At 45.9% G+C, this 72,089-nt stretch overlaps 3 protein-coding genes and 1 pseudogene across 3 annotated transcripts in view; all 4 read right to left on the minus strand.

The window, feature by feature from the left end:
* The window catches only part of LOC124652698 (neo-calmodulin-like), a 1,920-nt gene extending 1,695 nt beyond the window's left edge, over positions 1-225 (minus strand). The window contains exons 1-2 of the mRNA XM_047191735.1: positions 153-225; positions 1-47 (exon numbers count right to left, since the gene is read on the minus strand). The exon at positions 1-47 is cut by the window's left edge and continues 326 nt beyond it. Of these exons, the coding sequence (XP_047047691.1) occupies positions 1-47; positions 153-225 (120 nt within the window). The remainder of the gene's footprint in view (positions 48-152) is intronic.
* A 4,132-nt stretch (positions 226-4,357) lies between these two features.
* LOC124656365 lies at positions 4,358-18,661 on the minus strand (annotated as a pseudogene).
* Positions 18,662-41,826: 23,165 nt separating this feature from the next.
* On the minus strand, positions 41,827-42,933 carry LOC124656366 (metacaspase-9-like). Its single transcript, XM_047195124.1, has one exon. The coding sequence runs from the start codon at positions 42,856-42,858 to the stop codon at positions 41,827-41,829; it is 1,032 nt and encodes a 343-aa protein (XP_047051080.1). The 5' UTR covers positions 42,859-42,933.
* Positions 42,934-46,175: 3,242 nt separating this feature from the next.
* LOC124651753 (protein ZINC INDUCED FACILITATOR 1-like) lies at positions 46,176-51,746 on the minus strand. Its single transcript, XM_047190792.1, has 17 exons — positions 51,527-51,746; positions 51,257-51,297; positions 50,216-50,276; positions 49,796-49,898; positions 49,603-49,705; positions 49,416-49,469; positions 49,249-49,311; positions 49,123-49,172; positions 48,968-49,043; positions 48,698-48,868; positions 48,338-48,425; positions 48,143-48,228; positions 47,910-48,017; positions 47,685-47,729; positions 47,488-47,576; positions 46,891-46,934; positions 46,176-46,611 (listed from the first exon to the last, which is right to left on the minus strand). Exons 1-17 carry the CDS (start codon positions 51,666-51,668, stop codon positions 46,514-46,516), a joined length of 1,422 nt encoding a protein of 473 aa, XP_047046748.1. The 5' UTR covers positions 51,669-51,746; the 3' UTR covers positions 46,176-46,513.
* Between the last annotated feature and the right edge of the window lie 20,343 nt (positions 51,747-72,089).

Here is a 72,089-nt window from a genome sequence, read left to right on the forward strand (position 1 = left end):
CCCCAGCGACTTCATCACCGTCCCCAGCTCCTTCGTCGTGATCGTCCCTGCGTGCGTTCATCATTGAAATCGAGACCGAGAAACCCGACGAATTGGTTGATCGGATCAGGATTCAGGAACATGGGGGTAGGGATTGAATTGATTGCACGTACCGTCGCCGTCTTTGTCGAAGAGGCTGAAGGCCTCCCGGAACTCCGCGATCTGCTCCTTGGAAAGCTCGTCCATCCTTCTTTCTTGTGTGTGATCGATTCCACCGGAGCCCGAGAAGATGACCGACGGAGACGACGATCGGAAGGATTCAGCGGCTGATTATTGTTCTTGCTCTGTTGCCGCCAAATCCATCATTATTCCCCTTCGGCGAATCGCCTCCCTGTTTCTTCTTGTTCGTCGCGCGCGTTGGCTAAAATAAGGACACGGTGGTAACTGGTAAGGGGCAGCCAGCCATTTATACGTACGTGTTTGTAACGCACGTCAAGACCAACAGAAAAGAAGAAACAGCTAGTAGCGTTTATTTTCTTCTAAAGTAACATCTACTCCATCGGTTCCAAAATGTGTTGTATGTAACGTTTAGTCAAAGTCAAGTTTTGTACAGTTTAACCGTGTATAAAGGCACACATATTAATCCTTGCAATATCCAATATACATACGTCATGGAAATATAGTTAATATTGACTCTCGTAATGTAAGTTCAATATTATAGATGTTCATACTTTTTCATACATATTTGATCAAACTCTCTCTTTTATGCACCATAATTTAGGACGAAGGAAGTAATTATTTGTTTAAGCACCAAGGAAACCTTACATGTTTAAGAACCAAGGAAACGGATGCTTCTTCACCTGGCTAGTTGATGTATGCGATTAAATCAGGGTAACATTTACTTAATTGTTCATTCCTTTATTCCACTCACAATGTAATGTACCTTAGAAACACAGGTGGTAACATGCATGGTACATAGGATAAAAATATCAGGTTATTAAGACGGAAGAAAAAAATGAAAAATGATAATGAATGAAAATACTTTTATTATCTACGAGTGACATTATGCACTATGGAGCTAGCAAAATAGAGCTAACATATGGGGAATGGTGTTTTGGCACATGGGAGCATATGCTCCCTTTATTTTGAAATGCATGTTACATACATTTTGAAATTTCAAAAAATTGAAACGAAAAATTCGAACGTACATCTTCACGTGCTACGCGCTCACAAAGTTGTTTCATAAAAATCCGACTTGTCATTTGACGTGTGTAAAAAAGACAAATTTCAATGCTGAAAATAAAGCTTTTCAGGAGATAAATTTTCTCTTTTTTACACAGACCACAAAACATATTGGTTCCTCGCGAAACTTGACGAACGTACGTATATTATGGAGATGTACATGTAGAATTTTTTGTCAAAATTTTTCGACATTTTGAAATATAACTTTTTGGTAGAGGGAGCATATGCACCCGGGAGCCGAATTGAATTTCCGTAACATATGCGAAAATTCAATACGACTGCTGGGTGTATATGCTCCCTCTACCAACAAAATATGTTTCTAGTTATCAAAAGATCCAACATAAAATTTGGTATATACATCTCGACAATCTAGGTGCGATAGTACAGTTTCGTGAAAACCTATATTTTTTATGGTCGATTTACAAAATACAAAACATATCTCACAAAACACTTATTTTTAGCACCAAATTTTGTCTTTCTCTTGCCCAACGTATGACAAGTAAATTTTTTATGGAAAGGCTTCGTGCGCAGCATGTGAAAACGTACACGCGATTTTTTCGTTTAAAATATTTATTTTAAAATGTATCAAAGATGAATTTTAGAATAAAGGAAACATATGCAACCAAGAGCCAAAACATATGTTACTACTCCATAGTGGAATAGTACGACCTAGATAGGCTGCATATTATGCGACCCTATTTGTATTTAATTTCAGAAAAGAAGAAATAGCTAGTACTCACACCGTTACGGATTACAAGGACAGAAATCTTAACAAAATTACTATGGATTATAAGGTCTATCTTATTTATTGTCATCTCTTCTGCAATGCATGTTCTCTTTTTCTCACAAAACAAGGGTGGACTTCTAGGGTTTGGTGGTGGGGGAGCCTCTATCGCTGCTCACGTGCGGTAAAAGATTCGCCACAGGTAAAAGATTTGTCATTTTTACTAATCAAGGAGAAGAGAGTTGGCTGGTTAATTATCGTGAAACCGGCCAAAAACCATTACAGACAGCCACCCTGGCTACTAAGTGCAAAACGAACACGCACCACTGAAGAGGGTCATCGTCGATGTATCCCGCCAATGTCATTATCATCCAATGTCATTATCATCACTCCTCCATGATCCAGTGCCTCCTGCTTCATCGAAGAAACGCCCCCCTATGAAGACTTCACCATAGCGAACTCCGATTCAGAAGACAAGCTCCGAAGTGGTGGAGATGGGCAAGCCCCGCCCCCACGAAGATCTTCAGGACCAGACCGTCCCACATAGCACATAGGTCATTGTTGTCGCTCAAGTCACACCGGACAGCAGCTCCAACAAGGAGGACTGTCTCATGAGAAGATTGCATATTCTTCCAATGGTGGACGAGGACTATGCGGCGACAGCAAGGTTCTAGTGCTGATTTCGCTCCTTGCCGTCCTATAATTAACTGCATACGTAGGATCGCGCATCTATCTTGCAATATTGTACTTGGTGTGACCTTGGTGCGATGCACCGAACTAGCTCCTAGATTCTTCTTTTTTGTGAGGGTGGTCGACTCAGCATCTCATTACTGGTACTCTCGTATCTCGACTTCTCGAGGGCATCAGATACACATGGACGTTGCACTAAACTACCTAACGTCCAAAGACTTGTCCACTCTGGCTCTTCATTTCCTTTCATGACAAAGAAGCATGGATTTGTCATATGAAAAGAATACTCTACTTCACCAAAGCAAAATAATGTACATGTAATTGGGCGGCTGCCAAATTTCCCTAGAATCGAATAAAATTAGCATCGGATCACCGACAATGCTTTACAAAACCCGAAGGCAGCTAGTGCCAGACTATGAGGCTCACTTCCAAAACATGCTACCACAACTGCAAGAAATTCCAAACGAACCGGATTCCTAGAAATTCGCCACAGGTATAATTAAAAATCTCCTATCTAAGTAACAATTGGATGCAAAAGCTAGGCACATGGAGTGCACAAAGATAAGCAAATCATGCCCTTTCAGCTCAGCTCCGATCCATCACGTAGATGAATATAATTCCCTGAGAATAAAATCTTTTGGTCGACCGGATTATTCTCGCAAAAGTAATCTGTAACAAGGAAACTGTAGTTGCACCAATGATGTTTTTCCCTCGTATTCTTGACTAAGGTGGCATACATAATCGTCGAAGAAAAGAAACCATGAAGGACGCTCTTATACCTCCTCCTTTTCGAAAAAAGGGACTACACTTAGTAAAAGCTGATTATGTTCGAACAAAAGGACTACAGCATCGTATCGCATGCAAAACTGAAACTCCTTATGGAAAGGACTCGAGGTCGCTCACCATGTGTGCCAAACGCACTGGTGCTCTACAAGCTGATGCAGTTTGGCGGCGTCTCCGCCCCTTTCGCGGACTTCGTCTGGGGTGGGTTCGCCCCGTCCAAGGCCAAGTTCTTCGCCTGGTTACTTGTGCAGTCGCGTATCCAGTCCCGGGCGGTGCTGTTTAAGAAGAACGTCCTCTCTGAAGTGGAGGAGGTCTGCCCCATATGCAAGGCCGAGAGGGAGACGGCGACTCACCTCGTCTTTGGGTGCCCCTTTGTGCGCCGCTTCTGGGACGCCATCGGCTAGAGCTTCCCGCTTGACGCGGATGTGTGCCGGCTGTTCTCCTACGAAACCCCCACTCCCCCCGGCTCGAAGGAAGCCTCGACCCTCACCATCCTCCTCTGCTGGAATATTTGGAAGCACCGAAATGGGGTTGCCTTCCGCGGTGAGCGCGCTAGCCTTCCACGCCTCCTCTCCATGTGCCGCGAGGACGCTGCTCTTTGGGGGCTCCGTGCTCCGGCCACGCTGCATGATGAAGCGGTCGCCTGGGGCTCTCACCTTGGCGCCTTGTTAGTGGCTTGAGTAGTGGCTGCTCTCTCCCCCTACCCATCTGTCTTTCCTCTCTTTTTCTCTCTGTTCTCCTGCTGTAAACATTCAAATCCTGGCTTTTAGCCACTTGGGAAATGCAAAATTCAGGTCCTCTCCCCTCCGGTGAAAATAAAAAAAAAGGACTATATACACCACTACCTGAAAACCGAGAATCTTCACTGTCGTCTTACTTTTATCATAGTTGCAGATTTAGTTCACGAATTTATTCACCTGAAGTTAGCTGAACGGCTGCTCACATGGACATAGGTATTGGTTCCCCAGCAGATGGAATGGTTGTTTCAATGTTGCTAGGCATCAACAAATTGAAGCCATCAGCTGCTGTCGATATGATCATCTCAGGTGTATTTTTCGATAAAGAAAATATATTAATATCAAAAGATACCAATTACACTCAGCCTCTACAAATCAATAAAAGAAATATATTAATATCAAAAGATACCAATTACACTCAGCCTCTGCAACAACGCATTACAAAAAAAAAAACTAAGAAATAAAAATCTCACTACAATATACTAGCCTTAGTAACAACAATACATCTACCACCAAGACATCACCTGAAATTCAGACTCTCCAAAAGCGATGCTTCCAAGAAGGGAATAGTGCACCAGCGCCGTCATCGTCCGATCAAAGATCTTAGGTTTTCACCCTGAAGATATTCCCTGCTCTCAAAACAATGCATTGAACAAGGACATTGCTAGGCACAACCAATTAAGACCAGACCTTGGGTTTTCATCCTGAAAGGTAAGACACCGAACTTCACATGTGCTACCGCCCCCACTTTCATATCACTGCTGCGAAGCCCGGAACACCAAGAAAGTCCATCAACAGCGCATACTTAAACCTCCCTTAGCTAGTCCTTCAATCCGGCCTTCATGATATTCTCTTCTTCTGACTTCACCATGGACCAAATGTCACTTGATGTCAACGCTTCGCGCAGCTCCCTCTAGAACCAAACGGTCGGAATAAAAGCATGGGTGTGCACGACCGAATACCACTCATCCAGCAAACTTTAGGCAATAGAAGCACTGTTACATTCGCCGGTGGCGCCTTCCGGAACACAACACTCCTGCCAGATCGAGAAGGGCAGGCCTCATGTAGGTCTTCATCTTCGCCCAAGAGAGACCCTAGGACCGTCGACTTTATTCAGGTCGGCCCCCCACGCCGGCGACCATCCCATGCTGGCCAAGGTTTCCGCCGGAGACACCAAATGCAGATCGCGTAGTCCGGAGACACCGCACACGCCTGGGCATCGCCGCAGCCGAAACACCAGCTCATGTGGGTATTACCCTTCGGGTAACCGACATTAGGCTACCTCCACCGGCCCAACCAGGGGCCCATGAAGATTACCCAACATCAGAAGTGGGCCTACGCGTCGACGTTGGAAAAGGAGATTCATCCGAAGGAAGATTCTTGACGAACAAGGCAAGAAGATACTATACAAGAAATATTTATACTTTGACTCTTTGTACCTTAGTCGAATCCGGACAGATCTCTCGAGACCTGGCCTGCTATATAAAAGCCAGGAGGGGATCTGCCGGAACACAACTTACACGCATAGAACCACCGCAAGATCAAATCTAGAGCTTAGAACCCTTGCCTCTCGGTGAGTCCACCGTAGCTGATCGGCTACCCCATTGTAACCCGATATACTTTCGATAATCAAGATCAGACAAGCAGAAAGTAAGGGTTTTACCTCATCGAGGGCCCCAAACCTGGATAAATCTCTCTCCCTATTATTTTGGTTACCGATATCTTGTGCTAGCCTGCAGGATTCCGTCAACCCTAAGCCCCTCATGGTGGGCATTGCCGGGGAGCACCCCCGACTCCATCCCTCCACTGCCGACCGCCGAGAGGCGAGGAGAAGGAACCTAGAGTTCCCCCTGCAGCCCGCCCCCACCCATCCCTCCGCCCCCGGCAGGGCTCACCACCACCTCGCCGTTCGTCGAGCCGTCGCCGAGCCGAGCCCACGCGCCGCGACCGAGGCCCTCGACGAGAGGGCCGCACCATGGCCTGAGGAGGAAGTCCCGCGCCCGCCCCTGCGTGCGAGAGGATGAGGAGTCCCCGCCGTCGCCGACGCTGACTAGGCTTTGCCTGGTCACACCCCCTGGCGGCGGCGAGGGAGGGGAGGGAGAGGGAGGGTTGCGGCGGTGCGGTAGGGTTTCTCCCGATTGCCACGCAGGGGCGACACGCGCGGTAGGTATCTGGGGATGCCAGTGCAATTTTTTCAAATCTTTCTGGCCCTGCGTGTAGAAATAATGAACAGTGTGAATTTTCTTAATAAGAAAAAATGGCTCTAATAAAAAAATTCAGCTATAAAACATGACCAGAAAGAATCACCATCTTACTGGCATCATTAAAACTGTTTTTTTTAATAAAACCTCTTGTTAAGAATGCAAGAACGATAGTGCGTTGCAAGAAGGAATATGACAATAGTACCTGATGAACAAAGAGTATCTGTGGGGGCAAATCTTCGGGCAATATGCCCATGTGCTTGCTCTTTCATCTTTGATTTCAATTCAGCCTCCTCTTCCGCATCCTTTTCCATTGAAAGATCCCATATTCTGGCCAATTAAAACAGACCGAAGGGAGTACTATTTAAGCGCGTCGTGCAAAAACTGACAACATAAAACACTTGTGTTGTATGAAAATGCAAGTAACTCGATTGCTCTAATATAAAGAACTGAGACTGCCATCATCACAACCTGAAGCTATTAAACAGCCCACAAGCCTGAAATGAAATTCAAAAAATCCATAATGACATACAAGACATTATAGTGTTCATAAAGATAATATACAGAGTACATACGGATTCCATGAGATCACATTGACGTCAGAATTGTGAACCCCTGACAAGAGGGTAACAAGGCTTCCTCCCTTCACGTATATATATATCCCATACAACATTAGTTCCATCCACCGAACATGGGGCAAATACAAAACATAATTATAATATCTGATATATCTGAAATATGTAATCAATCATTGTATGGCATGTCTGAAGATCTTCAACACTTGCAGAGTGTCCAACAAATTGGTTGGTGTCCACATCCCAACTGTCTGAAGAGGGTTCCCAAAGATGAATGCATTTGTTACAGTCTCCTGCATGGACAAGCAATATACCGAACTACATCAGTTTCCTTGCACCACCAAACGAATTGTACAGACGGAAGAAGTCTTTAATCGAACTAACGGAGATAAGATTTAGTACACACCAGACACAAGTCTTCATGTAAAACTTTGGTTCCAATCAAGTGCATATCCTTCATCTTTATGGCCACTAAATATTTTTAGAAGCACATGGTTATGGATTATGTCATCATCTTTGTGTGCAGCTGTTCTAGAGTCTACTTAAGCAATGAACGAGCTGAAATCCCACACCTTCATATGTAGAAGAGAGAACAGAGTTAAGTATCTTTACTACAGTATTAAATCTCAATAGGACCGTACCTCGTGCGTCGCTGGCCGTTTTTCACTCTAGCCCCAATTGAGAAATCAACCCACGCTGCAAACGTCTCCTTGTCCCACCGAAGTATTCATCCCAATCCAATCTCTGGAGACCACCGGAGCGCCGCCGCCCCAGCCTTCTCGCTTTTGCTGCCCTCCTCCACCGAGCGAGATTCGCTCTTGCTGGTCTCCATCACCGCGAGCGAGGCCCCTTAATCCACCTCGCGAACATCATATCCTCCGGGGCCATCGCCGCCTCGAGCTGAGGGACGCCAGGCCGGTTCTGCCTCAGGCTGAGGCGCTAGGAGCAGCCGGGAAGAGAAGAGGGTCACGGCCGCGCGTGCCGGGAGCCCGGGACCAAATGCCAGCGTATGCTTCTTTTGGAGAGAAACGACATGCCGTGAACCACTGTCGCGTCTCAGTGATTTCCAATCGATGCCCAACCCCGAGCTCTCGTCAACGCGAGGTCCCATAGAAATCTACCATAGATGCGCTGGCGCCGGTGACGCCGCTGCCCTTCTGTCCCGCCCCCTGCAACCGCTGCCTACAGCCAGAGCGCGCATTCACGTCCACTGCCTACAGCTGCTGCTGGAGGCGCTGCAGCAGAGGCGGTGCGCGGGGTCGTGGGAGGAGCGACGCGGCGGATTGCTGTGGCAGGAGGGTGAGCAGCGATGTGCTGGGGTGGAGAGCAGCGCCAGCGCTGCTGCCTCGCGTGTAGGGGAGATGGAGATAAGAAGAAATTTCATCCAGACAAGTAATTCATCTGGGCGTTTGCGCCTGCGTGCACTGGCGACCCAACCATGGAGGGCTTCTACTGAATCCCCATATGGATAGCTGTGTGCATGTACTACTATTGATTTTTTGATTGGTGAATGCTTCTATTAGATGCTACACATGGATAGTTATACGGGGCTTATTTTCTCGTCTAAGCTGAAGTAATGTTCATTTGAACTCAAGTAATGGCCGTGTTCAGTTAAGCATCTTAAGTTAATGGACGTGTGAATCTAATATATGAAGTGAAGCATGATTAACTAGCATGTTCTATTTCTTTTTCATCAGTTTTCTCATTACAAGTTCAGTAGTACATATTCTCGTGAGTTGCCTATGGAGCTTCGTGATATTCCCTACGCGGGTCTTGGAGAGGTCGCCCCAACTTGAAGTAATCGTTGTGATCTGAATATCTGATGAACTGAGGATGCAATTGTCTAATCCAAATAAGAGCTTACTATTCAATACGAAGAATTTCAGTACCATATCATGATACTCCCTCCGGTTCATATTAATTGACTCTAATATAGATGTATCTAGACACATTTTAGTTCTAGATACATCCATATTGAAGTCAATTAATATGGATCGGAGGGAGTACCTCAGTTTAATGGAAGATGCTACCACCAGTGACACGAAAGTGTTTCTACTCTCAGTATTGTACCTGCGTGCATTTGCATGGTACTTGAATAGTTCATACTGGAAAATGATGATTCTATGGCAGATTCAGGCTGCCACCAATTGAGATTAGGCATGGCCGAATGGTTGGTTTGGTCTAAGGCGTCAGTTTAATAAATACCCTACATTATTATTTAAATTTCAGTCCGTAGCAACGCACGAATATTATGCTAGTATAGGACAGAGAAGCGGCCAGTGTGATGCACTCTGTTCCTGGACAATTCTCAGGAGGAATATAGTGCATAGAATATATGTTTTATTGCTGGACAAATAGGACCCCATCCATGTTGATGTACATGCCAAGTTTTTTCATGAGGAGCATAATAAAATTTAGCTTGATGTACAGTAAAAAGATATCTATGTTAAAAGGGAAGGGGTTTGATGTACAAGAAATACATCTTCTAGCTTTTGATAAAAAAATGGACAAATAAAAAACAAATTACCTGAACATGACCAGTGTCTCCCCACGTAGCACATATATGTGGTTTTTGATTCATTGAGAGTATCCGGTTTATAGATCCCGCATGAGCCACCTTTCTTAACTGGTACAGGAGATACACTATAAGTCATCAAAGGACCATACAGAATTCTGAACTTTAAGTTACATTTCAAAAAGAGTTTTGCAGTTAGAATGTTAGCACACCCGTATAATAGGAATTTTAAAATGTTCAAACTTTTCAATTAATAAACATAAAAGGAATAAAAATGAAACATACACAGAAAAAAAAACCCATGAGAAACCACTCAAAAGGAATAGTACAAAAAAAACCAGCAAAAAAGGAAAAACCAGAGACCGTTGTAGTAGAGATAATAGGAAAAGCATCTAGATGGGTCGGTCCAACCCCACGTGCGTGTGTGTTGTGGGTATACTTCATAGGTGTACCATCGACAGTGCCTAGATCCGGCAAGCCCGGGTGGCCCACAGACGGTGATGAGGCATGTGGCCCATCGGGCGGCCCAGTTGCTGTTGATCATGAAGGAAGAAGTCCAGCCCAGGATCGGCAGGCCGGATCCGTACCGACATAGGAGTAACCCGGATCCATGGAGGCCCATGAGGAACCCGGATCCAGGACGACGTGTATGGGAGGCGGATCCGTGACGTGCACGGCAAGATATTGTACCGTAGTTAGGCTATCTGTAATCCGGCTAGGACTCTCCATGTAAACCCTAGATCCGTGCGCCTTTATAAGCCGGATCCCGGGAGCCCTAGAGGCACAACCACAACTCATTGTAACAACGCGAAAGCGCCCGGATAATTCCGGACAAGCAGCGGTAGGCCCCGTCATCGTGCGGGTGTTCCGAAGCCTGGGTAACTCGCGTACCACCGTCCCGTGTGCACTCCGCCCTATGGCCCCTACTTCTTCTCCCCTCGTGAGGATCCCTCCTCCGGGGTACCGTCGATTAGGCAACGACAGTTGGCGCCCACCGTGGGGCCTGCGGCGTTTGGAGGCCGGAACCGGGAGGGTTCCGCCATGGGAAGCTACGACGACACCATCGCTGTGGGGCGTGTCCTTTACGCCGGAAATCTGCCGATCGTCACTCCGGATGAGTGTTGGATTCCGGCTAAAACCGACCCCGTCAAGCTCTCCATCGTCCCAGTTGGCGGCATACACATCTTCATCGGGGAAACCGTCGATTCCGACGGAAACCCACTGGTAAGTAGCGCTGACGCGACCGCCGGCCGAGCAGGACGCGAGTCGCGAAGATCCGATCCGAGGCGCCGGAACTTCCTAGCGAAGATTCCGCCTTAGATCCGGAAAAATCAAAACCCACCCAATCCGCCCCCGAGCAGGAAGTAACGGTGGAAGACCAATGCGGATCCGCTCGGGTCTCCCGTGTGTTAGAGAAGCAAAGGTGTCACTTCGTACACTTCTTGGCCCATACCGCCGGAACCGCCCCTCATGGAGCCGGAGCCGGTCCCGAGCAGGTCGAGGCCCCGGAAACAACGCTGCTCCGGATCAGCAGGAGGCTGTCGGAGAAAGCGAGACTCCGGTTGAAGAGTCGATCTTGGGAAATCTAAGCCCAATCTCCGGAGACACCCGAGTCCATGGACACCTGCAGAGTTTGATCGCAAGGTGACGGAACTCGGATACGGTGAACAGCTCGAAGTCGACTCCGTCCCGCTAAAGCGAGTACTTGCAACCGTAGCGGCGCTCGGAGAAGACGGATCGAAGCGGCGGACACTCAATCCGACCCCCAGCCATCTCACCATGGATCTCCGATGTCGCGGGAACGGCCCCGTAGGGATCCTTCCTCGGAGAGCCTCCTGTCGCTCGAAGAGATAGTTGCACAAGCACGCATGGATTTGGTCGCAAAGTCAGACGTCCTCAACAAGCCAATAACTCCCGGCGATGCCGCAGATCCGGAGGCTTTAGAGGCCACCAGAAAGGAGATGCTGGCCACAGCCAAAAAGTTTGCCAATACCGCAGCTGCTATATTGGATGAGAGGGAAGAAGCTGCACTGATCATGGATCGCTTTGAAAGACAGGATCGCGAAGTCACCGCAACGCTCGAGCAAGTCAAGAGTATGAGAGCGGAGTGGGAGGTGAAAATGACCTACGCACAGGCGGAGGCTGATAGAATCGTCAGAGAAGCAATCCCTCCCCGCAGCATCAACTTCGCAACCCCTGCCGAACAGCGGCCGCTCGCTACCCCAAAGGACAATTTGGCAAGAGCTGCAGAAATTCTGAAGAAAAGTGACGAGGAGGTTGACATCAACTACTTGCGCACGCTCGTCGCTTCAGCGGTTAAACAACAGAGCAAGGCAGATACTTCGCGCAAGTTGGAATCCAACCCGGAGCATTGCGTCTCCACTGCGCAGAAGAACGCCCACAACAATCGCCATCGAGATGACGAGTCGCGAACCGGATCCTCGGAACGCAGAAGGAAAGCCAGGGAACACCCAAATCCGATCCCCGTACCATCAAAGACGCCACCGTCAGATCCGAGAAAGGGAAAGGACGCAATGTACTCTGGACGAGACAAGTACCGCAACGCCTCTCCTCCGCCTAATGGTTACCCGCGTCCCCCTCGCCGCCGTAGTCCAGCCGGAAACACCAGGCCTCAAGGGCATGGTGGAATTATTATCCGCGACATCGTGATGCCTTCCGGAAGCCGGAACGAGGAGCGCACGCCGGAGCCTCGCCGGAATCAGAACAATGATCGTGAGCCCGAGCCTAGGAGGAGCCGGAATGAGGAGCGCGACCCGGAGCCCCGACGGAGCCGGAACGACCAGGGCAGCCAACGTCATGGCGAAGGCAGCCACAGGAGCCGGAGCCAGCACCGGGAGGGCCGGGGAGAATCCGCAGGCGGAAGCAGAAGGTCGGATCGGCCCCCTCGCAGGTCTCCCTCACCACCACCTAGCGGTGGCGGCGGAGGTGGAGGCGGAGGCGGTGGCCGGAGATCTCGCTCTCGCTCGCAGTCCCCCCGTCACGGCTCGCGCGACGCGCGGGAACGCCTCAACGAATACAGAACCGACTACATCGGACCGAAGTGCTTTGGCAGGATGATTCGAGAGGAACCAAAGCCAAGGAGCTCCCTCAAGCTACCCGGAAACCTGAAGCATTATGATGGCACCAAAAGGCCGGATACCTGGATTGAGGATTACTACAATGCAGTAACCTTCGCCGGAGGAACCCCTAATATTGCCTGCCGCATGCTCCAGTTGTACCTTGTAGGACCAGCCCGGATCTGGCTCAGTGACCTCGAGAAAAACTCCATCTTTTGCTGGTTTGACCTGAAGACCGCTTTTGAGAAACACTTCGGAGGCACCTACAAAAGACCTGCCACGGCAAGCGACTTACAAGCTTGTATCCAGAAGAAGGGAGAAACCTCAAGAAACTTCCTCACACGATGGTTGGCATGCAGGAACGAGTGCGAGAACGTCGACCACACCACTGCAATGTACGCCTTCATTGGGGGGTTGCAGAGAGGAGGACTGCTAAGGCATAAGCTTACATGTTTGGCTAACGCCAACAAACTGACTTTGGATGAGATGATCTCCATTGCCAGTGATCACACTGCCGCCGATGACGACGCAGGCGGTGATATCGCAGCTACGGCAATCCCCCTGCACCAACAAAAGAAGAACCGTGATAACGGTAACAACAGCGGCCACAAACGCAAAAACCCTGATGACCAGAAGAGTGGCGGATCCGACTTGGTCGCCATGGCATTCCAACGCGGAGGCTCAGGAGGCGGAAGAGGACGCGGCCGTGGAGGCGGAGCCGGCAGGGGTCAGCAGCACGGCACTGAGGTCACCGCTGGCGGATCCCGCGCCCCGCAAACCTACGAGGAGTACAGAGACATGCCCTGCCTGGCCCACTTGGATCCGGCTACGGGGAAGTCCACTCACACCAACCGCAACTGCAAGTGGGTCAACGACCTAAAGAATGACCCGGAGGCAGGATACAAGCGAGCCCGGAAACACCGCCCACGCGGCAAAGGAGGCAAGGGCAAGAACAAGGACAAGGAGGAGGACAGTTCCGAGGCGATGGACGAGGATGATAACTCGCCGGATCCCAAAGCCGGATCCGGAGGTAAATCCAACCCCTTCGAGAAAAAGAGCGTGGGGGCTTACCACACCTTCCTCGGAACCCCAACAATCCGCGCTACAAAATCAGCTACCCGGATCCCGAACGCCACGAGTTCCGGCCGTGCCGCGATATGTCGGGTGGTCGGAAGTTCCGTGCACATTTGACGGGGAGGATCATCCCGCCATTGTGCCAAAAGAATACTACGCCTTGGTTGTGAGTCCCCGCATAGACAGGTATGACTTCTCCAAGTGCCTCATGGATGGCGGAGCCAGCTTGAACATCATGTACACGGAGACTGCGGAGCGGATGAACCTCACCAAGGAACAGCTCAAACACAGCACCACTGAGTTTCACGGCGTGGTTCCGGGTAAGAAGGCGAACTCCCTTGGCAGCATCACACTTCCCGTGGCTTTCGGCGATGTTCACAATTTCCGCGAAGAAAAGATCACGTTTGAAGTTGTGCCCTTCAAGAGCTCCTACCACGTCATCTTCGGCAGGCCCACCTACCACAAGTTCCACGCAAGAGCGTGCTATATCTACAACAAGCTCAAGATGCCGGGTCCCAATGGTATGATCACCATAACCGGAGACTACAAAAAGGCTCACGAGTGCGAGTTGGGCGAAGCCGCCTTCGCGAGTCCGTCATATCCGGAGAAGAGCTGAAAGGCTACGGGGCCGCGGTGGATCCGACTGAGATGCAAACCACCAAGAAGCAGATCTCCGAACAGAAAAACTCCTTCAGGGCCGCGATAGAGACCAAGAAAGTCAGCTTCAAGGAAGATGACCCCAGCAAGCAAGTCTCGATCGGAGCCAACATGGACCCCAAATAGGAAAGCGCGCTCGTCGAGTTCCTCCGCGCTAACATGGATATCTTCGCATGGCAACCTTCTAACATGTCCGGAGTACCTAGGGAACTCGCCGAGCACTACCTCAACATAAATCCGGGGGCTAAACCGGTGAAGCAAGCTATGCGACGCTTTGGAGATAAGAAGCGCCGCGCCATAGGAATGGAACTAGCAAAGTTACTAGAAGCAGGTTTTGTAATAGAAGTTATCCACACCGATTGGGTCGCGAATCCCGTCCTTGTACCCAAAAAGAACACTGAAATACTAAGAATGTGCATCGATTACTCCGGCTTGAACAAACATTGCCCGAAGGATCCGTTCCCCCTGCCGCGCATTGACCAAGTCATTGATTCGACGGCGGGGGCGGAACTTCTGTGTTTTCTTGATGCGTATTCCGGGTACCATCAGATCCGGATGAAGGAATCCGACCAAAAGGCGACTTCATTCATTACCCCGTTTGGCACTTACTGCTATGTTACTATGCCTTTTGGTTTGAAAAACGCAGGTGCCACCTACCAACGTACGATGCAGCGATGCCTGAAGGACCAGATTGGCCGGAACGTGCACGCCTACGTCGACGACATCGCGGTCATGACCCGGAAAGGATCCGACTTGATCAGCGACCTCACGAAACCTTTGAGAATCTCCGCCGGTACAAGATGATGTTGAATCCGCCGAAGTGCGTCTTTGGCGTGCCAGTCGGAAAACTCCTTGGCTTCATAGTCTCTCACGGAGGCATTGAGGTTAACCCGGAAAAGATCAAGGCAATCACGTGTATCAAACGGCCAACTTGTCTCAAAGATGTGCAACGACTAACTGGTTGTGTCTGCAGCAATCGGTAGGTTTGTTAGCCGTCTTGGCGAGAAGGCGCTACCTCTGTACAAGTTGCTGAAGAAAACGAGACAAATTTATGCGGGACAACGCAGCTGACGCAGCTCTTCGAGGGTTGAAGGAAATACTTACCTCCCCACCTATCCCGGCAGCCCCAGCGAGTCGAGCCAATGCTCCTTTATCTGGCAGCTACCAACAAAGTCATCAGCCTCGTCATCGTGGTGGAGCGAAAGGAAGAAGGTCATGAATATGACGTCCAAAGACCTGTCTACTACATAATCGAGGTGCTGACGGAGTCAAAGCAAAGATACCCTCACTTTCAGAAGCTAGCTTATGGAGTCTTCCTTGGCAGCCGGAAGCTGAGACACTACTTCCAAGAGCACCCAGTAACAGTTGTGAGCAAAGCTCCGCTGTCAACAATTCTCAACAACGCTGACGCAACAGGACGAACAGCTAAATGGGGCATCGAATTATCCGCCTTCGACATCGCTTACAAGCCAAGGACTGCGGTCAAATCCCAAGTCTTGGCAGATTTCGTTGCGGATTGGACGAAGCTCCGGATGCAAGTCCGGAGCCGGAACCGAAACATGGGTCATGCACTTCGACGGATCCAAGCAGCATCAAGGCTCAGGAGCCGGAGTCACCCTGAAGTCCCCTACCGGAGAAGAACTGCAATACGTCCTGCAGATCCACTTTGAAGCTACAAATAACATGGCGGAATACGAGGCTCTACTACACGGACTGCGCATCGCTAAGGAAATAGGGATCAAGCACATCATTTGTTGCGGAGATTCCGACCCGGTGGCCCGACAAGTAGCCGGAACCCGGAACGCCGGAAATTCCGTCATGGCGGCTTACGGAGACGAAGTTGACGAGATCGCCAAGAGCTTCCTCGGATACGAAGTCAAGTACGTCGAAGAGACGACAATACAGCGGCGGACATGCTATCCAAGCTCGGATCCGGCGGAAAGCCAATTCCGCTCGGAATTTACCTAGAGCATCTCCGGATACCCTCGGTGAAGGGCGCTAACCGGAAAACCCGAAGTGGCGGTGTCTCCGGCTAAAGAGGTATTGGCTACCATTCCGGCTTGGACACGGCCTTTCCTGGACTACCTCATCGATCGAAGTTGCCGGAGGACGAGGTCCTCGCGCGCCGGATCATCGGACGAGCACGATCCTACACAATTGTCGATGGACAGCTCTACAAACGAAGCGCAACAGGGGTATTTGTCAAATGCGTCTCCAATCAAGATGGCATTGAAATCCTCAGAGAGATCCACGCAGGGGACTGCGGGCACCATGCCGCTCCCAGGTCACTCGTTGCGAAAGCGTTTCGGCTAGGTTTTTACTGGCTCACAGCTAAAGAAGATGCCGACAAGATAGTCAAGACCTGCCGAGGTTGTCGGTACTACGCTACTCAACCAAACGCTCCAGCCCAAGAGCTGAAGACCATACCTATCACCTGGCCATTTGCGGTGCGGGGGCTCGATATGGTTGGTAAGTTAAAACGATCATCTCCCGGTGGTTGTGAATACCTCCTGGTCGGCTGTTGACAAGTTCAGCAAGTGGATCGAGGCCAAGCCGGTGAGAAAAGCCGACGGTGCTACGGCACTAAAATTTGTCATCAGCCTCGTAATGAGATTCGGCATCCCACACGGCATAATCACGGATAATGGCACAAACTTCGCTCAGGGAGAATTGAAGGATTATTGTGAGACAATGGGGATTCGATTGGACCTTGCATCCGTGGCTCACCCACAATCCAATGGTCAAGTCGAAAGAGCTAACGGTCTAATATTATCAGGAATCAAGCCACGCCTTGAAGAACCGCTGCGACGAGCAGCTGGAGCTTGGGCCGACGAACTAGACGCTGTCTTGTGGAGTTTGCGAACTACCCCTAACAGGTCAACAGGGTTTACCCCTTTCTTCCTGGTATACGGATCCGAAGCTGTGATTCCCTCCGACATCATCCACGATTCACCGCGAGTTTCCGCCTATAATGAAGAAACGAGTCGACGAGGCCGGACGGCTATCCGTGGACCTGATCGAAGAAGCTCGGAATTTAGCTGACCGGCGCTCCGCCATCTACCGGCGAAACTCCGACGTTATCACGGTCGTCGAGTCCGGAATCGCTCGTTCATGGCCGGAGACCTGGTTCTCCGCCTTCGCCAGGTGAAAGATCACAAGTTGCAATCTCCATGGGAAGGACCCTTCGTCGTTAGCAAAGTGCTTCACAACGGATCGTACTACCTTGTTGATTTCCGAGAGCTGAGGGATAGACCTGCTAATTGGCGTCGGAAACGCAAGCGTGAGGATCCGGATGATATCTACGACGAAACAGATCGCCCTTGGAACATTGCACAGCTACGTCCTTTCTACACTTAGCATATTTTTCCGAGTTACAAACTCTGTAATAGTTATACATGATCAATGAAATAAAGCTTATGGTTCACTCTTTGAGTCTTTTACCTCCTTTACTTGTTCATTTTAGATCGTGTATGTTTTTCCGACTAAAACCGCAGAGCTGGATGTTTTCCGCCTAGGCGTGTATAAAAGTTGTGATTTCTAAAACCGTCCTTTAGGACGTAAGCTTAAGTTTTCTGATTAAGTTGTTATCTGTTGCGAACTCGTGGATTCCTAGTAGCGACTTCCGGCACCTATGCCTGGGGGCTTGTTTCCGCGGTTTTGGACGGATTGCCATTGGGCTTCGTCGCCGCTGGCGAGCATCTCCGGCTAAGGTTTTCCGGCTCGTGGAAGGTCAAGCGGGCAAGTCGGAAAATAACGAAATCAGCACTTGCTTTCCGACATAAAACGAAACATGCAGCATAATATTAAAGGATAGCAGGATAAGTTGTTTCCGCCCATGCATAATTGTTTCGTCCCTAACTACTTAAGAATTTAAAGTTTTATTACAAACCCTCGATGGGGCCAAAATGATGCATCGTTTTTTCCGCAGGAAGAAAGTTTTCACTCCCCCTTAGCAGGAGAAGCCTTGCCCTTTGGGTCCTTTTCTTCGGCATCCTTCGCCGGAGACGACACGTCCTCGTCACTTTCCTCCGACGAGGCCGCAGCGCCGTCCTTGGGTTCCTCTTGGGGAGCTTACTTGGAGCTGGTCCGGAGTAAGCGTGAGCCGGATTCCGCGGGACGTGCTTCCGCGTCGAGCTTCGCTTGAAGTTCCGCTTCCAGGGGTTCGTCCGCGGGAAGCACGAACTTGTCGCAGAATTCGTCATGCCGGATCCTGCGCGCGATGCGGGTGTCGTAGCCGCTTACCGCGTCTAAAAGCGCATTGACATCCGCGTCCGAGGGAACTGCGGCAGTCACCTGTTCAAGATCAAGCTCCGGGTTGTGTGCTAAGCACATGGTCAAAGACATCGCAGCTGCGCCCCGGGCAGATGATGCTTGAAGATCCTTCACTAGCTCCGGAAGAACGTCCATTTTTTGAATAAGCTTGCGCACTTTGCAAGTACGACTCTTTTTGATGGACAAGTTGTAGCATATCTTCCGGGAGGCGGAAATGAGGTCTTTGCAATCATCGCCGGCAAGTTGAAGGAGATCGTCCCGAGGGAACAAATTCCGACGCTTTTCCGGATACCCAAGAGGTACTGCATAAGATAATCGGATATAAGTTAACGGTTCGAGCACACAAGGAAGAGTCGGAGAAAAGTTTTCCGGCAGGTTCTGGAGTAGTACCCAAAACGTTCTCACTGAGCACGTCCCAATGATGTTCTGCGGTCTCCATATATTTTTGGAGCCCAGTGAGTTCTTTTTGTTGCCTCTTGATGGTCTCGCTGTCAGCATTTCTCTTCATTATAAATTGGCCCTTTTCCCTGGCATGCTCGGAACTTTTCTCCGCCAGCTGCTTTTCGGCTTGCTCCCTCTTAAGTTCCGCCTCCTTTAGCTTCGTCTCCAATTCTTGGTACGAGGAGCGCAGGTTCTCAAGTTCAGTCGAAGCTGTTGCCAGGGAGGAGGATGCGCCTATAATAACATAAGTTAACAGCAAATTTCAAGTCGGAATTTGGTTAATGACGAAGAAGGCGGAAACCAACCTTGGGCGTCCGCCAGTTGTTTAGCCAATTCTGCATTCTCATCCTTCAGGGTCCGGATATTTTCCGCCTACTCGGAAGTAACGCGGCGCTGCGAGGCAATGTTCTTGTGCAGCTCGTAGTGCAGCGCCTGCTGTTCTGTAAAATTTAAACGAGTGCAGGAGTAAAAATTCCGCTCGTAGCAGTGGTTTCTTTTAAAAGCATCATTGCCGGAACCTTTCCGCCATAATGCTTGGGGGCTACTGGTTCTTTCTAAATAACTTTCCCGGAAGTAATCTTTCTCTAAGCATCTAAGCGCTAACTATTTTTTTTCAGTTTCCGCTTACATGCTTGGGGGCTACTGGGGAGTACCTTTTGCTTGCAGATGAGCTGGTCGCAGAACTGGCCAACATTTTTCTTGAAGTCTTGGATTTCCGACGTCCTGGAATCAGGTTTCCCCCAGACGTTGTTCAGCATGGCGTTAAGCAGGTCTTGTTCAAGCTCCCACTTCTCCGCCTCAGTCAGCTTGTTGAAAAACTTAGTGGCATAGGCCTTTGGGGTGGAGGTGGTGTCAGCCGGATCTCCAAAGTTCTTCGGAAAAACGACCATGTCGCCAGCCCCTTCTCCAGCTTTCTCGGAAGAAGTTACTTCAACCTCTCCTTGGACTTGTTTTTCCGCCTCTTCTTGAGCAGGGCCTTTGGCCTTAGGGTCTTCTTCGCCCGCATGCTCGCTGCTAACCGGAATTACTTCCGGTGGAGTGTTTGCAGCAGGTGGGGGAGATGGATCCGCCTGAGGGGGCGACGGTTGGGGAGTTGGGTGGGTTACGCTTGGTGGAAGCTGGGGTAGAGGGACCAACAGCCGGAGATTTCTTCATATATTTTGTGATGGGCTCTTGGCTGGTGGTCCGCGTGGCAGTGATTTTCGGATTCCTGCAAACAAGTGAAAGGGTTTAGACAAGAGATAATTTCGCTAAGTTAAAATCGCATCATGTTCGGAAACTTACGGAGCGCCGGGGATGATGGGGCGCGTGCCTTGGCCGGCTGTTGAGAGCATCCTTATACGCGCACGCTCCGCTTTCCTTGAGTCTAGCGGAGGTGGTTTTACCGTCTTCGGTTTCTTGGCGGAGGCCTCGCCGCTAGCTCCGGCCTCAGAGCCGGAAGCCTTGGCGCGGGGACGCTTTGTAGGTCGAGGGGCCGCCTTACGAGGTGCCTGTTCCTCTTCCTCCTCGTCGTCATCCGGAACCTCCTCCGCCGTGTCTTCGGTGACGGGGACGCGGAGAATGGTGCGAAAGTCTTCCTCCGCCAAGGTATTGAGCTGGAAGGAAGATGAATAAAAGTTAAGTTAAAACATCCAAAAGCTTGTGAAGTTTGAAGCAGCGAAAAGGACGAAGCTTACCGGAGGACACTGGTCGTTTGTATAAATGTCTTTGGTCAGTTCCGGGACCTGTTGGCCCCTCGGAATCTTCACCAACGTCTTGATCCTTCTCTTCAGAGAGTCGGCCAGAAGATCGTGGCGGGTAACCCGGAGAAGATCATCCGCCCCGGTATAAGCGCACATCAGGCGCGCGTTGTAGCGTAGAGGCTGGATTCTCCGGGAGAACCAGCTAAGTGTGAGCTGGGCTCCGGTTAGTCCGTCGTGGACTAGCCAGGAGATTCTCCGCGCAGCCTTCTCCAGGATTGGGGTCTGGGCGAGCGAAGGGACGAAGCTCCAGCTTGCAAGTTCTTCCGGAGGTTCGTTGACAAACTGGGGCAGGCCTTCATGAACTTTCGGAACTGAGGCATTCTTCTCATAGAACCATCCGGCGTTCCAGTACCGGACGGATTCGTGCGAGTCATGGGGAGGGTACATGCGGCTAGGGCGGAGCATAAACGTCATGCTTCCGCAGTTCACCATTGCCTTCTCCTTGGTTTCTTTCTTCACCCGGAAAAAGAATTGCCACAACTTGACGTCTGGCCGGATCCCAAGATGTCCTTCGCAGAGAGTCACGAAGTTGGACAAAAGAAGGTATGAATTCGGGCAAATGTTGTGGGGCTGGAGCCCGTAGGTGCTGAGGATGGAGAGAAAAAATTCCGAACAAGGGAGTGAAAGTCCGCGTTCCACCCAAGCCTTAGTCATAACAACTTCTCCGGCTTCTGGCTTGGGGACGACGGAATCACGTGTGAAACTCCAATGTGAGGAGATCATTCCTTCGTTCTGGAGCTCTCTAAGCTCCACGTCGGTGGTTTCGCAAGGCCACCATTGACCCCGTTCTCCTTCGCGGATCCGGGCCTTGGACGCCTTCTTGTTTCCGCCTCCTGCACCTTTGCTGCCATCCGAGCTTGTCCCTCGAGATCTTCTTGGAGCTCTTGGAGGGTAGGAATCCGGCTTGGAGCGGTCTTTGGAAGATGCGGAAAAAGGTTGAGCTAGTCTGATGTCGGAAACATACGGTGGCAGGAATGATATGGGATCCGGGCATATGGGTTCTATCTGATTGGGATCCGGGCTACTCGAAGAGCTACCAGTGCAAAGTGACGATTCGAGTGGCATGCTTCCGGCTGCACCCATACAAAGTGTTTGAGTACCCGGATCACTAAGCCTATTTTCTACACTAGGTTGTCTTCTACAAGGCCGGCGTACTTACCGCTAATGGCGCGGTGGCTCGACGGAGCTCCGGCGGAGATGAGGTCGCCAAACTTGAAGGAAATCGACCCGCGTGACCACGAATCGGCGGTGGAGCGAGTTTCTCGTTCAAACGTGAGAATCTTGGTGCGAGGGGAGCCTTGGTTCGGCGGCGGGCGAAGTTCACCGTGACGAAGTTCGCCGGAGTCAAGATCTGGCGGGCGGCGCAGGCGCGAGGAGGAAGACGATGTGGTGAGAGGGGGTGAAAGAATGAATTTTTACCGGGCCGCGGGGTATTTATAGGCCGCGCTCGGAGATTCGGGATCCGGATCCAATGGTGGAAACTGAACGGTCGCGCCGTTGGATGGATGACACGTGTTTAGGTCAAATGCGGTAAAACGACGTGGAGGTAATTTAACCATGCACTCCCGAAAATTCCGGCTGAAGATTTGCATCTGCGAAAATTTAGCGCGGGAAATAAGGAAGTTGTGCGCGGGAAATATGGGACTTCCGTTGTTGCGTGTGATCTGAAGATGAAGGATTTCCGAAGCCGTTTGAGTCTCTTAAGATTCCGGGTAATTTCGTGAAGATAAGTTGTCTCTCATTCAAGCAGGGAGTAACCCGGAAATGTTCTTTTGAACGTCTATGGATGAAGTCCCGCGGGGTGGGAGCATTTTCCGGCTATAAGCTGGAAAAAAGAAGAAAATGCAAAGTTGGAGCTCTTCAAGTTTCTCCGCGTTACCAACGTTTGCCGGAGATTATAATGAACCAGCAAGGCGGAAAGCTGCAGGTGAAACTCGGAGAACTCGGGGGCTACCTGTTGTGGGTATACTTCATAGGTGTACCATCGACGGTGCCTAGATCCGGCAAGCCCGGGTGGCCCACGGACGGTGATGAGGCATGTGGCCCATCGGGCGGCCCGGTTGCTGTTGATCATGAAGGAAGAAGTCCAGCCCAGGATCAGCAGGCCGGATCCGTACCGACATAGGAGTAACCCGGATCCATGGAGGCCCATGAGGAACCCGGATCCAGGACGACGTGTATGGGAGGCGGATCCGTGACGTGCACGACAAGATATTGTACCGTAGTTAGGCTATCTGTAATCCGGCTAGGACTCTCCATGTAAACCCTAGATCCGTGCGCCTTTATAAGCCGGATCCCGGGAGCCCTAGAGGCATAACCACAACTCATTGTAACAACGTGAAAGCGCCCAGATAATTCCAGACAAGCAGCAGTAGGCCCCTGTCATCGTGCGAGGTGTTCCGAAGCTGGGTAACTCGCGTACCACCGTCCCGTGTGCACTCCGCCCTATGGCCCCTACTTCTTCTCCCCCTCGTGAGGATCCCTCCTCCGGGGTACCGTCGATTAGGCAACGACAGTGTGGGTTGTACGGATTCCCGCATGCGATGGACGACATATATGGGTTGTCATCGAAAATGGCTTCCACTTTTAACCGAAAACAAACAGTGTGCGGGCATATAAGTAAACAATGCAACTCCAAATAGAATCATGGGCAAACCACAACAAAAATCCTAGCTTTTGTTTCATAGAAATCACCGCCAAATTACTCACTATAAACCTTAACCATACCAGCGCAAATAGAGAGCAAACTACATCGACGGGAGGAGGGCTGCCACGATGTTACCATCGTCTTCGTCGAGTCTTTGCATCGTCACGATGGTCAGCGCGGCCGATGAACCATCATCTCGCCATTGACATCGCCAGACAATATGGAACGTTAGGTGATGCGGAGAGGACAAGGTGGACTGGCGGGTCCCACTAGGCTGACCCACAGTTTTGTTCGCTCGCGCCCCTCGCAAAACTAGCAAGCCTAACTACCCCTTAGCTACGTCACCATGTTTGGCAGGATTTTTTAAATTTAGAATGCAAATTAGAGTGATTTGAAGAGGAGGATTCAAATAGCCGAACTATTCAAGGTTTTAAAATGGGGACTCTCAATGCTCAGCTAGCTGACGTCACGCAATGCAAACGAAATCAACCACGCAACTAACTCATGTTTCCTCTGTGTACGGTACATATGCATGCACTTGGTAAGCCGAGCAAGCTAGCTACGGAAATGGATATAGCATTGAGTGGTTAGGTGTAGAAATTAATGTGTTCTGTTTTCCCTTTTTTTCTTTTGCTTTCCATTATGTATAATGTATACAATGATCTTATATGTTTTTCACTTTTCGATGGGCAAAAGAAATTGAAAAACAAATTTGCTAATTCAAAACAAAAAAAATAATAGTTGTAGCCCATCCGCAAGTGAAAAATATCAATTTAATGCAACAAAAAATCGGTTGCAATGGCACTTGCAACTGGATAATCTCAATCGCAACCCTATTCGTAATTAGAGAAAATCTTAGCTGCAACACCAATTATAACTGCAAAATTATCTCAGTTGCAACTACACTTGCAACTAGAGAAATATCGGTTGCAATTCCAATATAAATGGAAAATTTCGTAGTTGCAACTTTATTTGCAATTGGAAAAAAGTTTATTTGCATCTTCACTTGCAACTCGCTAAGCCCTACACAATTTTTTTTTAGAAAAACAAAAAGTGTATGCAGAAAAAGTTGAAAATCTCTATTGCAACCCCACTTGTAACTAGGAAATATCAATTGCAACCTCACTTGTAATTGGAAAAATCTTATTTGTCACTCCAATTGAAAAAATCTTAGTGCCAACCCCACTTGCAACAGATCTCAGTTGCAACCTCACATCCAACTGATAAACCCAGTTGCAACATCACTAGCAGTTGCAGCCCCACCTGCAACAAAAATATGTTAGTTGGAGCCTCACTTGCAACAAATCTTAGTTGCAACCCCACTTGCAATCTTAGTTGCAACACAACTTGCAACTACAATATTTCAGTTGCAACTCCACTTCCAACTGATAAATCTCAGTTGCAACATCACTTGCAACAAGAATATCTTAGTTGCAACCCCACTTACAACTGACAAATCTTAGTTGCAACACCACTTGCAACTACAATATCTCAGTTGCAACCCCACTTGCAACTGACAAATATCAGTTGCAGCACCACTTACAACTAGAATGTCTTAGTTGCAGACCCACTTGTAACTGAGTTCAGTTACAACCCCAATTGCAACTAGAACTTTTAAGTTGCAATCCCACTCGCAACTGAAAAAAAAAATCTCACTTACAAACGCAACCCCGTTTGCAACTGGAAAAATCTCAATTACAATTCCACTTGCAACTAAAAAAAACTCATCTATAACTCACTTGCAACTCCCTCACTATCATAAATGAAGACACAATCCAATAGTTTCAAGGTGGACTGAACTCTAACATAAATCTAGGTCGGTCAAGAATTAGTAAAAAATCATTTTTTTGTGAAAACAACAATAGAATAATAAAAATTATTGTGAATACACTTCTTTGCATGATATCAACAAATTATTTAATAGACTAAAAATAATGTATTTATAATTTTACTGAAATAATAAAAGTGGGGTTTGCTTTATACTAAATGTTCGACTATGCATAAAAAACAATAAAAATGTGAGTGACAATAAATATTCGAATAGACGTAATAAATAAAGCAATAAAAAATAAAGCTAGAAATTTGCGATATTCGACGATGAGATAAAAACATCGGCATATCGCGATAAACTTGTAAAGTACGTATCATCATATTAAAATATAAACAACAATATTATGTACAAAGATTTCATACTTTTTTCCAATATAAGTAAAAAATTAGTCTCTAGAGTTTAGAAGGTAACTACTAACATTATCAAAAGAACTACACCTTTTCGATAAATGATGTTTTATTACTCAAAAGGTTTTAAGCATTACACCCAACCTCTGCATAAGTACGATGCACACAACCATTCAAGTATCAAAAGGATCAAACAAAGTACACCTAGACGAAAAATAGATAAAATATGAGACAATCCCGGCTCAGCCTAATTGGCCTCAATACGCCTATTATGCTGCCACCTATGTTGTGAAATAAACTCCTTCGCCATATTCTCCAATCGTGTAGACACCTCCATAAAGAGATCGCGGTCCTTCAAACGTTACAGTGACGACCATGAATAGAGCAAAGTCGTAGCGCGGTAAACAACCTGCAAAATAGAAGAATTTTTTTCATTAAAAACCTTATCATTTCTACATAGCCAAAGCGACCATACAACAACAACCGCGCCCACCCTAATAAGCGTTTTATACCTAGCGTTGATACGTCTCCGACGTATCCATAATTTCTGTCGTTCCATGCTTGTTTTATGACAATACTTACATGTTTTGCTTGCACTTTATAATGTTTTTATGCGTTTTCCGGAACTAACCTATTAACAAGATGCCACAGTGCCAGTTCCTGTTTTCTGCTGTTTTTGGTTCCAGAAAGGCTGTTCGGGCAATATTCTCGGAATTGGACGAAATCAACGCCAAACCTCCTATTTTTTCCGGAAGCATTCAGAACACCGAAGGGGAGTCGGAGAGGGGCCAGAGGGCCACCACACCATAAGGCGGCGCGGCCAGGCCTGGGCCCGCGCCAGCCTATGGTGAGGAGCCCCCAGGCGCCCCCTTGCGCCGCCTCTTCGCCTATTTAAGCCCTTTCGACCTAAAAACGCGATACCAGAAGACGAAACTCCAGAAAGACTCCAGGGGCGCCGCCACCATCGCGAAACTCCAATTCGGGGGCAGAAGTCTCTGTTCCGGCACCCTGCCGGGACGGGGAAGTGCCCCCGGAAGCCATCTCCATCAACGCCATCGCCTCCATCATGCTCCGTGAGTAGTTCCCCCATGGACTACGGGTTCTAGCTGTAGCTAGTTGGTATTCTCTCCCCTATGTACTTCAATACAATGATCTCATGAGCTGCCTTACATGATTGAGATTCATCTGATGTAATCGGTGTTGTGTTTGTCGGGATCCGATGGATTGTTACGTTATGATTGTCTATCTACAAAGTTTATGAAGTTATTGTTGCTGCAATCTTGTTATGCTTAATGCTTGTCACTAGGGCCCGAGTGCCATGATCTTAGATTTAAGCTCTATACTTATTGCTTAGATTGTATCTACAAGTTGTATGCACATGTCGCTGTCCGGAACCAATGGCCCCGAAGTGACAGAAATCGGGACAACCGGAGGGGATGGCGGTGATTTGAGGATCACATGTTTTCACCAAGTGTTAATGCTTTGCTCCGGTGCTCTATTAAAAGGAGTACCTTAATATCCAGTAGATTCCCTTGAGGCCCGGCTGCCACCGGCTGGTAGGACAAAAGATGTTGTGCAAGTTTCTCATCGCGAGCACGTACGACTATAATTGGAAAACATGCCTACATGATTAATGATCTTGATATTCTGTCTTAATGCTATTTCAATCCTATCAATTGCCCGACTGTAATTTGTTCACCCAACACTTGTTATTGGAGAGTTGCCACTAGTGTAGCTGGGAACCCCGGTCCATCTTTCATCATCATATACCTGTTCTACATGTCATTGGAAGTAGTATCAACTATCTTCTGGTGCCATTGCTCTCATATTGCTATTACTGCTGCTGTGTTACTGTTACTACTGCTCTCATATCACTGCTACTTTCACATCACCCCTGTTACTAGTGCTTTTCCAGGTGCAGCTGAATTGACAACTCAGTTGTTAAGGCTTATAAGTATTCTTTGTCTCCCCTTGTGTCGAATCAATAAATTGGGTTTTACTTCCCTCGAAGACTATCGCGATCCCCTATACTTGTGGGTCATCAAGACTGTTTTCTGGCGCCGTTGCCGGGGAGGCATAGCTCTACTTATAAGTTCACCTGGGGAGTACACTCTACATCTCTCTCTGTTTTATTTTATTTTGTTTTGCTTAGTTTACTTTTGTCTAGTTTATTTGTGCTTAGTTTATTTCTGTCTAGTATTAGTTTGCTTAGTTTAATTTTGTCTAGTTTATTTCAGTTTTGTTTTACTTTCCTCATATTCCCAAAAATCCATAAAAATTTGAAAAATCGAAAAATTAAAAATTGCTGTTATGGGAGAACCTACAACCTACTTGGAGCTTATAGAATGTTATAATAATTATAGAGAATCAAGAACTGGTAAAATAATGAGTGCTATGATAGAAAAATTGAATACAATGGCTAGAATCTTGCTTAGACGCCATGATATAAACTCGTTGCTCTCAACAGGATACTAAACATCTTAAATTTCAATGTGGCTTTAGTGAGGAATTTTTAATTAAGAACTATAATTGGAATTGCTATATTCATTATGGGTTCGAAGAGGTAGAACAATTTGTCTTATTTATGGGAGCCTCCGAGATAGAATCCTTCATGGTTGAGAATTATGAAACTTGTGCTATTTGTAAGGACCTTAAAGATTATGTCTCTACTATCCTTAATTCTTGCATAGAATGCTACAGTAGGAATCCTTATATCCTTGATTATAAAGAGAGACACATTAATGCACAAGAATGCACTCACAATTTGCAGGAACCGGTGGAAGAGGAAATTGATGAACCTGAAAGCTCATTGGATGAAAAAGAAGAGGAGAGCGACGAACAAAAGGAGGAAGAATGGATTAGCTACCCATGCCAACCTTCTAATGAGAGTAACTCTTTATCTCTTACACTATTTGATTGTCCTCCATGCTTACCGAAAGAGGTTGAATGTTATGTTCCTGTGGATTCTCTTGAAATATTACCTATAAGTAAAACTTGTGATAATAATTATGCTACTGTTATTTATGATAATCCATGCTACTTTGATAAATCTTATGATAATGCTTTGTTTGTGCCTGATGTCGAAATGCATGGTACTAAAGAATTTTGTTTGGCAAATGTCTATGATAAAGCTCTAGATGATGGTCCTATGTTACTTGATAAGATTAATTGTACTACTAATGAAAATGGGATTGGAGAGTTCTTGACTTATTCTATGAGTCCCATATCTATTGAGATTGATCAACTACCTTGTTATATTATTAATAAAAGTAAGTTTGAAAGTTTTAATTCCACTATTCTTGAACTTGATAAAAATTATGTGTTTGGAAATCATGAAAAATATGCAGCATGTGATAGTTATATTGTTGAGTTTATTCATGAAGCTACTGAAAATTATTATGAGAGAGGAAAATATGGTAGTAGAAATTTGCATGGTACTAATACACCTCTCTATATGCTGAAATTGCTGAAGCTACACTTGTTTTATCTTCTTATGCTTGTCACTTTGTTCTTCATGAATTTATTTGTGTACTAACCCCTCTAATGAAGTTTATGAGAAGTTTGGTGTGAAGGAAGTTTTCAAGGGTCAAGAGAGGAGGATGATATATGATCAAGAAGAGTGAAAAGTCTAAGCTTGGGGATGCCCCCGTGGTTCATCCCCGCATATTTCAAGGAGACTCAAGCGTCTAAGCTTGGGGATGCCCAAGGCATCCCCCTCTTCATCAACTTATCAGGTTTCTTCTATTGAAACTATATTTTTATTCGGTCACATCTTATGTGCTTTACTTGGAGCGTCTGTGTGCTTTTATTTTTGTTTATGTTTGAATAAATTCGGATCCTAGCAATCCTTGTGTGGGAGAGATACAAGCTCCGCTTTTTCATATGAACACTCGTGTTCTTCGTTTTACTTTTAATGTTCAATGATAAAAGTTGGAAGCTATTGCACTTATTTATATTTGGTTGAAAACAGAAAATGCCTCATCATGTCTTGGATAATTTGACACTTGGCAATTGTTTTGAGCTCTCAAGTAGATCATGATTAAGTTTTTTCATGTAGTTTAAACCTATTAGTGGAGAACTACCGTAGAGCTTGTTAAAATTGGTTTGCATGATTGGTCTCTCTTCAGGTCTAGATATTTTCTGGTAAAAGTGTTTGAGCAACAAGGAAGACAGTGTAGAGTATTATAATGCTTGCAATATGTTCTTATGTAAGTTTTGCTGTACCGGTTCATACTTGTGTTTGCTTCAAACAACCTTGCTAGCCCAAAGCCTTGTACTGAGGGGAAATGCTTCTCGTGCATCCAAAACCTTGAGCCAAAACCTATGCCATGTGTGTCCACCATACCTACCTACTATGTGGTATTTCTTGCCATTCCAAAGTAAATTTCTTGAGTGCTACCTTTAAACAATTCAAAATGCTTCTCAATTTGTGTCAATGTTTTATAGCTCATGAGGAAGTATGTGGTGTTTATCTTTCAATCTTGTTGGGCAACTTTCACCAATGGACTAGTGGCTTCATCCGCTTATCCAATAATTTTGCAAAAAGAGCTGGCAATGGGATTCCCAGTCCCAAATTAATTAACAAAAATAGACACTCCTCCATGATATGTGATTGTTGGACGGCACCCGAAGGATTCGGTTAGCCATGGCTTGTGTAAGCAAAGGTGGGGAGGAGTGTCATCATAATAAAACTAAAAAAAAGGGCACTCCTTCATGGTATGAGATTGTTGGCTGGCACCCGAGGATTCGATTAGCCATGGTTTGTGAAAGAAAGGTTGGAAGGAGTGCCACCCAAAAATAAAAATAATTCATGGGAGCCGCTCTTGAAGGTTTGTCTGGCAAGGGGGTTAGAGTGCCCACTACCATTCGTTGACAACAACAAACACCTCTCAAAACTTTACTTTTATGCTCTCTTTATGTTTTCAAAACCAAAGCTCTAGCACAAATATAACAATCAATGCTTCCCTCTGCGAAGGGCCATTCTTTTACTTTATGTTGAGTCAGTTTACCTACTTCCTTCCATCTTAGAAGCAAATACTTGTGTCAACCGTGCATTGATTCTTACATACTTGCTTATTCGCATTCATTATATTACTTTGTGTTGACCATTATCCATGAGATATGTATGTTGAAAGTTGAAAGCAACTGCTCAAACTTAAATCTTCCTCTGTGTTGCTTCGATGCCTTTACTTTGAATTTATTGCTTTATGAGTTAACTCTTGTGCAAGACTTTTGATGCTTGTCTTGAAAGTACTTTTCATGAAAAGTTTTGCTATATGTTATCTATTTGTTAGCAACTATAGATTATTGACTTGAGTCACTTCATTCATTTCATATGCTTTGTAATAGTATGATCAAGGTTATGTAAGTAGCATGTCACTACATAAATTATTCTTTTTATCGTTTACCTGCTCGGGACGAGCAGGAACTAAGCTTGGGATTGCTGATACGTCTCCGACGTATCCATAATTTCTGTCGTTCCATGCTTGTTTTATGACAATACTTACATGTTTTGCTTGCACTTTATAATGTTTTTATGCATTTTCCGGAACTAACCTATTAACAAGATGCCACGGTGCCGCTCCTCGTTTTCTGCTGTTTTTGGTTCCGTAAAGGCTGTTCGGGCAATATTCTCGGAATTGGACGAAATCAACGCCAAACCTCCTATTTTTCCCGGAAGCATCCAGAACACCGAAGGGGAGTCGGAGAGGGGCCAGAGGGCCACCACACCATAAGGCGGCGCGGCCAGGCCTGGGCCCGCGCCAGCCTATGGTGAGGAGCCCCCAGGCGCCCCCTTGCGCCGCCTCTTCGCCTATTTAAGCCCTTTCAACCTAAAAACGCGATACCAGAAGACGAAACTCCAGAAAGACTCCAGGGGCGCCGCCACCATCGCGAAACTCCAATTCGGGGGACAGAAGTCTCTGTTCCGGCACCCTGCCGGGACGGGGAAGTGCCCCCGGAAGCCATCTCCATCAACGCCATCGCCTCCATCATGCTCCGTGAGTAGTTCCCCCATTGACTACGGGTTCTAGCTGTAGCTAGTTGGTATTCTCTCCCCTATGTACTTCAATACAATGATCTCATGAGCTGCCTTACATGATTGAGATTCATCTGATGTAATCGGTGTTGTGTTTGTCGGGATCCGATGGATTGTTACGTTATGATTGTCTATCTACAAAGTTTATGAAGTTATTGTTGCTGCAATCTTGTTATGCTTAATGCTTGTCACTAGGGCCCGAGTGCCATGATCTTAGATTTAAGCTCTATACTTATTGCTTAGATTGTATCTACAAGTTGTATGCACATGTCGCTGTCCGGAACCAATGGCCCCGAAGTGACAGAAATCGGGACAACCGGAGGGGATGGCGGTGATGTGAGGATCACATGTTTTCACCAAGTGTTAATGCTTTGCTCCGGAGCTCTATTAAAAGGAGTACCTTAATATCCAGTAGATTCCCTTGAGGCCCGGCTGCCACCGGCTGGTAGGACAAAAGATGTTGTGCAAGTTTCTCATCGCGAGCACGTACGACTATAATTGGAAAACATGCCTACATGATTAATGATCTTGATATTCTGTCTTAATGCTATTTCAATCCTATCAATTGCCCGACCGTAATTTGTTCACCCAACACTTGTTATTGGAGAGTGGCCACTAGTGTAGATAGCTGGGAACCCCGGTCCATCTTTCATCATCATATACCTGTTCTACATGTCATTGGAAGTAGTATCAACTATCTTCCGGTGCCATTGCTCTCATATTGCTATTACTCGTTCGCCGTGTTATCGTTACTATCTGCTCTCATATCATCGCTACTTTCACATCACCCCCGTTACTAGTGCTTTTCCAGGTGCAGCTGAATTGACAACTCAGTTGTTAAGGCTTATAAGTATTCTTTGTCTCCCCTTGTGTCGAATCAATAAATTGGGTTTTACTTCCCTCGAAGACTATCGCGATCCCCTATACTTGTGGGTCATCAAGCGTCACCCCCGTTTAGCCAATTGCCGAAAATATTTGTAATCCTACGGGGTGGATATAAGGTAGAACCTATCTGAATGATTGACCAGACCTAGCAACTCGACAACTGATGAAAATGTGTTTGTGTCTTGTTCATCACAGAAAACATATTTCGTACAGCCGTGCCAATTGCATTTGGCAAGGTTATTTTTAGTTAGAATCACACCCCGACTAAGATAGCATGCAAAGACCTTTGTTTTCAAATGTATCTTCATCTTCCAGATGGATTTATTATTAACAATCGGTTGACTGAGGATAATTAAAGTTTTGTACATGGAGCTCGCCGAGAATTTACCATTCTTGGTAAGACTCCAACAAAATTCATCGACACCCTGAACCAACTGGATTGAAGCTAGCCTCTGTAGCAATTCATTCCATGTAGTCAGTATGGGACCAATAAGATCACGCCTGAACGACATAGAGGGTGGAAATGTTTCCATCACCTTCTGTAAGGTATCACCCTTATGGCGAACAATATAGTACAAAGCCGGATATTATTCTCGAAGAGTAGTTTTACTCAACCACCTATCTTCCCAGAACCTTATCTCAGACCAATTTCTAATGGAGAAGGAACCGGAAGGGAAAAATGCTTTTTAGTTGCCATAATGCCAGCCCAAAAGTGAGAATCTCGAGGTTTCCATATAACCTGAGATATTGCTTTTGAGCCCACATACTTTATCCGCAATAGTTGTTGCCATCGTCCATCCTCAGTTAACAAATTGGCCAACCATTTTCCTAGCATGGCCCTGTTTTTAACTTCAAGATCATGAACTCCTAGTCCACCTTGATCCTTTGGATGGCAAACAACACTCCATTCGGTCAACCGATATTTTTTCTTCCAATTATCCCCTTGCCAAAAGAATCTTGATCTGAAATAATCCAATCTATGTAAGACTCCTTTGGGCAACTGGAAGAAAGATATTATATACAGTACCATATTTGTAAGTACATAATTTATGAGAACTAATCTTCCTCCAAGGGATAATAATTTTCCTTTCCAACTACTCAGGCGTTTCTGAAGTCTTTCCTCAACAATTTTCCTCTACGCCAACGTCAGCCTCCGATAATGAATTGGAATTCCCAGATAGCTATTTGGAAAACTCTCAAGCCCACATCCGAAAAGCTCGGCATATAGGTTGGCATCGTCTTTTGCTTCACCGAAACAGAACAATTCACTTTTATGGAAATTTATCTTGAGATTTGACAACTGCTCGAATGCTGAAAGAATTTACTTCAGCTTCCTTGCTTTGTCCAAGGCATGATCCATAAATAAAATTGTATCATCGACTTATTGAAGGATAGATAAGCCCCCATCAACCAAATGAGGAACTACCCCTTCAATCTAGCCATCAACTATAGACCGCTCAATTATAATAGCAAGCATATCCGTCATAATGTTAAATAACATTAGGGATAGGGGATCGTCTTGCCTCAAACCTTTTTTGTCTGGGAGTATCTACCAATGGCATCATTGACCTTGATGGAAATACTTCCTCCAAAAACAAAGTTATTAATCAGAGCGCGCCACTCTTCGGAAAAACCTTTCATCCCAAGTGTCTGCTGAAGAAAAAAACCATTTAACCTTATCATAGGCTTTCTCAAAGTCGATTTTGAGTATTACTCCATTCAACTTTTTACGGTGCATCTCATGAATTGTTTCATGCAAAGTGACGACACCATCTAGGATGTATCTACCTTCCATAAAATCATGCTGAGATGGAAGCACGACATGATCAGCCGTCTGATAGTCGCTACTCTGGTAAATATCTTAAAGCAAACATTTAGGAGACAAATTGATCTGTACTATTAATCCGACTCACATCAATCACTTTTGGTAAGAGAATGATTTTACCAAAATTGATACGAAAGAGTTTAAGTTGCCCCTTATGAAGTTCACTAAAGAGTTCCAATAAATCTTCCTTAATTATATCCCAGAAGGTTTGATAGAATTTAGCTGTAAATCCATCCATGCCCGGCGTCTTATTCTGTTTCATTTGGAAAACCGCTTTCCTTACCTCTTCCTCGGAATATGGAGAAGTCAGAAGAGCGGTTTCTTGTGGAGACACTTGAGGTATATCATCAATCCTGAACTCGTCCATAGATATATCAAATTCCTCAGGGGCGCCAAACAGATCTTTATAATACGATGTAATATAGGACTTGAGCTACACATGACCTTCAATCACGCCCTCTTCCTGGACTAGATAATGGATGAGTTTCTTTTTGTGTCTGCCATTGGTTACACTATGAAAATATCTCATATTCGAATCTCTTTCCAGTAAAAAATGGGTTTTGGATCTTTGGTACCATTTGAGTTCCTCCTCCCATAGCAGACCATCTAACGTTGCATTGAATTGACTTTTAAGTTCAATCTCATGCATAGTCAATGGTCGTACCTCGGTGAGTGCCAATAGATCATCTATTTTTGATGATAGGCTAAGTTTCTCCTTTTTGAGTTGTCCAGTCACGTGCTTAGACCATCCTCCAAGGTATCTACGCGTCGAGTGTATCTTATTATTCCACCTTTAGATTGGGGTGTTCGAAGCAACTGGTTTGTCCCATATAAATTTAATCATATCCGAGAAACCCTCCCGTTGTATCCATCCAAGTTCAAATTTATACGGACGTCTACGCTAAGGAGATGGTGTCCCGAGAACCAACCTGAGGTTGGGTGGTTAGGAGGGTGGTTGTACCCCCAGCCCACCAGAGTTCAAATCCCAGATTTGACATCTGTGTATCTCATCAAGGCGGAATATTCATTCAGTGGGAGGCGACGTTCCCGTCGACGGCGAGGCGCCTGTGGTGACTTCGTCAATTTCAAGATCCAATCCGCCGGCTCAGTCTTCCGGAGGTGCTCATAGGGGTAGGGTGTGCGTGTGTGCGTTCATAGGGGTGAGTGTATGCGCGTGTATGTGAGCGCCTGCGTTTGTACTGTGTTTCTCAAAAAAAAAAGGAGATGGTGTCCCGGTTAAAGTTAAAATAGAAGCATGGTCCGACAAAGCTTCTATCTGAGGCAGGACCCGTACCGAGACAAGAGGGAACTTTAATTCCTAATCTTAGTCCATCAATCAACGGTCTAACTTCTCGTAAGTAGGCTCTGGGAGGCTATTTGTCCAAGTAAATTATCTCCCAACCATTGAAACCTTCCTTAAATCTAAGCTATCAGTGACGATATTGAATAAGAAAGGTCAATGTGTATCGAACCTACCCCTATGTAAACAAAAGGACCAAACTGTAAAAGAACTACACCTACTATACATCTCCGTACTTATGCATGAATTATCCGGCACCGTGTCGTGATTAACATATAATAATTGAGAACACTCCTAACAAACCCAATGCCAGAGTACACCAAGGGTGAAAACAAATCAACGACGGACCAAACCCACACCAGCGAAAACAATTCCACATGCCAGCCCAATGGCAAAATAACGCCCGAAACAAGGACCACAACGAACTAACTAGACTCCACCAAGGGCAAAACGAATCACTATGCCAGAAACAATCTAATATACTACGGAGTAGAAAACTAGCAAATCCTTAAAATTGAGTTCTTTTGCTTTCTTTTGTCCACCCTGAAATGGGGGCACCTTTTTTTCTGCCGAAAAACAAACCGGGTGCCTTCAGTTCTATGGACGTGTACACTTCCGGTCATGAATAACTTTGTGTATTAGTCGAGTTGGAACTTAGGAATACACTTTTGCTGTTTATCACTCGGTTGTTTTCTATTTGGCCATCACTCGAATTTTCTAGCGTGTATTTTTCATCCGGCGGAAGTCTTGTTTTTTTGGCTCCCCCAGTGTTGACCGGTTTTTTTGTGAACGTTTTTTTCCTTTCTCTGGTTTTGTTTCGACCGTTTTTTTCGCTCAGGGGGTCGACATTGGCTTCAACGGGATCCTCATTTCGACCAAAATCATTCCGACCGAAATCGAGGCGGGGAAGGGGAGAGAGAGCGGCGTGGAAGAGGGGAAATCGCCGCCGTGCTCGGAGACGAGCCCGCCCGCCACGGTCGGAGACGAGCCCGTCTGCCGCTGTCGAGCGTAGATCGCTGCGCCCTTCTGCTACCTGCGCGTGGGGGCTGCGGGGCCTCGGGGGCCTGGGGGCGGCATCTCCATTATTGTACGTCGAGCTCGTCCTCAAGGTAAGCGACGACCCCCCAAATCCCTGGCTGTTCTTCTTTTGATGGCCGTCAACGACGACTACCGTGAGTGGTAGGCGACCTGCGTGTAGCATTTTCTAGCCGTCTAGGTGTTGGTGCTGTGGGTGGAGAGATTTTTCGTCGGCGGATTTTTTCGTGGATCTGTTGTTTTGGTTCATGACGAGTCGATTTCGTCGGCGAATCGGGAGATAGTGTGCAGGAGATTGTCCTCGGAGTGGGGAAGTTCCTAGTCTAGCTCTTTGTCGTAGCTGTAGTCTCATGTCGTGCTTTATAGGTCGATGTACCCGTGGTTTGTTCATCATCTGAGATATAAATGGTAGTCGGAAGTGTTGAAGGTGTGTGAGTTAGTTTATGTGTTGAATTGCTCGATCCTAGTGCTGACTTATGTCTATGTTTTTACCTGTGGATTGTTGTTGTCTATGTGTAGTTTCTGAACATTTTTACAGTTGGCATTCTGTGGTTTGTCAGTATATAGCTGCAAATTTTATGTAGTATCTGCATCTTGAAAGTATGGAGGAGCCTTTTCAACATGCAGATTCTGTAGTGACAAGTCGATTTCGTTGGCGAATCGGGAGATAGTGTGCAGGGGATTGTCTTCGGAGTGGGGAAGTTCCTAGTCTAGCTCTTTGTCGTAGCTGTAGTCTCATGTTGTGCTGTATATGTCGATGTACCAGTGGTTTGTTCATCATCTCAGATATACATGGTAGTCGGAAGTGTTGAAGGTGTGTGAGTTAGGTTATGTGTTGAATTGCTCGATCCTGATTTATGTCTATGTTATACCCGTGGATTTGTTTGTCGTGTAGTTTCTGAATTTTTACAGTTGGCATTATGTGGTTTGTCAGTATATAGCTGCAATTTTTTGCAGTATCTGCATCTTGAAAGTATGGAGGAGCATTTTCAACATGCAGATTATGTAGTGCTTTTTTTGTGGAGCGCCGTGGATTCTGGTGGTGTGTGTACATGGATTATGGATGTGATTTTCATGCCAAGTGCAGGGAGTTGTTTCTTTTTTGACATGTGTTGTATATGCAGTGCAACTACTGTGTGTTGTATATGCAGTGCAACTATATACCTAGTGATTTTTGAATGTAAATGGAGTTTGTTTGAATTGTGGGATGTATATGCTATATATGCATCGCCGTGCTGTAAAGGTGTGTAGATACTGTCGCAGATGCGGTGTATATATGCAGTTTGTGTATGTTTTTTTTTTTTGCTGCCTGAAAAAATCCTACAGCTCATAGACAAATCAGTACTGTCTACTTTTTTTTTTGCGAGTTAGGCATTCAGTGGGGGGGGGGGGGGAATGTATCTGTTTATATATACTAGCTTATATGCAGTGTATCTGTTATATATATATATACCGTAGATGCATTGTATATATCAGGAAGTAAAATGTATGTATAATGTAGTGTAGATACATATATGCATAGTGTATAGTAGATGCATTTTGTTTTATCTCCAACGTATATGCAGTGTAGATACAAGTGTACATGCAGTGTAGATACAAAGTGTATATGCAGTGTAGATACCTTGTGTCGTCGAAGACGGTCCGGTAGGAGTAGAGCAGCCTCACTTTGCCAATGTATATCTCCAACGTATATGCATTTGTTTTTATCTCCTACGTATATGCAATGTAGTGTATATGCAAGTAAATATAGTTTGTATATCTCCAATGTATATGCAGCGTAGATACAAGTGTCTATGTAGTGTAGATAGAAGTAAAATTAGCAGCCTCAACTTGCCTTGTGCCGTCACAACACCAAGGAATCCTTTGTTGATGATAGATCTTTTTCCTATGGTGAAGGGCAGCAAGTGTATATGCAGTGTAGATAAATTGTATATGCAGTGTATATGTAGTGTAGATAGTGTATATGAGTTCCTATTTTTTTATTCTAGTTTCTGATATCTATTATTTGAATTTTATGTACAGCTATGGGTAAACTTCACACAAATTTTGCAAGTAGAGACATAGAGGAAGATTTATCAGAAGATGATTTATCAGAAGACAATGAAGAAAGCTTCTGCAATCGTGTGTCTAAGGTTCATTTGCTAGTTTGTGTATATGCATTCATTTGCTAGTTTGTACTCCCTCTGGTCAACTACCCATGCATGTATTTTAGTGTAAATGCAGAGGTAGTATATTGTTGCAGATAATATTTTTTTATCTGTGCTGTTGTTTTGTTTTTTAACAGGACAATATGAGAGATAGCAATTTCGATAAGGCACTCATCGAGTTTTACATGAAACATGTTAGTTCTTCACTTCAACATGCACATATGAAAATAATATGTGAGTTATTCATTGAGATATCTTATTGGAGTACCTGTTTTGTTTCTTTTTGCAGAAAGATAAGAGCCTTAAACGGAAAATAATGCAAAGCAACATCCGTGATAATCCAATACCTGCATATCAGGTGTGTATTAGTTCATTAACAAGATATCAGCAACATCTCAGAGCGAGTAGAATCTAAATTTTTCTAGACTTTGCTGTCTCTGTAAGTAGTTTTCTAGACCAAATTACATGACAAATCCTTTTCTTCATAGAAGTAGCAGAACAGGAAGTATACAACAGCAAGAAGAGCAGGACGAAGTTGAGTGAATTTTCATCTTGCTGGTTTTCTAATGGAAAATCAAATCTTTGCTATTGCAGAAAGGGATTTCTATTTTCGTGCCCTCAGATCCTTAGTTATGCTCAGTTTTTCCTAGCTCCTTAGTTTTTCCTCAGTTTTCCCCAAGTCCTTGTCTGAAACCATCATAGGTGCTGTAACGGCCGGTTGCCCGACGGTTGACCGTTATCTTCTGACTAGTGGGGCCACGTAGAGCCCGCAAAGACACGTCGGACCATCCATGTTTGTTTGACCGTAAGCATCGCTGTATCCCTGACCAACACGCGAACGAGTGGGGCTTCAGTATATCGAATGACAAGTGAGGCCATGACGCTGATACAAGGGGCAATACACGGGTAGGATTAGATTTTTAAACGGAGCTCTACAGTGATGGCACGGAGGAGGTGGTCTGTGGGGTGCCGAGATGATATCGACGTCCACAAAGAACTGCATGAGGCGAGATCAGACGCATTAGATAGATATGAACTAGACGCGTTTAACCATGCAAAGAAGAGAAGAAATGGTCGACGACATCGACGACTACCTCAAAACTTTGACTGACCGTGTCGGACACGAACGCGAGCAATGTAGAGAAAACTAGTGTCTCTCCTTTCTGGTGTGTATAGATGGGTGCTAGAAGAGTGTGGTGGCAAAGGGAAAGACCTCGCGGTGGTCTGTGGCGTCCAGCATAGCGGGGCGGTGTGGCCGTGCCCACAGCGGCGTGCATGCTGTAGTAGTTTCAAGAAGGTTTGTGTTCTTTTCTTGTGTTGCAAGAAGAGAAACTGGACAAAAGATTTGATACCTTTTCAGCTTTGTGAGTCAATGGACCGGACAAAAGAACCAGAAAACAACTTTTGGGTCTTTTTTGACTGCAGACAGACAGCTGTATCTGTTTGACAGCTGTAACGTTCTGATTAGTTTAGATTTTTCGAGTGCTTCCCAAAAAGAAAACACTCGATTGCCAATTAGATAGACCCGAACTAGGAATAACAAGTTTTAAACGGCCTTAGCCCAGCTTTAAATTAATAAAGCCACGAATGGCAGATACAAGATGCTGACAGTTCAGCTAACAGGCAACGCACACAAAGCAAAAAATACATCAAGAAACACCGCCTGAGACGAAGCCTTCATCCGTCCTCGCGCTCATAGCCTTGAAGAAGAAGTCGTGGAGTAGACATGCCTGAGAAAGGCCCTGTCTTTGTCAAATCTCGACAGCACCATAGTGGTCGTGAGCTTCGCCTTGTCTACCTCCGAAGAAGGCCCCTGCCTCCCCGCCTTGGATCGAAAGGCGTTGAACCATCGGAAGGTAGAACAGCTCACCCTAGAGCACGCAGGAAGAACTGACCAAAAGGGCTGCCAGGAGCCGAACATCGAGCAGGATCAAAACTGAACACGAGCTGTCCATGCACATCGTCATCCTCAGCACCGAACACTCATCAAGAAGCAAGCTTTAGGGGGAAGCCGCCAAAAGAAGACACGGCCAAGATAATGGCACTAGAACCACCGTTGTAGGCCGCGGCCGACCATGGTAGAAAGCCGCCACCATTGAACGCCGCCACCAGGTGCCCACGAACCGCCGTTCACCTCCCACCATCCCAAGACGACGCCTCCAAGGAGGACACGACGTCAGAACGCCGCCACCGTCCAATCCAAGGGATTTGGGTTTTCACCCGGGAGGAGGGAGGAAGGGGATAGGGTTGGACCTCAGCATCACCTCCAAGGAGTGCGCCCGGAGCGCCCTTGACGCCGTGGCCGCCTCCGCCGGCCAAAGGTTTCCCCGGACCAAAGCCCCAGCCCCGCACACCGCGACTACCTACCAGATCCGGCGAGGCCAGATCCGGAGACATTGGGATCGGAACAGCACATGCACGAGCCACCGTCTTCGGATCCGGCCGGAGGCCGACGGGGCAGCCACCGCACCGCGACCTCACCACACCCTCTCCTCGCCGCCCCTGCGGCCAAGAAGAGGAACCACCGGCATCGGCGCGCGCCTCCTGCCGCCGGAGCGGCGCCGCCCTCCCCAAGCGAGGCCGCCGCCCCAGATGCCAGAGCTCTCCGCGAGGACCGCGAAGCAGCGAGATCCCGGCCGCCACCTTCCTTGGCAGCCGCGCGCGGATTTCCGGGCGGCCACCTCCGACGGCGGCGAGGAGGAGGGAGGGAGAGGGGAGGGCTAGGGGGTCTAGGGTTTGGGGTCCTCCGGTGTCGCCCCAAGCGGGAGCGACACGGGAGGAAGGGGAAAACCTTTCGGAGAGAGGTCCTAGGAATAACAAGTAACAAATCCTTCTATATGTTGTACCGTATATTGTTTTTCTCTAGTACCATATGTCCGTACCTGTACACAGGTACATTGACGCACACACAACAACTGACACACACCCAAGTACCCAACAATACAGTTCGTGAATTTACTACTCGATGAATCCGGCGCGCGCGGGAACTTAAAAGTGAACTCCATGTACTCCATGCACATTGTTTACCATAGAACGCAGGTGAGCTGAACCGACGGAATCAAATCACAGCGCCGACGGTGACATGGCCGGACTTGCCGTGACGTCCTGCGAAAGGAACGGCGCCTCTGCGTTGGCGTCGCTGCAGTACAGGCACGGGTGCTGCTCGAAGCCGTTCTCGTCCAGCACGGCCCTGGCCCTCGCCACGAGCTCCCGGTTGCTCAGCGGCGCCGGGTGCGCCGCCAGCACGCTCTGCACCGCGCTGCTGAACGCCCCGCACGCCTTGCCTCCGCCCTCCTCCTCGTCCTCCGCCGCGACGTCCGCGGAGGTCTCGTCCGTCTGGCACCCGCTCAGCAGGATGCCCTCGTCCGGGCGAGACGCCGGCGCCGGCGCGGCGGCGGACAGGGTACCGCCGTGACCTCCGTGGAACTTGGCGCTGGCGTCGGCGCCGAACAGCGCGAGGAGGTGGTCGGCGGCGTGGTGGGACGACGGCATGCCCGAGACGCCAGAGAGGTGGTCGAGGAGCGCGCCGTATGGAAGGAACCGGGCGGTGCGCGTGGGCGCGGCCAGCGGCGGCGCGCCGGCGGAGTCGGAGAGGTCGACCGAGGGTCCGATCTGCTCCTTCTCCTGGTCGATGAGGCCGCCGCTGTGGCACGAGTCCGACACCATGGTGAAGCTCGCGCCCGGCGGCACCCGGTCCACCAGCTGCCGGAAGTCCACGTCCGTGACGAGGTTGAAGTCGCACGGCACGATCGCCTCCTCCTCCTTGACATCCTCACCGTGGCCGTGGCCACGGCGCGGCGGGACGAGGGTGCCGTGTCCGCTGTAGTGGAAGAAGAGCACGTCGCCGGGGGCGGCGCGGTCGACCATGTCCGCCAGCGCGCGCTTGATGTTGGCACCCGTGGGGAGCACCTTGGCGCCGCGTCCGTCGGTGAGCACGGCGACGTCGGCGGGTGCGAAGCCGAACCGGGCGACCAAGGTGTCCCGCGCGGTCTCGACGTCGTTGATGCAGCCGCGGAGCTCGTTGCGCGTGCCGGCGTAGTTGCAGCCCACCAGCGTGGCCAGCATCTTCTTCTTGCTCGCCAGCTTCCCCTCCATGTCTGTTCGTGCTTCTCTTTCCCTACTCTCCGAATCAATGCTTCGCGTCCGGAATGGATCGATGGAGAGATCAGTAGCTAGCCTTCCTTGCACGTAGATAACAATGTCGCAGTCCACCGTTTATGTAGATGGATGCAGGCTCGCGATTATCTGTTGCTTGATCGAGGATGCAATGCACGAAACTTGTGTTTGGGTTAAGCAAACTATTTTCATTAGTATTTCTTATGCTTTCTTATAATATACCAACTAGATAAACGCCCCACTGTGCTATGTCTCTGAAACGATGCTTCTGGCAAACTGCTACCGTAATGCCAAACGGAGCCGGAACCCAGTCAAGCTGATTGCATTAAGTAGCCTGATAATTTGGGGACAACGTGTTTCTGAACCCGAGCTCATATGCTTCTGGTTAAATAAAAAATCGAAAAAATAGCAAATAAATTAAAAAAGCAGATTTTTTTTGTATAATGGATATGAACAAGTGTTCTAACAGCACACAAAAAATCTCGAAGAAAAGATATATATATTGATCTATGAAAAAAAGACAAATCGAAATGATGTAAGCAACAAATCTAGATGTTTCAAACAACACTCCGATTTGTATTTTTTGCACAGTACACTACATATATCTTTGCTCGGAGATTTTTGGTGCAGCTAGAACACTTGTTCATGTTCATTTTAAAAAAATCAGATGTTTTTGAATTTTTTTGCTATTTTTTTATTCAACCAAAAGCATATGAGCTTGGTTTTAGATGTTGTTTTTCGGATAATTTGTTTACTTACTTCAAACATCACCCCAGGTCGATTGTGGTAGCTCGTTGCTTTGGCGCAGGGGAGAGGTCTTTGGCTTGCGTGCAAGAAATATATAGGCCACCTACGCAAATAAATTGGACTTGCCTTGAAGCGTATAGACCCCCCGCTTTACGTCTCTCTATCTCTGTCTATCTTAACCATTAGCCTTGTTTGCTTGACGCACCGACCCATCCAAATTCATGTCAAGTGTTAAATGCGCACGCATGTAGCTTAAAATATCGAATTACCATAGTCAATTTTGAATGTGTTTGCTTCCACGGCCGGGATCAATCAGTCGCGGTATGGTTTTGCATATATTACGATTTGTAGAGACGATGCGGAGAGTTACAATTGTGTTGCTTTTTTTTTTTGTTGGGACAAACAATTGTGTTGCCAAGGGATTAAAGATATTGACACATGAGTTATTTGTCGGCGAGAGTCTTCTTTAGGTCATGTACAATAATAGAAAATGCATGTTTTCCCTTACCCCGTCACATCAGTTAGAGAAGGCAATAAGGATAAGTCATACAATGCATTATCTTTTATAGTCATCTCTAGCAATTAATATTACTAATTAAATTTTGATTGAAAATTTGTTGCTAAGGGAAGACATATGTGATATAATGGAGAAAATAGTCTTTCCTTATTTTCGAAGAGATGATCCCTTAGCTAAGTGAAGACAATCTTCTCTCTCTTCATTCTCTCTCCTCCAACTAAGCAAAAATTCGACGTGACATCTGTAAGGGAAGGGTGACATCATCCCATTGTATGTGCCCTTAGCATCACGTTTGAGGCGGGAGGGATTAATGGGACTGCCCACACGATATGCTGTTGCTTGCGTGCCAATTTCTCTGCGCTTGTAAGTTATTTATATGTTCTTCATTCATGCAACACTAAACCAAAAAAATGCAGTAGCCCCGTTAGAAAAAATTGTTCGCCATTCCCAAGATTAAAAAAAAAGACCATCTCCTCTCTGTTCACCCTCACTCCTTTGAATGAAAATGGTATGCAATCTTTGCCATTATTTTTAGGGAAAAAAGAGATAAAATATAGAAACAAAAACTTAACATATTTTTTTATCATGGAAGTGGAAACAAGAGTGACACATCATGTAGAACAAGTATATGCAAACCATTCGATCGGAAAAAAACCCCAAACATTCGGTCATGTCTAACCCAAGCCAAATCTCAACAGTTCACACATCAAAACATAAATCTGCCTCAATTATATGATACCCCCTCATGTGTCATCCGTCACTTTGAGGTTTGCACCCACCTGCACCGGTTAGCGAGTGGCGACTAGAGATGCCCCTTGCGCCCACGATGCAAGTTCTTTTTCTTATTAAAATACACACTTTTTAGTATAAAATTAATTTATTGAAAATACTCTCTCTTGCTTTGAATATTTATCAGAGACAAGTAATTTGGGCCAGAGGAGCACATATAATTTTAGAAAAAAAAAATAGCTTAGCTCTTAGCAGGCCGTGCAAATACGGCCCATTTGGGGGCGCTTTCAGGCTCAGGCTAAGGAGCACCCTGGGTGGGAAAACCTATACACCGACCAGGTCGGTGGCTACCGGCCACCGCACACCCCCTGGTCGGGTATGGGCCAGGCCCATTAATGTCTATTTAGCTTGTAGCAGTTCGTTTTTCCTTTTTCTTTTTTCTTTTCTGGTTTCTTTTTCTGGTTTCTTTTTCTGTTTTCTTTTTCTTTTTCTATTTTCGGTTTTGTTTATATTTTTTCAGATTCGAAAATTTCAATTTTTAAAAATTGTTCAAATTAAAAATGTTTAAATTCAAAAATGTTCAAAATTGAAAACCGTTCAAATCCGAAAATCGTTCAAATTTGAAAACCGTTCAAATTTGAAAACCGTTCAAATTTGAAATTTGTTCAAATTCGAAAATTGTTCTAATATGAAAATCGTTCAGATTCAAAAATTGTTCAAATATAAATTTTGTTCAAATTCGAAAATTGTTCATAGAGTAAACTACATTTTTGTTCAAATTTAAAAATGTTCAAATCTGAAAAATGTTCAGATTTTTAAAAAGTTATTTATTTTTAATTTGAATTTTTTTAATTTTGACAAATATTCAGATTTAAAAAAATTCTTTTAAAAAAGAAAACAAACAACAGAAAACAAAAAAAAACGAAAACGAAAAAACGAATTACCTGACGTTGGGCCGCGGCCCAGCTATCTACCCGGGAGCGCGAGGGTGTGCGACATCCTCCCAGCGCCGACCAGGTCGGTGTCGAGGAGCTCCCCCCTGGGTCGCGAAATGGCTACCTATAGGAGCTCCCGCCATCCTGTCGGGTGCTCGCGCCGCCGCGCTAGCAGCCGGCAAAGGTGCTGGCTGGAGGGTCAGCGAGGACCCGGGATTGACGCTAATCCCGGAACCGCCGCGACGTCGTTCCAGGCGCGGGTACGAATTGCTCGGACCCACTCTCCTACCCATCTCTCGCCGATCCAATCCGTGTTCCCACTATCATGACAAGATCCATCGTAGTACATAACGCCTCATACAGGAATAGCAGTCCAATCATGTTGCCAGAGTTATTGCCGTTTCTTTAGCAGGGCAAGCAAACCCCCCAATTTCATCAAGAAATCGAAAGGTTCAGTACTGTTACAGAGTTCATCAGACTTCAGTTCCTGCTTATTACACGTATGCTAACATCTGGGTGAACACTGAGGCATGCCAAGATTGCAGTTGATTCCTCAACTAGCAGATTGATTGCTTAGGTCACACAGCTAGCAACACTACTACAGCTAGAGGTACAAAAAAGGGGGCTCTTCAGTCTTCAGCATGATGGTGCGGTGGTGCCACAGTACCACAAGCATGCTTTGTAGCACTATCTAGACCTATCTGTTTTACTTGTAATGTTCGGGAACTGCCAGGAATGGCTTGAAGGTCAATATGAGCCCGAGTACCTCTGTCAAGTTTAGCAGAAGAAACACCATCTGATCACCTGAACATACACGCAACAATTTAAACAGTTGTGTTTTGAGAGTGGTTATGAATTTCTACGAATTCACATTTATATTCAATCCCTATGATAAACATGCTAAAGTCCACCTGGTTTAGTTAAAATTATCCAACTGGTTTAAACTCTTCCTATTTCTTACCTGCCATAGTTTAGACTTTAGCGGTTAAACCACAAAATTATAAATTAGCAGTTAAAAGGTTGAAATGCTATTGTAAATTTGTAATGCTGCAAGTTACATATTTCTCAGAAGTCTAAATTTACCTGGAAAGAACGCTGCGTGCTGGCGCTTCTGTGCCCACGAGAATCTGCAATTACAGAAAAGGTATTGCAAAGTAAGTTTAATTCATTTTGCCAAAATATATCTACGGTCTCATTAAAACTACTTTATGTTTTTATCTTGATCGTCAGGTAACATGAGTTCTCTAGACAATAGGAAATTGAGAAATGTTTTACGTTTTATGGATAATAGCATGCTTTTTTGGTTTGGTCAACTAGTATTTCCAAAAGAGTAAGCATGTTTTTTTTTGAATGGTAAGAGTAAGCATGTTAACCAAGAAACCAATGTTCAATCTACAAAGTTTAGATTATGAAAAGCCAGAATATAATTTTTTTAGCTGTTGCTCTTCTTCTTTGTCTTTCCAATAAATAGGAGATGCTGAAAACAATAGTGTATTACACTAAGGCCGCGACAAGCCATCACCACCTGGATTGTTAGGATCTATTTTTTTGTGTACTTTGGTTTGCTTGTTGTTTTGGCACCACTTTCGTTTCTATACACAAATTTGGTGCTCTTCTTCTAATTCAAATTACACACACGTTGATGTGTGTTAAACAAACAGAAAGCATGGTTATACTTACATAATACCGGCCCCAGCCGGAGCAACAGACTTGAATAAGGACATGAATGTTGTGGCTATTCCATTTGCAGCACCTCTTTGCCCTTGTGGCTGTAAACGTGGATTTTATTTTTTACGTCAGTGCATTCGAATATAATGTTTTCCCTATGTAAGATCTGGGATAGTATACAAGTGAATTCAGAAAAGTTGGTTACATACGACAGCATTGTTTTGTAGAAGAGAGGTGCCGCTGACTCTAGTTATCTGATCAACATACCAAGAATGAGTATTTGTGAAAGATAAATTTTTGAATTAGAAATGCACCAAGTACCAGCATACGTTCGAACATTTATGATGAATTACCATCACATGTATCGACCATTTGCTGGAAGCGGTGAAGATGGTTTAAATCTTGGAACTATAAGCTCCTAATAAAGTACTTACAGCAAGAGAGCTTTTAAACATTGCTGCCATATATAGAACAACACCAAGTCTTATTCCTGACAAGTGTGTCAGAAACGGATAAGCAGCAATAATTGGTATAGACAGTGCCTGCAATGCTAGTGGTCAACTGAGAAAACATAGGCAGTAGTGAATTATCAAGTAAACTGAAATTCCCATATATAAAAAGGGTGACAGTTTTTTTATCTGATAAAAGAATGACATTAGTAACTCACAGATGCGATGCGGGTTGAGTTGATTGTCCCAAGCATCTTATCGAGCCAACGATAAACAAATAATTGATATACAAGAAGACATGCACCTGCAGTGTAAAAAATCGCATATATTGCAGCTTAAACACACAACATTATCTAAGACCTACCTAAGATTCTTCAAAAAAATCTGGAAAGGAATTGATTTAATACACTTACCTGCCACTGTAAGAACTTGTCCGACATCCTTAGATGAAAAGCTAAGTCCACCATATTTTCTATCACTTACAGTCCAGAGAGAAAATATCTGATGTTCAAGTGTGGTGGTAATGATTAGAATAATTATGCTTCCAAGTACTCCCTCACTTTCTAATTATAAGACGTTTTGGCAGTTCAAATATTAAAGAATCGTGGTAGTAGCAGATTTCATGTTTGCATGACGAATATGTACACATTTTAGATCAAATAGGTCAATCTCACACAGTGACATGAAATGATTGACATATATATTGTACTGCACCTAGATCTCATTATCTTTTTGAAGCACTTCTATAGTGAAGTAATCATATCGCCTATTACCTCACTGTATGCAGTGTCGTGGAGGGAGAAGACAGAATATGTAATAATTGATGACATCAGTGGCCAATTTTTTAATAAGCTCTTCTTAGGCGACTCTGTATGTTCTTGAGATGTAGAAGGTTCAGCTGCTTCAACTACCTTTTCAAGGTTGGTGTGCTTGTGTAGAGTTTCCTGTTTAGTTGATTGACCATACCAGATAAACATTCAAACAAAACACAATAATAGGTAGTAGTATAGATAGCATAAGCAGACTTCAGGAAATATACATACAGGAAGCCATATACAACTTATCAGGGCAAAAATTGCCAAAGTTGATATGCAGAGACATGGAAGAAGATATGGGAATCTGCATAATTGGGATCAAGAACACTAAAATGATTAAACATTTATTTTATTTAGTATGGAAATCTAGGAGAAAAGTTTACCTCCCAAATGTTGATTTGTCGTTGAAAATGTGTGGATATTGTTTGGCTGGCTGGTGATAAGTAGACAAAAAAGGTGAAAAGAAATACTCTTAGTGCGATTGAGATTTACAGGATATTTCATATTACCTGGGCAAGGTAGCCCCCAATTGCTGGGCCAATTATAAGGCCCAATCCCCATGCTGTATTGACCTAAGTTTTGGTGAAGTTGATCAAATTAGCTTCATGGTATTTATCATAGTGCTACCGTGGACAAAACATTAGTAGTTAAGTGCTTAATGTGGAAAAAGAATTACGGTTGACATGCCCAAAGCTTGTTGTTCATCCCGACAAACTTCAATGCAGTAAGCCTGCATCCACAAGTAACTTTCACATTATTCAAATAGACATTTGACATAATAACAATAAGAATATATGTAGATGCTGATGGTGATATCCTTCCTTTGTTTATTCGTCACAATTGTTATCTATATTTCAAAATACCTTTATTGGTGCAAGAAATCCATTTAAAGATCCAAGCAGCAGCCTTGTAGTAATAGCCATCCAATATTTCACACTTAACCCAAATAAAGTATTGAAAACAATTCTGAAATGCAGATATGGAAATTAGCTTGCATACAAAATAAATCACATGGATAATAAATTTTCACCAGTGAAAGATATTAAGAGCAGTTACGTTGAAAGTAACGACAATGCTATTACAGGCTTTCGCCCAATGCGATCTGCCACCATTCCCCAAAAGATTGACGCGAAAGCTCTACCAACCATATATGATGCACCTACAATAGAAGTATTAAAAGAGTATGCACAAAATATTGATGTCTTTGTGGAACATAGAAGTATGCATGAATTTTGGTGCTCCCGGTGCCAGGTATGAACGAATATTGGTAATTTTATAGAAAAAAAATACTATATTTTTGTTAGACTCAATTGATTGGGAATTTTGGAGTCTCTGTCGATTTATTATTTTTCTGAATTGATTGGGACTTCAGAAAGAAAATCTCAATCAACTGAGATATAGAAAAAGCCACAAAAATACATGCATGGACTTTGTTGTTAATTACTCTTTGAGAATTATGTGCTAACACAATCTTACCAAGAAATCCAGCATAGAATCCAATATCTTCTTCTCGTTGAGCAACATGCAAGTCTTGTATCTGTTTCAGAGAAGGAAAGACTTGAGTGCTCATTAATTTTTGCACAGTACTCCATCCCAAAGCTTAAGTCTTATATTATTTTTAGATAGTCAAACTATGCCAAGTTTGACTATGCTTTTACCAAAATCATTAACATGTAAAATACAAAATTAATATCATTAAATAGATAATGAAATATATTTTCGTATGGTATCTAAAAAATACTATATTTGTTGATAGATTGTTCTAAAAATTTGGTCAATTATACTTGGTTTGACTTTTAAAAAAAATATAGGCTTTAAAGTTTGGAATGGAGGTAATATATATCCAACTTTGAAAAATTCCCGACCATAGGGGTGCACTGCTGCGACCACTGGATGTGTGGATCAGAATCTAATTGTTGAAACCGAACACAAGAAAAAGAGTCACCTTGTCTTTCGAAAAAGAGATAAAAAGAGTCTCTTGACAGCGGCCTGCTTACAAAAATAATTTGGTGATGATGGCTAGACTACGGCTTATCTCCTTTATGCCACTGGATTTTTTGATGCGTATTCTTTTAGCCACTCGGTTTGCACTAATAACATGTGGATCCAAAACGTACCAACATGACAAAAGGAGGTAAAATCACTCTTTGTGGTAAAAGGCTATAGTTACAAGAGTACATGAAGACTACCTAGCCACTCTGTTTTTTTTTTCCGACAGGGACAAAGACCACTCTGTTGTACATGCATGCCAAGGTAGCTAGCAAACAACGAAACATGTCTAGGCACTCTAGAGTAGTACTTGATAGCCAGTCTACACTCGTATGCGCTTGAAACAAACAAGCAGACAAGAAAGAAACTTAAATAAAAACTATGACTATCAATGAAGAAAATGCGTGGCGTATTGCTAGCAGTAGTACAATCTAAAAACAAACAGGGAGACAAAGGAAGCTAAAATAAACTCTGAGACAAAAAGGGCAGTAGCAATGAAAGAAATCGGCATGCGTATGATAGACTTACCATGAAGTAGAGAAACGGGAACAGCGACGTGATCGGCAAAGCTGAGGAAGATCGATGGAGACGTACATGAGATGCGGAGAGAGAAATATCGGTTATGTGGAGAATGATGCGACCAAAGAACTTAGGCAGACAGGCAGAAGCATGCATTGAGGAAATTAAATAATCCACTATGATGTGCTGTAGGTGCAGTGACAATAAGATAAGACCGAGAGGGAGAGAGAGAGAGACGATGGCAGCAATTCAGCTAGTTTTGTAGTACTACACACTAACATGAAACGAAGGTGGTGATTCCGACGAAGGAGAGCTCCCTGTACGGGATCCCCTTGCTGCTCTCCTTCCTCCGCTCTATGGCGCACCCGGGGCAGCCGTCGTAGTACGTCTTGGCCGGTGCTGGAGACGCCGCCTCGCCCATCTCAGCCTCTCGCTCAGCACCTGCAAACCTCAAGTGCGAGTAGGAAGATGTGGAGGTTTGCTGAGACGTAGAAGTAAAGGCTGGCAGCGCAGTGGAGACGATGCGGAGGGAGGCCGACTGCTTGTAAAATTAAAGGCAGAGAAGAAGATGAAACAGGTAACGGCGCTGAGAAAGCTAGAAGCTCACTCTGTCGCCGTCGTGTGTTGGTACGTGTGCCCCGTTGCGTCTTCATCTCTTCCACACTGACCATGATGCAGCACTAGTATGTAACACGTGAGGCGGGTGACGCGCGTCAGCGAGTAGAGCGGTGTCCATGCTTTTCCTGTGGCTGTGAGAGGCAGGGTGACGGAGCCACCGCACCTGACGGTCGAGGCAAATCCATGGTAGTAGAGGGCCTAGGGGCGCCGCGTACGTTAGCAAATGGAATTTGTGGCGTGTTCGCAACTACGTCGAGCCAATTTCGGTTGAAGAAAACAACAGACCACGACTCCACAATTTCCGCAATGTTGTCGTATCAGGGCCCTACTCATTTTATTTCAGACACATGTATATCCGTTTTGGTCTAATTACGTTGGCTGGTGGATAGAAATGCAGCCATATCCACCTCTTGTCCGTCCGGGTTAGGACACACCCAACGGGCCGACACGTTTATTTGTTTCCATCGTCAAGGACGCTGGTGTGATTAAAGGCCGCACACCTCTTAGCCAACCGCCTGCCAGCTTCCCGCGTGGCCGCTCGGTTCCTACGCATGTGCCCATCGTTTCATGCACGGCCTCGCATTTCCCGTGTGCTGCTGCTCATTTCCCGCCATGTGTGTGGCTACAAGAGGAATAGGGCCGCTGGGGTGGCGGCCAAACCCTCTGCAAGCAACCAGCAAAATCCTGCACTGATAGAAAAACATGCTTCCGGGAAGCCCCATAAGTCGCGAAGGTAAAGGAACCGCGACTAATGGGGTCTTTAGTCGCGGTTCGTGTGGCGAACCGCGACCAAAGCTGCAGGCCTGGGCGCACGGTGGCCAGCTGGTGCACGTGGGGGGCTTTAGTCGCGGTTGGCGGAGCCAACCGGGACTAAAGCCCCTCCCCTATATATACCCATCCAGCAGCCAACACTTAGCCATTTGGAGCCATTCTCTTCACAAACTTCACAAGTGAGTGTTAGGTTTGCTTTTGGTTCCTCTTATGCACATAAGGTGTTTGATGAAATGCCCCAAGAGCATGAAACAAACATGATATGAAGTGTTGGAGCCACACTTGAGCTTTCTCATTTATTTTTTCCTCCTCGATCGCGGTTAGCAACTTGAACCTTTGATGTGTCATTGATAAAATATGCGTGTGTGTAGTTCATTGTTTAATTTATATTGTTTGTAGCTAGTTAGTTTAACAAATGCATGATGGTTAATTATATATTTTATATTATAATAATGCGGATGAATCGGCAATGGATGTACGGTAACCGACTCTCCGGCGAGTTCGAGTACGGGTTTGAAAGATTTCCTCGTAGTGGCTAATGCGAACAAGCGGGGGGTTTTGTTATCTGTCCATGTGTTAACCGTAAGAATCGGAAGGGTTACTCTTCCTCAAGAGATGTTCACATGCACTGCTTCGGCACGGTTTCATGCCAAGCTATAATTGTTGGACCAAGCATGGAGAAAGAGGGGTTATAATGGAAGAAGATGAAGAAGGGGATTATTTCATCGATGAAAGCTATCTTGCTCATTTCGGTGATACTTTCATGGAGGATGCTGAAGGTGAAGGGGAAGGTGAAGGGGAAGGTGAAGAAGAGGCACGTGATGATCCCGTTGATGATCTTGGTCGGACCATTGCTGATGCACGGAGACGCTGCGAAACTGAAAAGGAGAGGGAGAATTTGGATCGCATGTTAGAGGATCACGGGAAGGCGCTCGTACCCCGGATGCGATGATGGTCCGAAAAAGCTGGGCTGCACACTCGGATTTGCTTGAAATGGAAGGCACGAGCAGGTGTAGCCGACTCGGCATTTGAAAACTTGCTGAAAATGTTGAAGAATATGTTTCCAAAGAATAACGAGTTGCCCGCCGGTACGTACGAAGCAAAGAAGGTTGTGTGCCCTCTAGGTTTAGAGGTTCCGAAGATACATGCATGCATCAACGACCGCATCCTCTACCGCGGTGAATACGAGAATTTGAATGAATGCCCGGTATGCACTCGCATTGCGTTATAAGATCGGAGGCGATGACCCCGGTGACGATGTTGAGGGCCGAAACCCGGGAAGAGGGTTCCCGCCAAGGTGATGTGGTATGCTCCTATAATACCACGGTTGAAACGTCCGTTCGGGAACAAAGAGCATGCCAAGTTGTTGCGATGGCACAAAGAGGACCGTAAGTCGGACGGGGAGTTGAGACACCCCGCGGATGGAACGCAATGGAGAAAGATCGACGGAGAGTTCAAAGATTTTGCAGCTGACGCAAGGAACATAAGATTTGGTCTAAGTACGGATGGCATGAATCCTTTTGGCGAGCGAGCTCCAGCCATAGCACCCGGCCCGTGACTCTATGCATCTACAACCTTCCTCCTTGGTTGTGCATGAAGCGGAAGTTCATTATGATGCCGGTGCTCATCCAAGGTCCGAAGCAACCCGGCAACGACATCGATGTGTACCTAAGGCCATTAGTTGATGAACTTTTACAGCTGTGGGGCAGACCCGGTGTCCGTGTGTGGGATGAGCACAAAGAAGAGGAATTTGACTTACGAGCGTTGCTTTTCGTAACCATCAACGATTGGCCTGCTCTTAGTAACCTTTCGGGACTTGTCAAATAAGGGATACAATGCATGCACGCACCTGCTTACATGAGACCGAAAGTGTACATTTGCCAAATTGTAAGAAGAACGTGTACCTTGGGCATCGTCGATTTCTTCCGAAAGGTCATCCGATAAGAAAGAAAGGCAAGCATTACAACGGCAAGGCAGATCACCGGCCGAAGCCTGCGGAACACATCGGTGCTGAGGTATTTGATATGGTCAAGGATTTGAAAGTCATCTTTGGAAAGGGTCCTGGCGGACAATCGAGTTCCGAAGGGAGCCGACGGGCACGCAGCCATGTGGAAGAAGAAATCTATATTCGGGAGCTAGAATATTGGAAAGTCCTAGAAGTCCGCTCCGCAATCGACGTGATGCACGTTACGAAGAATATTTGCGTGAACCTCCTAAGCTTCTTGGGCGTGTATGGGAAGTCAAATGATACAAAGGAAGCACGGCAGGACCGAGCAAATTTTGAAAGACCACGATGACCAGGCATCCGGAACGGTTTCAAGGTCGTGCCGGCCTACGCTCTCACCAAAGAAGAGAAGGTCATCTTTTTTGAATGCCCGAGCGAGTATGAAGGTCCCGTCCGGATTCTCTTCCAATATAAAGGGAATAATAAACATGGCGGAGAAAAAGTTCCAAAACCCGAAGTCTCACGATCGCCACGTGATTATGACGCAATTGCTTCCGATTGCTTTGAGGGGCTCCTGCCGGAAAAATGTTCGAGTAGCCATTGTGAAGCTATGTGCATTCCTCAATGCAATCTCTCGGAAGGTAATCAATCCAGAAGTTCTACCACGGTTACGGAACGATGTGATCCAATGTCTTGTCGAGTTTCGAGTTGGTGTTCCCGCCATCCTTCTTCAATATTATGACGCACCTCCCTGGTTCACCTAGTCGATGAGATTTCCATTCTCGGTCCTGTATTTCTACACAATATGTTCCCCTTCGAGAGGTTCATGGGAATATTAAAGAAATATGTTCGTAACCGTGCTAGGCCGGAAGGAAGAATCGCCAAGGGCTATGGAAATGAGGAGGTAATTGAGTTTTGTGTTGACTTTGTTCCCGACCTTAAGCCGATTGGTCTTCCTCGATCGCGGCACGAGGGGAGACTAAGTGGAAAAGGCACGATCGGAAGGAAATCAACGATATGTATGGACGGCCATTCTCTGACTGAAGCACACCACACAGTTCTGACGAATTCCAGCTTGGTGGCTCCGTACTTTGAGAAACACAAGAATATTTTACGCTCGGACAACCCTGGGAAGCCTGAATCCTGGATTAGGAAGGCCCGCATGGAGACTTTCGGCAGTTGGTTGAGAAAACATTTAATGAGTGACGAACATGTTGTAGATCAGCTGTACATGTTGGCCAAGACACCATCTTCGACTATAACGACTTTCCAAGGGTACGAGATAAATGGGAATACATTTTACACGATCGCCCAAGATAAAAAGAGCACCAACCAAAACAGTGGTGTCCGCTTTGATGCAGCAACCGAGAATGGGCAAAAGGTCACATATTATGGTTACATAGAGGAGATATGGGAACTTGACTATGGACCCTCCTTTAGGGTCCCTTTGTTCCGGTGCAAATGGTTCAAGCTAACGGGAGGTGGGGTAAAGGTGGACCAGCAATACGGAATGACAATGGTGGATTTCAACAATCTTGGTTACCTTGACGAACCATTCGTCCTAGCGAAAGATGTCGCTCAGGTTTTCTATGTGAAGGACATGAGTAGCAAACCGAGGAAACGGAAAGATAAGAAAACGATCAGTACATCATGCGATGATCCAAAGCACCACATTGTTCTTTCAGGGAAAAGAAACATCGTGGGAGTGGAGGACAAGACAGACATGTCGGAAGATTATAATATGTTTGCTGAAATTCCGCCCTTCAAAGTGAACACCGACCCAAGCATTAAGTTAAATGATGAGGATGCTCCATGGATACGGCACAATCGTAAGCAAGCGGGGACACAAGGAAAGAAATGATGTGTAATAATTTATTGTACCAAACTTTGTTGAATGGATCATGTGAATTATATTACCCGTGATGTGGTTGGTGTCCATTTTCGAATGATTCAATTGACTCGAGATAGCACTGATGATACATGAAATTTGGAGTGACTAAGTCATACTCCTGCATACAGGAAATTTGGAGTGACTAAGTCATACTCCTGCATACATGAAATTTGGAGTGACTAAGTCATACTCCTGCATACAGGAAATTTGGAGTGACTAAGTCATACTCCTGCATACATGAAATTTGGAGTGACTAAGTCATACTCCTGCATACAGGAAATTTGGAGTGACTAAGTCATACTCCTACATACATGAAATTTGGAGTGATTTAGTCATACTCCTGCCTAGGCGTATAATATGCATACTCGTAGTCTTCATAGCCGCCGCCGTTGTACTGGTAGTCGGCGCCTGCTTCTAAGTTGCCGGCGTCGTCGTCGCTGCTGTCGTCGGCTGCTCGTCGGGCGGCGCTCGTGGCTCGAAGCGAGGGTAGCGCAGGCGGGGATATCGCCGGCCGTGATGTAGTCCATGACGCTCTGCGGAGTCCGGCCGTACCACCATAGCCGACGGCCGGCCTCGTGGAAGTTTCCGGGAGGCGGACCGTCCTCCTCATACCCGGCGAGCGCCCTCTCACGCCGATTGATGAAGAAGGCGTCCCAAGTATGCTGGTTATCGGGATGCCGGTGGGGATTCATCCGCTGCTCCGGCGTGAGGTCGAGGTAGTAGTGGTTCGTGATGGCCGCCCGGCGCGCAGTACCCTGAGGGACGGGAGGGACCGGCACGCCGCCGGCGCTTAGGCTCCAGCCGGCAGGGACGCGGTTCTATATGTGCCGATTATGGACAACTATGATCCGGACGCTGAAGAACATATCTTCGGCATCATAAAAGGCGATGTTCTATATGTGCCGACCGGACAAGAAGAAGATGATATCTCTTCTTATCTGAACTTTGAGGGTGAAGATGAAGGGCATGGTCAGCAAGATGGTGCCGAAGAAACGTCGATAAACGACGATCTTCAATTGGAAGTAGCAACCACCTCCGGCGCCAAGGTATATATATATACATTGAGCCTCTGGTGATACAAACTCACTGATTTGAATAAATATGTGTGTACTAACGCGCGCGCCTCTCTTTCTTATTTTAGCCCTCGGCCGGATCGTCGAAACAATCGAGTACGTCGTCGTCAAAGCGTGGCGCAACCAAGACGATGAAAGCAGGAGAAACATGCACCATCGATGTTGTCGAGGAAGCAACCGGCAGGCCGCCGGAGCCCAGCAAGAACGCCACCAAGTTTGTCGGCCAATGCGGAGCCGTTGTTAGAGACAACGTCTCGATCACCGTCCAGGAGTGGAATGAGCCAAAGAAGGCACGTGTTGGTTTCACTTTTGTCGATAAGAGAATAAAAAAGATTGCTTCAAAAAGCTTATGGAACATTTCGTTCTACCTCCGGAATACCGCAAATACGATGAGGAGGGTAACAAGATTGCGGAAAACAAGGAGAGGTGCAAGCTAGTCAAACAGTTCGCTCTTTCTAGGATGGCCAACGCATTCCGGAAATACAAGCAAAATCTAGCCCATGACTTTGTCAAGCCGGGCAAGACTCCGGATTTCAAAGGACAATATGAGAAACCGCAACATGATTGGCCAGAATTTGTGAAGCAAAAGAAATCGGAGCGAGTTCCTTGAAATATCGAAAAAAATAAGGATAATGCGGCCAAGAAGGAGTACAATCATAAAATGGGGCCAGGAGGGTATCGCTTTTGGCAGCCTAGGTGGGAGAAGATGGAGAACGAGCTGAGGGCGCGAGGAATCCGGTCCGGGTACGGAGGGATGGGACCCAAGGGCCAAAAGCTGGTGGTACGGGCATGGGGGATCGCTGAACCCGGAGACAGGGAGTGTGTTTACCAGGGCAAAATAATTACACCCACCGAAAAGCTTATTGAGGCAATGAGGGATGCTCAAGAGGGGAGGATCAAGTTCAACGAGAGAGAACGACGCCACGACAAAAGCCCTCGGGAATCCCGAACACGGAGGACGTGTACGAGGCATGGGGCACATTCCGTGGAAAATAGGGTTCCCCGAACGATGACCCGTACGGTTACGAAGCCGTAAGAGAAAGATGGATCGGGAAGCGGATGTTGTGGCGCGGTTGGCATCGGAAATGGATGTCATGAAGAAAACCGTGAGTGTACTAGTAGCCGAAAGAGATGCAGCTCGGGCGCAGCATGAAGATCATCCATTGGATCTCGGAAGCCAGCCGCGGAGAAGCGGCGTGGCTTCCACGGAGGCCCCATCGGCTGGTGCACCGACGATCGAAATTACTGCACCGGAGCCTCGGTGGTCGAAATTACTGCACCGGAGCCTCCTCGCTACCCCGTGGACGATATAAAGGAGATGAAAGCATGTCATCTCGTATTATCCTATCGGGAACATGTCCATGAAGGTAGCCATCGGCGAGTGCTTTACCACCGGAGCACTCCACCACAACAACCCCATTCAAGATGGCTATGCTCGTGTCACGGTGGAGGACATAGTCCAAGGGTTTGAGGACCTGGACATTGACATTGCTACACCCGAAGGGGCGACAAGACTTGGAGATGTCAAGCGCCAGTTCATTCTATGGCAGAAGAAGTTAATCAAGTTTCCAGGCGAGGCGCCAACAAGTCCACCCCCCTACGGTGGTGGTGGTGGCGGCGGTGGCGGTGGTGGTGGTGGTGCTTCACCTACACCTCCTTCACGAGGGCCGACGCCGCCCCCAATTCACCTCCGGCGGGTAAGCAGCCGCCGCCCCTAGTCCGCCCCGGGCGAGTAGCGAACACCGCCCCCAATCCACCTCCGGCGAAGAAGCGAAGCGGCGAGTCCTGGATTATTAACCCGGACCCTTACGTACCTAAGAAAACAAAGGTACCGGAGGTATCACTGAAGCCTCTCCCCACGAGGCCTTGGGAATGTAGTGCCGAGGAAGTCGAGGCGGGCACGGCTGCTGATTTAGAGAAATGGAAGGCGAGCTGCAAGAAGAAAATAGAGGGCGAGCCCAAGCCAGTATTTTCTGATGAGCAAAAGAAGTGGGCTAAGTCATTTTTTAACACACCGTCCCAAGCCGCAAAGAATCTGCTCGACGACTATGCACGTGAACTTCGTAGGCAAGCACTCGCGTTCAAGAGGAACCAAGAGTTGGCGGAGAAGCAGGAGAAGAAAGCCTTGGAGGAGGCCGAGAAAAAATTAGAAAGGGGGAAAGAAGTTCCCAGCTCGGGGAACAAAGTAAACAATCGATCGCCCCGCTCATAGTGTAAGCCGACGGTCCGGATGCCCCCGATATCATAGCAGCTGCGGCAACACATGGATTGACTGTAACGAGTGCCAGAGAACAAGCGGCCACCTTAGGTATCACTCTTCGTGCACTGTTAGGCCTTGATGAGGCGCCAATGAAGGACGTAGTATTTACATATGTGAAGAATGGCCCTCTCGTCGAGCCTGCGCAGGAAGAGGATCTACCTCGACAAATGAAAGGTCCGCTAAATTGGTACAAGAGTTACATAAAACTTAAAAACGCCAAAGACTATATTTATGCGGAAGTTAGACATGAGCATCACTTCAAACATTACTATATAACAATTCATCGGAGTGAATTGTTCCAGCTGTTCAATCTGCGCGACCTCGACAAATCTATCATCAGTTGCTACGTTCTGTAAGTGATTTATTAATTTCTACCCCATCTCGTTCATTGCCTGCACTATATGTCCTAACTATCTTGTTGTGTACGCTATTATGCAGAATGAAGAAGCGGGAAATGCAAATAAGGAACATCCATGATGTTGGGTTCATTGACCCACACATCGTTAATTCATATGTGTTAGAACACCACCCCGCCGACGTGGAGGAAGACCTGTGGCGGTTTCTTAGAAAACAGGAACTCAAAAGTGATATTCTATTTCCTTACCATTTTGGGTGAGTGTTTCGTCTTGAGCACATTCTCTTTTGTTTACTCCATGCATGGTATGTGGCTAATCGATGAGTTATATATGCATGACTGTGCATGTATCGTGTCCGCGGGTTCCACTGGATTCTGATGGTAATTCAATTTCACACCTCCACAGTTCTCGTCCACGACTCTCTGAATATGGATGCGGCGCTTTGGGCCGACATGAGAAAAATGATGCAAAAGTAATTGTTTTCATTCATTTGCGCTCTATATCGATCGGCCTATTTCGTTCATCATTTCCTAATATCAAGTAACTAATTAATAACTCTCTTGTTCATTTAATTTTCTTTGCCTCGTAGGGTTTGGAGACGGTTCGTAGATGAAAAGGTCGGTGAATTCAAAAAAGAGCTACATTTTAAAAGGGCAGTGCGGACGGCTGGGGATATTCAGCCACCGGGGACCAATCTATGTGGATACTATGTTTGTGAGAGGATCCGGAGATACACCAATGAGCGGGACCGATCGGATGAGATCAACATCAAGAGGAATAACCTCCGGAAGACGCTTAGTCCGAAGCTCGCTTCCGACCACTTCAGGAGGAACTAGCTGGATGGTTCGCGAGGGAAGTCATCGATCCTACAGGACAACACTACGTAGAGGACGTAGAACTATACATGCATTAAATTATGTATGGAAACTTGTTCAAACTTGTATATGGTCATCCGATGATATTGAATATATATTGTATATTCCTCTTGAATTCTTTTTGGTTCTAATTTCAAATTTGTTTGAAATTGTACATTCATATGCATGCATGTATGTAGTACCGTAGAATATGTGAAACTCCTTCAAAATTACAAATAAAGCACAAAAGAAATAAAACAATACAAATTAAACAGAAAACAGGTTTAGGGGGGCAGGTTTAGGGGGCCTAAAACCCTAAACCTGCGGCGGCCTTTAGTCGCGGTCGGCCGGAAGAACCGCGACTAAAGGGCCTCCGCCCGACGGTCGCCCGGCGCCCACGTGGACGGGCCTTTAGTCGCGGTTCGTAAGCAACCGCGACTAAAGGGGGGGGGCCTTTAGTCGCGCTACTTTGGTCGCGGTTGCGCAACCGCGACTAATGGCAGTTGCGAACCGCGACCAAAGGCCCTTTTTCCACCAGTGCTGGCAGCCAATCATAGCAACCCTGCCTACGAGAGAAGCCTCCTCGATGAGGATCAACCAGATTGCGCACGGCCGCTTCCCAGATGAAGATAGCCATCAGGGAGGCCTTCGAGAAGGAGGAGACCACCGCGTACGCGGCACATGAGGAGCATGAGGTGGCGTATGGGCCTTACCAGGAGGGGATGGGGGAGGTGGCGGAGTCCTCGGCGCGCGAGGCTGTGTAGGTGGCGGAGACAGTGGAGCACGAGGCCGAGGCTACGACAACGTCATAGATCATGGCGAAGGCGGCATCGCTGAGGGATGGCGTGCGGCGACCAACACGAACATGGCGCAGGACCAGGCAAAGCTAGCGGGGGCCTAGGCGGCGTCGGCAGAGGGCCATGCGGAAATGGTTGCCGCGCAGCAGCTAAAGCCCGTGGAAGACACGTGGGTGGACGCGAACCTCGATGACCTCGAGGACTTCGACGATGATAACGATGCACTGGTCGTGAGCGACGAGCGAGAGGCTCTGCTCGCATCGTTCAAGACCGCCCAACGCGATGAGGCTACTCGCCAGCTCATGGCTATCGAGTGGCAAGCCCTAGCGGCAGGGTGCGTGGCCGTCCAAGACTTCTCGGTGGCAGCCCACCACGCGGCGGGTGAGGCGGTGGTGAAAGCGAGGCAGAGTCGACAAGCGGAGGTGGGGCGACAATGATAATGGAGGTGGAGGTGGAGGGAGGTGGCGAGGGACAAAGGTCGCTGGTTCGCCGACATGGATGCAGCAAGGCAACCGAGAAGGAGGAGGATCAGAGGGAGAGATCCCGGGAGGCAGCCGACGGGCGGGTTTCATAGTCCCGAGCATGATCTGAGGTTGTTGTGACGCCTTTGAGTGGTGTTGGGTGTAGGAGGCAGCGGTTTGGGACACGCGGGGGAGGCATGAAGGCGCCGACCCATCATGCCTCCACAGGGTGGAGGACTTCGGCCAGTAGGGCGCACAACGACGAGTAGATGCGGCCATGGTAGGTGTGTGACGACAACTAGATACCGATTGAGTTTAGGTTAAACCCTCTATGTAAAAGAAGAAGAATTTTGGTCAAATATACTCCCTCCGTCTCAGTTCATAGGGCTCAAATCGTTTTGCATCAGGACCAAGACGTTTTTTGATTGGACGCTAAAAACTCTCTCAATCGGTGCATGCATTTAATTAGGAGAAGTAACCACCTCTAATTAATCCTCAATCAGCTGCCACTCCCGAGCTATTAGAGATGCATGCATAGGCCAGTGGTGTTTTCCATCCACATGCAGCCAACCCCGCATGCAAACTTGTCTCGATTCCCACCTCAACCGCATGAACCAAATTATTTCTAGTGAGTTAAAAAAAGGAGAAAGTGAAAATCAAGTGTGATTAGAGGGAGTTACTGCACCTAATTAATTGCATGCAGGCCTTAGAAGTGATACTAATGTGGGACAAATGTTTTTTCAAAGTGAGCCCTGTGAACCGGGACGGAGGGAGTAATGAAAACTGCATAGCTAGTTTATTGAGGCACTGACTTGCGCTCCTAGTGCGGACACACGCAAACAGCCGAGTTGTTCATGTCGTATCCTTGTAACCACATTTCTAGCCCAAATTTAGGCCTATTTGGTGTCCTCATGTCCATACGGTCTAAAATGGTCCACATTTGTCTATTTTGGCCAGGCCTCTGGAGATGCTCTTACGAAAAAGACGGATTATCTAAAAGACAACCTATATATATCTTACAGGAAAGTAGATTGCAATTATCGTAAAGAAGCTAGAGAAAGGGAGGGTAATTATACACATATATATCTTGCAGACAATTAGACTGCAAGTACGATCAAAAAGCTAGAGAAAGGGAGAGATGAGTATAAATCCCAAGATTGGATATTGGCGCTATCCTACGTATTCGGACAAGGTTAGGACACAAAGTTCAAAGGATGCCAAGTCTTTGGTCACGGGACCAACCCACTTCTCATTGAGCTAGGACACAAATTTCATGCCTGCGGGTGTAAATGGATAAGATAATTTCTGCAGCAAAATTGGTGTCGAATTAATCCGTTTTAAGATATCCAAATCCAATTTTAAAGAGTCCAACAGATAAGGATATGGTATACCAAATAGCATGCGGATATAAACTATCGAAAATTTAATTAAGATAATCTAAAGGTTTTAAACCAGATAATCCGAATTTTGAGTCAATATCCAAGGCCAATCTTACAAGGTTACTAGTCATTGAGTTATCAAATTCATTTGGCAACCATATTTAGCTCTAAACTTTTATCAATTATTGAATTTTAGTCGTATTGTGTCTCTTTTTCTTAAGTACACACGACTAAAAGTTTAAATCTCTCTCATGATTTGCAAGAACTATAAATATCTACCTCCGACTATTTCTGTTTCCGGTCCGAGTTCGCCCCATTTCTGATTCGAATCCGCGGGCCGGTATATCTGCATTTGAATCCAAAACCGATCAATATCCGCTCCGATACGAATCCAAGAAAAATATATTGTAAAGTATATGGTATGAGCAAAATCCGACCTGATCGGTTTACACCCAACCACCTAAGATGGAATCTTCGCACGAATTAGGAAATCACACGCCTTAATAAATTCTTGGCTCCTTCACAAAGCACAACAGAAGTTTCCAAGCGACACTCTTAATAAATTCTTTGGGTATTTCAAGAAAAGAAAACATGTACATAAGTAGGCTAGTTAATACTGAATTAATCAACACAAGTAGGTCTTCCTAAGAAAACAAGTTGCTTTGCCAACATCCTAACTTCCCAGCGAATCTATTCTCTACAGTATCCCACTCAAAATTAGGAAGTTTTCTATAATGAATTGGTATCCCAAGGTACTGGAAGGGTAAGGAACGAGACTCACATTTCAAAATCTGCTTGTAATGTTATTCCTCGTTCTTTGCTTTTCCAAAATAGATTTCAAAATCTGCTTGTAATGAATTGGTATCCCAAGGTACTGGAAGGGTATGAAAATTGATTTTTACGATAGATTAATATACATGTTTCAACATATTGTTAATTTATTGTTTAGTATGAAACATACAATCTTTCAAATCTAAGATTGCAAATTAACTAGATATACTAATGAAAGAGAGAGAGAGAGAGAGAGAGAGAGAGAGAGAGAGAGAGGGACAAAGAGCGCGCTAACGGTGTGGAGGCACGGTACAATTTGCATGCAAAGTGGCATGAACTTACCTCACAACAAGAGGGGAGACTACATGATATACCAATCTTAAAGCAATCATAAAGCCACAGACAATGCATGCATGCAAGCTATATCAAAGAAAGAACATTTATCGCAGTGATGTCTGATGTAATTGTATGTCAACATGATTTGAAGAAGTGCAAGATGGAACCTTCCGGACTGAGGGCTTTATTAGATGGAATGGAGAGTATAACTTCTTTAATTTCCCGCTCGCAACCAAAAGGAGACGTTGTTTTTCTTCAAAGATGTGGGTGTCACTGGTTTATCCAAAGGCTATTATGGTTCAATTCGTGTTGCGCTCTTTTACACTATCAAGCTAGATGTTGTATTTCGAACCCCTATAACAGTGAACCTATACATTTGCACTTTGTTCTATCTGAAGCAGATGATGGGCTTTACCTCCGCTCACCTAATACCGTGCCCACCACACACCGAGGAAACTAACGTGACACCCATCCCACGGTCAAGACACCCCAATCCCTATCCCAACCCCACCCCGACCGCCGCCGACACAACGCCACCATTTCCACGGGCAGCAACATGTGCTCCACCGTCACCCCATCCATGTGCTCCTCCAGAAATCACTGTTCTTTATGGCGAAGGATGAAAATAATTTGAGATAGGGAAAACTTCAAAAAATGATGCAAAGTCCAAAGTTTCCTTGAAACACTAATGTCATATATGATTCTAACACAATCACTTAGCACAATAAAATATAAACATATTTCTTTATATGTAGAACCTAAAAACATACCAATACTTTCATCTCAATGGCAACGCCTTACCCTTTTTACGAAAATATTCTGTAAATCTATCGATCAAGACTTTTGAAAATCCGTAGCTCGATATGCATCTTGGTGTTGACGGTCTTTGACGCTGGGAAATAACTTTCGATTATTATCGTTGCCACCGGTAAAAGAAAAGTCAACTCAGAGGTGGTAATGCCACCGGAAGAATGTGAGGTATACTATAAAACGGGACAGGCTTACTGACATAAAAGGGATATAGCACATGATGTTTTCTGTCTTCTAAACATTTTTTTTAATCTTCACCAAAGTCAGTATTATTAGGCTTATTCTGTAGCCGATCATATGGCTCCTCCTACTCAGACCGCTTTCATGCAAGGAAAATATATTCTAGATGGAGTTATTACCTTGCATGAAACGGTTCATGAGTTGCATCGTAAAAAGATGAGTGACTTTATTCTAAAGATTGACTTTGAAAAAACTTATGACAAAATTAAATGGTCTTTCCTTCAACAAACTTTCAGAATGAAAGGTTTCTCTGATGAGTATCGTGCTGTAATTTGTAACTTTGTTTTCGGAGGAAGTGTAGCCATCAAGGTCAATAATGACGTCGGCCGATACTTTCAGATGAAAAAAGTTTTGAGGCAAGACTACCCATTATATCCCATGTTATTCAACATAGTGGCTTATATGCTTGCTATTTTAATAGTGCACGCTAAAGTTGATGGACAATTTGAACGAGTAGTCCCCCAACTTGTTGATGGTGGGATGTCTATTCTTCAATACGCTGATGATGCAAAATAAATTATGGAACATGACATTGAAAAGGCAAGAAATCTGAAATTAATATTATCAGCTTTCGAGCAACTATCACGTCTTAAGATAAATTTTCACAAGAGTGAATTATTCTGTTTCGGTGAGGCCCAAGACGAGGCAGAACTATATGCTAATATTTTCGGTTGTGGGTGGGGCCAGTTTCCAATTAGCTACTTAGGCATTCCGATTCATTTTCGGAGGCTTACTCTGGCTGAATGGAGACACGTCGAGAAGAGGCTACAAAAAACGTTTAAGAAAGGCAAATTACAATCCTTTGGTGGAAGATTGGTTGTCATAAACCCAGTATTAACCAATATGGTACTGTATATAATATCCTGTAGGATAACGTAGCATAGAAAACAAAAAATTTCCTACCGCGAACACGCAATCCAAGCCAAGATGCAATCTAGAAGACGGTAGCAACGAGGGGGTATCGAGTCTCACCCTTGAAGAGATTCCAAAGCCTACAAGATGAGGCTCTTGTTGCTGCGGTAGACGTTCACTTGCCGCTTGCAAAAGCGCGTAGAAGATCTTGATCACGATCGGTTCCGGCGCCACGAACGGGCAGCACCTCCGTACTCGGTCACACGTTCGGTTGTTGATGAAGACGACGTCCACCTCCCGTTCCGGCGGGCAGCGGAAGTAGTAGCTCCTCTTGAATCCGACGGCACGACGGCGTGGTGTCGGTGGCGGTGGAGAACTCCGGCGGAGCTTCGCTAAAGCACGCGGGAGCTATGGAGGAGAGGGGGGAGGCTAGGGTTTGGGAGGGGGTGGCCGGCCACTCAAGGGGGGCGGCCAGGTTGTGGCTTTGGTGTGGCCGGCCCCATCCCCTATGCCCCTCATTATATAGGTGGATCCCCAAGAGTTGGTCGCCAAGTCTTCGAATAAGACCCGAACCAAAAACCTTCCATAGAGAGGGGGAAACCTAGCCTAGCTAGGACTCCCACCAAGGTGGGAGTTCCACCTCCCATATGGGGGGTGGCCGGCCCCCTAAGGGGAGTCCACTTGGGACTCCTCCCCCACTAGGGTTGGCCGGCCATGGAGGTGGAGTCCCATGTGGACTCCACCTTCCTTGGTGGTTTCTTCCGGAATTTTCTAGAACCTTCTAGAACCTTCCATAGAACCTTCCGCGATATTTTATTCACATAAAATGACATCCTATATATGAATCTTATTCTCCGGACCATTCCGGAACTCCTCGTGATGTCCGGGATCTCATCCGGGACTCCGAACAAATATTCGAACTCCATTCCATATTCAAATACTACCATTTCAACATCCAACTTTAAGTGTGTCACCCTACGGTTCGTGAACTATGCGGACATGGTTGAGTACTCACTCCGACCAATAACCAATAGCGGGATCCGGAGATCCATAATGGCTCCCACATATTCAACGATGACTTTAGTGATCGAATGAACCATTCACATACAATACCAATTCCCTTTGTCTCGCGATATTTTACTTGTCCGAGGTTTGATCTTCGGTATCACTCTATACCTTGTTCAACCTCGTCTCTGACAAGTACTCTTTACTCGTACCGTGGTATGTGGTCTCTTATGAACTTATTCATATGCTTGCAAGACATTAGACGACATTCCACCGAGAGGGCCCGAGTATATCTATCCGTCATCGGGATGGACAAATCCCTTTGTTGATCCATATGCCTCAACTCATACTTTCCGGATACTTAATCCCACCTTTATAACCACCCATTTACGCGGTGGCGTTTGGTGTAATCAAAGTACCTTTCCGGTATAAGTGATTTACATGATCTCATGGTCATAAGGACTAGGTAACTATGTATCGAAAGCTTATAGCAAATAACTTAATGACGAGATCTTATGCTACGCTTAATATGGGTGTATCCATTACATCATTCATACAATGATATAACCTTGTTATTAATAACATCCAATGTTCATGATTATGAAACTAATCATCCATTAATCAACAAGCTAGTTAAGAGGCATACTAGGGACTCTTTGTTGTTTACATATCACACATGTATCAATGTTTCGGTTAATACAATTATAGCATGGTATATAAACATTTATCATAAACATAAGATATATAATAACCACTTTTATTATTGCCTCTTGGGCATATCTCCAACAGATCTCCCACTTGCACTAGAGTCAATAATCTAGATTACATTGTAAGGAACCTAACACCCATGGCATTCTGGTGTTGGTCATGCTTTGCCCTAGGGAGAGCTTTAGTCAACGGATCTGCTACATTCAGATCAGTGTGTACTTTGCAAATCTTTACTTCTCCATCTTCGATGTACTCGCGAATCGAGTGGTAACGCAACTTGATATGCTTCAGCCTCTTGTGTGACCTTGGTTCTTGTGCATTGGCGATGGCACCCATGTTGTCACGAGTATATGACTAGTGGGTCCAATGCACTAGGAACCACACCGAGCTCTACAATGAACCTCTTCATCCATACCGCTTCGATGAAGCCTCCGAAGCCGCTATGTACTCCGATTCCGTTGAAGACTTCGCCACCGTGCACTTGCTTCGAGCTTGCCCGGCTGCTTGCAGCACCATTCAATATAAACACGTACCCGGACCGTGACTTAGAGTCATCGGGATCGGTGTTCCAACTTGCATCGGTGTAACTTGTTACAACGAGCTCTTGGTCACCTCCATAACAAAGAAACATATCCTTAGTTCTTTTCAAGTACTTCAGGATATTCTTGACCGCTGTCCGAGTGTTCCATTCCTGGATCACTTTGATATCTGCTAGTCAAACTAACGGCATGCGCTATATCCGGTCTTGTACATAGCATGGCATACATAATAGAGCCTACTTGCCGAAGCATAGGGGATCGATTCATCCTTTCTCTTTCTTACTGCAGTAGCCGGTCCTTGAGTCTTACTCAAGACCTTGACTGGTAACATAGGTAAAAACCCTTTCTTACTTTCGTCCATTCTAAACTTCTTTAGAATCTTGTCCAGGTATGTACTCTGTGATAGCCCTATTAGGCGTCTTGATCTATCTCTATAAATCTTGATGCCTAATATATATGATGCTTCACCAAGGTCTTTCATTGAAAAACTGTTATTCAAATAACCTTTTACACTTGCTTAATAGTTCTATATCATTCCCAATCAATAATATGTCATCTACATATAATATCGGGAATGCTACGGAGCTCCCACTCACTTTCTTGTAAATACGGGCCTCTCCATGACACTCGTATAAACCCGAAGTCTTTGATCACCTTATCAAAGCGTCGGTTCCAACTTCTTGATGCTTGCTTCGAGTCCATAGATTGAACGCTGATGTTTGCATACTTTGTCGGCATTTTTAGGATCGACAAAACCTTTGGGTTGTACCATATACAACTCTTCCTCAATGTCTCCATTAAGGAACGCCGTTTTGACATCCATCCGCCAAATCTCATAATCGAAAAATGCAGCTATTGCTAACAAAATCCTCACGAGATTTTAGCTTCGCTACGGATGAGAAAGTCTCATCGTAGTCAACTCCTTGAATTTGTCGGAAACCCTTTGCGACAAGTCGAGCTTTATAGACAGTAATATTACCATCGGCATCTGTTTTTCTTTTGAAGATCCATTTATTCTCGACAGACCTTTTGGCTATCGGGTAAGTCTACCAAAGTCCATACTTTGTTATCATACATGGATCCCATTTCGGATTTCATGGCTTCTTGCCATTTGTTGGAATCTGGGCTCATCATCGCTTCTTCATACGTCGCGGGGTCCTCATCATTGTTATCCACAATCATGACATTTAGACAAGGATCATACCAATCGGGAGTGGCACGTTCCCTTGTCGATCCGCGAGGTTCGGTAGTTTCCTCGTTCGAAGTTTCATGATCATTATCATTAGCTTCCTCTCGTTGCCGGTGTAGGCGGTACGGGTACATCTTCCGATCTTGCGCTACTCCGATCAGCGAGTATGGATTCATTAATCTCATCGAGTTCTACTTTTCTTCCGAGTCACTTCTTTAGTGAGAAATTCTTTCTCAAGAAAGGTTCCGTTCTTAGCAACAAAGATTTTGCCTTCGGATCTGTGATAGAAAGTGTACCCTATAGTTTCCTTAGGGTATCCTATGAAGACGCATTTCTCCGCTTTGGGTTCTAGCTTGTCCGGTTGTAACTTTTTTACATAGGCTTCGCAACCCCAAACTTTAAGGAACGACAGACTTAGGTTTCTTATTAAACCATAATTCATACGGTGTCGTTTCTACGGATTTTGATGGTGCTCTATTTAAAGTGAATGCGGCTGTCTCTAATGCATAACTCCAAAATGATAACGGCAAATCGGTAAGAGACATCATAGAACGAACCATATCTAAGAGAGTTCGATTACGACGTTCGGACACACCGTTTCGTTGTGGTGTTCTCGGCGGTGTCAATTGTGAAAGTATTCCGCATTTCTTTAAATGCATGCCAAACTCATAACTCAGATATTCACCTCCGCGATCAGATCGTAGAAATTTAATCTTCTTGTTACGTTGATTTTCTACTTCACTTTGGAATTCCTTAAACTTCTCAAAAGTTTCGGATTTATGTTTCATGAAATAGATATACCCATATCTACTCGGATCATCTCGTGAAGGTTATAACATAACGATAACCACCGCGCGATGCTACACTCATTGGTCCGCACACATCGGTATGTATGATTTCCAATAAGTCGGTAGCTCGCTCCATCATACCGAGAAAATGGAGTCTTAGTCATTTTTCCCATTAGACATGCTTCGCATCTATCAAGTGACTCAAAGTCAAGTGATTCAAGTAATCCATCGGTATGGAGTTTCTTCATGCGCTTCACTCCAATATGACCAAGACGACGAGTGCCACATATAAGTAGAATTATCATTCAATTTAATTCGCTTAGCATCAATGTTATGTATATGCGTATCACTACTATCGAGATCTAACGAAATAAGCCATTCTTTTCGGGTGCTCGACCATAAAAGATATTATTCATAAAAATAGAACAACCATTATTCTCGGACTTGAATGAATAACCGTCTTGCATTAAACAAGATCCGAGATATAATGTTCATGCTCAACGCGGGTACAAAATAACAATTATTTAGGCTTAAAACTAATCCCGAAGGTAGATGTAGAGGAAGTGTGCCGACGGCGATCACATCGACTTTGGATCCATTTCCAACGCGCATCGTCACTTCATCTTTCGGTAGTCTTCGTTTATTCTTTAGTTCCTGTTTCGAGTTACAAATATGAGCAACCGAACCGGTATCAAATACCCAGGTACTAGAACGAGAACCGAGTGAGATAAACATCTATAACATGTATATCGAGATATACCTTCTTTCTTCTTCTTGACAAGGCCGCTCTTCGGATCCGCCAAATACTTGGAGCAATTACGCTTCCAGGTGTCCCTTCTCCTTGCGGTAATAGCACTCGGCATCGGGCTTAGGGCCGTTCTTAGGTTTCATAGGAGGCGTGGCAGCTTTCTTGCCACCCTTCTTGAATTTTCCCTTAGACTTGCCCTGTTTCTTGAAGCTGGTGGTCTTGTTGACCATCAACACTTGGTGCTCTTTCTTGATCTCAATCTCTGCAGCTTTTAGCATGCCAAAGAGTTCAGGTAACTCCTTGTTCATGTTCTGCATGTTGTAGTTCATCACAAAGTTCTTGTAACTAGGTGGCAGTGATTGAAGGACACGATTAATCCCTGGTCCGTTAGGAATCACTATTCCCAAGTCACCGAGTTTCTTCGCATGCCCGGTCATGGCGAGCATGTGCT

This window comes from Lolium rigidum, chromosome 5 (genome assembly GCF_022539505.1).
Source record: "Lolium rigidum isolate FL_2022 chromosome 5, APGP_CSIRO_Lrig_0.1, whole genome shotgun sequence".
Classification (NCBI taxonomy): Eukaryota; Viridiplantae; Streptophyta; class Magnoliopsida; order Poales; family Poaceae; genus Lolium; species Lolium rigidum.

Coding starts and splice junctions, on each gene's coding strand:
- LOC124651753 (XM_047190792.1), bottom strand. CDS start 51,668: ATGGGCGAGGCGGCGTCTCCAGCACCGGCCAAGACGTACTACGACGGC. Junction 49,899..50,215: donor ATTCTATGCTGGATTTCTTG/GTAAGATTGTGT, acceptor CTTCTATTGTAG/GTGCATCATATATGGTTGGT. Junction 46,612..46,890: donor GCACGCAGCGTTCTTTCCAG/GTAAATTTAGAC, acceptor GTGTATGTTCAG/GTGATCAGATGGTGTTTCTT.
- LOC124656366 (XM_047195124.1), bottom strand. CDS start 42,858: ATGGAGGGGAAGCTGGCGAGCAAGAAGAAGATGCTGGCCACGCTGGTG.